General features: G+C 41.4%; 3 protein-coding genes and 1 non-coding gene across 4 annotated transcripts; 2 read left to right on the forward strand and 2 right to left on the reverse strand.

Annotated features, from left to right (window-relative positions):
- Window positions 1-8,485: 8,485 nt before the first annotated feature.
- On the forward strand, window positions 8,486-33,612 carry LOC128575834 (F-box/WD repeat-containing protein 12-like). The gene is made up of 10 exons (XM_053577525.1): window positions 8,486-8,619; window positions 10,240-10,277; window positions 15,690-15,850; window positions 16,348-16,466; window positions 23,244-23,453; window positions 27,380-27,538; window positions 29,024-29,234; window positions 30,262-30,440; window positions 30,521-30,648; window positions 32,164-33,612. The coding sequence occupies exons 1-10, from the start codon at window positions 8,530-8,532 to the stop codon at window positions 32,288-32,290; spliced, it is 1,422 nt and encodes a 473-aa protein (XP_053433500.1). The 5' UTR covers window positions 8,486-8,529; the 3' UTR covers window positions 32,291-33,612.
- Window positions 24,012-24,696, reverse strand: LOC128575854 (activated RNA polymerase II transcriptional coactivator p15-like). The gene has a single exon (XM_053577583.1). The coding sequence runs from the start codon at window positions 24,694-24,696 to the stop codon at window positions 24,313-24,315; it is 384 nt and encodes a 127-aa protein (XP_053433558.1). The 3' UTR covers window positions 24,012-24,312.
- Window positions 33,613-44,171: 10,559 nt separating the features above from the next.
- LOC128597949 (spliceosome-associated protein CWC27 homolog) lies at window positions 44,172-49,785 on the forward strand. Its single transcript, XM_053608333.1, has 3 exons — window positions 44,172-44,385; window positions 48,614-48,943; window positions 49,058-49,785. Exons 1-3 carry the CDS (start codon window positions 44,172-44,174, stop codon window positions 49,492-49,494), a joined length of 981 nt encoding a protein of 326 aa, XP_053464308.1. The 3' UTR covers window positions 49,495-49,785.
- A 13,857-nt stretch (window positions 49,786-63,642) lies between these two features.
- LOC128580071 (U6 spliceosomal RNA) lies at window positions 63,643-63,749 on the reverse strand. The gene has a single exon (XR_008378428.1). It is a non-coding gene; the product is annotated as a U6 spliceosomal RNA (small nuclear RNA).
- Window positions 63,750-71,816: the final 8,067 nt, after the last annotated feature.

Below are 71,816 nucleotides of genomic sequence, written 5' to 3' on the forward strand. Positions count from 1 at the left end.
CTGCCTCAGCTTCCCCAGTAGCTGGGACTACAGGTGCCTACCACAACACCTGAATAATTATTCTATTTTTAGTAGATATGGTGTCTCACTATGTTACTCAGGCTGTTCTCAAACTCCTGAGCTTAAGCAATCCTCCTGCCTCGGCCTCCCAAAGTACTAGGAGTATAGGTGTGAGCCACTGTCCCCAGACTAGTCTATCTTCTTTTGAAAAGCTTCTGTTGGCTCTGTGCCCATAGCACAGTGATCGCCAGCCACAAACACCCAGGCTGGTGGGTTCAAACCTGGCCTGGGCCTGCTAAACAACAATGACAACTGCAACAGAAAAATAGCCAGGTGTTGTGGCGGGTGCCTATAGTCCCAGCTACTTGGGAGGCTGAGGCAAGACAATCGCTTAAGCCCAAGAGTTGGAGGTTGCTTTGAGCTGTGACTCCACCGCACTCTACCAAGGGCAACATAGTGGGACTCTGTCTCAAAAAAAAAAAAAGAAAGAAAGGAAAAGCTTCTGTTAGTGTCTTTTGCCCACTTTCTAGTGGAGTTTTTTGATGTCTTCCTGTTTATTCACATGAGTTCTTTGTAGATTCTGGTTATTAGCCCATTATCAAATGTACACGTATACCATGCAAATATTTTCTCCCAGTCTTTCTATTCACTTTATTATTTCCTTGGTGGTAAGAAGCTTTTTAATTTAATCAAGTCCCCTTTATTTATTTTTGTTATTGCTGTAATTGCCTTTAGGGTTTTCTTCATAAATTCTTTGAGTAGGCCAATATCTGTAAGAGTTTTTCCAAATTCTTCTTCTAGAATTCTTATACTTTCATGCTTTAGGTTTGTTATCCATTACAAATTAATTTTTGTGAGTGATGAGAGGTGTTCCCAAGCACTGATAAAAGTATCTAGATTGGCCCTCAAAACACTGAAAGAAAACTGGTGCTGACCCTGAGCCAGATTCTTCATAGTCCTCATAGAAATGCCATCCCCTGACATGGCTGGGGACATACCTAGGTGAAATATCCCTGTCTCTAGCAGTCGGTGGACGATAACTTCAATACTCGGTGAGTTCTTCTAATGAATGCTTTGGATTGATAACCCCGGAATTTAGTGCTTCTTCCTTTGGAATCCTAGCCGGCACCATCTGGGGAAGATTTGGAGCAGTCTCTTATGGGAAGCCGCCTACCCCTGCATTTGGGGAGATTCCAGCAAAGGGTTCAGCAGGACAAAGCAAGGCCTTATGGGGCACAAGGGCTCATGTATTTTGATCTCTTCTCAGGGCTGAGTCCTGTCTTAAGTCCTCACATGTATTGATTAGTCTTTGAAACCACCCACATTCCTCTCATTTCTTTTCTTTTTTTTTTTTTTTTTTTGGTCATTTCTCTCTATATTTTATTTTCCATTCCTCTCATTTCAAGAGAGGAGGCCAGGGCCCAGACTGAGCTTCCACCCTCAGAGTAGCCCTGGGATTCAAGCCAGTCTTAGCCACCTCCAACTACTATAGTTACCTGAAGAGGAGCAGTGCAGGGTGGGGTGGGAGGTGGTGGTGTCTGTGTTCACCTGTCTTGCGCTGTCCAGCTCAGCAGCCGTGATGAGCTATGTGTGCAGACTGTATATCCAGACATGGCAAGTCCAGATTGAGATGTGGTGGGAGTATAAGACAGATCAGATTTTGAAGATTCAGCATGGAGGAAAAAAAATGTGAAATACCTCTATGATTCTTATATACATTATACATTGAAATTACAACATTTTAGACATTAGGTAAAATAAAATAGATTATTAAAATCAATTTCACCTGTTTCTTTTCAGCCTCTTAATGTGATTACTATAAAATTTAAGATTAAGTATGAGGCTTGTACTCTATTTCTCTCGGGCAGTGTGGCTTCAGGAAGGTTGGGACTGACATTGCTGTCAGCCCGAGAGCACATGGTAGACATGTGGCCCCAATCAGGTGTCTCCTCACTTAGGGACAAATGCTTATCTCCTCCTCTCATCTTTTTCCCAAATTACCCCTGGAAACTATTGACAACTCTTGGACTGGGTCCTCTGCTCCCTCTCTACCTCTCCAGAAGAGACGATCTGAGCCCAGAACACCTGGATTGCTGACAGCTGCACCCAGGCATAGATAAAGAGCTCCCAGAAGGGAGAGGCATTTTGGAGATGGTGAACTGTTTCCCTGGTGGAGAGGGGCATGAGCTCTGCCCAGACCTCACCCCATCCCCATTCTGGAACCCTGCCTAAGGTTACCTTGGCAGCACACTTTGCTTTCTGACTCTCAGTTCCTGCTTGACAAATAAGCCAATAAGCCACTCAGGATAGATCATTCTTAAATACCATTGCGAAGCAAACAGATTGTGCCTGGCATCCTTTGGGCACTACCCAAGTATTTTAAGGACTCCAGAGAGGAGGGCCGCACTTGCCTTGTCCAAATGCCTTTTGTGACTCTTCTCCAGGTTTCTTTTTCATCAGGTTATAATTGTCAGACAACTGTCAAAACCAATATTATGGAGCTTGGTTTGCAAAGATGAAGGCTGAGAAATGAAAAATCACTTTCCCAAAGGGACCTCACCCACAAGTGGCAAAGCCAACATTTTAACCTGAACTTCAGAGACTGGGTGAGGACCTGCAGTCCTGCACCACGTGCAAAAGGAGGTTGCTAGATCAGGACTTCCAAGGTCATCCAACTCCATCCTGTAGAGCCTATTTAGGTATAATTTATAAGAAAGCCAAGTCAGAGACTAACCTCGGGGCAAGGACAAAAAAACAGAGACGAAATCTCTCTTCTCCTGTCTGAATTTTTATTTCATTAGTTTTATTAGAAAAATTACAGGGGAAAATAAACTACACAAAGTTAATTAGAGTGTAATGCCTACCCTCTGCCACAGCCCCCAATACCTGCCCCTCAAATTGCAAATCCCCCCAAACCACATAGCCATCACATCATTCTTCCAGACTTTTCCTATAAATATAACATATTATTTATTTTACAAAAATGTAAGTGTGTTAAATCTATTACACTGCAAAACATACTCTCTTCTCTCTTGGATGGCACTCCCTGTCAGCACACATGCAGTAGTCAGTGGCTGCACAGAATGTAGTTGTATGAATTCATTCTTTTAAAACTAATCCTTCCTCCACAAATAGGCATGTAAGTTTCTTTCTAATATTTTGGAGTTACAAAAAGTATTTCTGCACTTGCATCTTTGCAGACTTATTTCTGCGGGCAAGACTTCAGCAGTGAGCTTTCAGGGATCAGGGTTCTGGCCACCACTTGGTAGAATCAACTGACACATGGATAGGATAGGCTAGATCTGGAAACTGGCCCTCAGAGCCTGCAGGGACAGGTCCCTACAGGGATAGATTCCCAAGACAGATCTAGTGTCCTGGGAACAGAAGGAGGGGTCTCATCCACCAAGAAGCTGGGCAGTCAGGAACTAGTTTACCCCTGTGGATACCTATCCTGAGAACAAATTTAAGCTAATAGGAAACCTGAAAATGTTCAAAAGCAGAACTTGTAGCCCTGATGTAGCAAAATCTCTTATTTCTTTTCCCCCACTTTGGATGACCATTTATTTATTTATTTCTTTGTAGAGACAGAGTCTCACTTTATCGCCTTCTATAGAGTGCCCTGGTGTCACACAGCTCACAGCAACCTCCAACTCCTGGGCTTAGGTGATTCCCTTGCCATAGCATTGCGACTAGCTGTGACTATAGGCACCTGCCACAACGCCCGGCTATTTTTTTGTTGCAGCTTGGCTGGGGCTGGGTTTGAACCCGCCACCCTTGGTATATGGGCCGGTGCCCTACTCACTGAGTCATAGGCACCACCCGGTTGACAGTTTATTAAATACACATTTGTTCACACATGGACTTATTAAAAACATACTTCATAAAAAACTGCAAAACTAAAATGAAAATACTGCACACGTATTACATAAACTGCTGAAATGTTAGAAATTATTTTAATTTAATATATAAGATGCTTAATGAAGGCAATATGAAATGGTAGGTGATTTAATTTTCTTAAATGGAGCACTAGACCATGACTTCAAAAGTGTTACTATTGAAATATGGGTACAAAAATGTTTATTAACAAAACTATTTAAATATAACAGTGTTTGAGAAACAACATATTGTTTTTCTGTAGAGGAATGGACACCATGCTTGGAAAGGACAGTTACTGATTTTTATCATATTAAAAGGAAACGCTGAGAACAGGACAGTCTCCTGGCAAGCCTAGAGACATTTTATGACTTGGGGGCAATCCCCCAAGTAACTCAGTGTTCCGGAATGAGATAAGATCGGTCACTCAGGGCGGTACCTGTGGCTCAGTGGGTAGGTCGCCGGCCCCATATACTGAGGATGGCGGGTTTGAACCTGGCCCCAGCCAAACTGCAACAAAAAACTAGCTGGGCGTTGTGGCAGGTGCCTGTAGTTGCAGCTAGTCAGGAGGCTGAGGCAAGAGAATCACCTAAGCCCAGGAGTTGGAGGTTGCTGCGAGCTTTGTGATGCCACGGCACTCAACTGAAGGCGATAAAGTGAGACTCTGTCTCTACAAAAAAAAAAAAAAAAAAAATCGGTCACTCACTAGTAAGCATGTGTTAAACATTGATGTTTAGTAGTTCTTCATGGGAGTTATGGGGAAAGAACATGTGAAGAAATAGCATGTGGCAATCCTTACGCATGCAGCCCTCATACGTAATGACCTTAACTTTCCACACCTGTTGTGTATAACCTTAATAAATAGCCGGCTCTGGGTTACCCTGCATTTAAGGTTAGCCCGCCTCCTGCAAGCTTGTACTTCTAATCCATGTCATGCCTGGTTCCTTCGTGTGGTGACCAAGACCAGGGCCTCAGGGGCTGAGACATTTTTCCTTTACAGATATTTTTCTAAATCCATTCTCTATACATGTGCTCCCATTTAGAATTAGTTGTGCAGACTGATGCAGCAAAAACTCAATTCCTTTTATTTGTTTATCTTTTTTTTTTTTTTTTGAGACTGAGTTTCACTTTGTGGCCCAAGGTAGAGTGCCATGATGTCACAGCTCACAGCTGCCTCAGATTCTTGAGCTCAAGCGATTCTCTTACCTCAGCCTCCCAAGTAGCTGGGACTATAGGCACCTGCCACAAGTCCTGGCTATTTTTAGAGATGGGGTCTCACTCTTGCTCAGGCTGATCTTGAACCCATGAGCTCAGGCAATCCATCCGCCTTGGCCTCCCAGAGTGCTAGGATTATAGGCATGAGCCACTGTGCCCAGCTTTCTGATGGTTTTCTGGATTACAGGTGTGAGCCACCTCACCCAGCCAAAAACCTCATTCTTAAAACCACAAGAAACTTCATTGTGCCAATAACCTTAATGAACAAGGAAACAAATTCTCTGCTAAAGTCTTCAATTAGGAATACAGCCAGCTGATACTTTGATTTTAATTCAGAACAAACTTTTGACCTACAGAAATATTGTAAGTCTATGTTGTTTTAGGCCACTTAGTTTATAATAATTCTTTAAGGTAGAAATAGAAAACTAATATGCCACCTTGACTTTGAATTACTCTTGAACTTGACAAAGAACCTCATATTCATCCTTTCCTAGAACTTGACTTGAATTTAACCCTGACCCCTGACATTATGGTCACATTGATCTTGACCCTGAATCTCATGCCCTAATCCTGACACACTCACCTTGACCTTACAACTGGCCCTAAATCCTGCATAACTAGACATTCACTATCAACCGGAATGTTACTCTCAACCTTACCTCACTCTAACAGTGACCATCATCCTGACTCCAACCACCCTATTCCTGAACTTGATATTGGCCATAAACTGTGACCTCTACCCTGTTACTGACCTTCTAATGTATCTTCAGCCTGACCCTGACTCTTAGATGATCCTAATCCTGACCCTGAGATTTACACTCATCTCAACCTTGAACTTAACCCTAAAAAACTTCTCAGATTTTGACCTTGAATCTGATTCTGACACTGGCCAGACCTCTGACCTCTCTCTCACCTTGATGTTTAACATGAAACAGATCTTTACTCTTAACTGGGTCTTAAGGACTCTGCCCTCATGAATGGATTAATCCATTCATGGACTAATGGGTTAATGGATTAATGAGTTATCATAGGAATGGGACTGGTATATTTATAGGAGGAGGAACGACCTGAGCTAGCATACTTAGCCCCTGGCTATGTGATGTGCTATGCTGCCTTGGGACTCCTTGTAGGGGTCCTCAAACTTTTGAAATAGGGGGCCAGTTCACTGTCCCTCAGACCGTTGGAGGGCCAAATTACAGTTTTTTAAAAAACAACTATGAACAAATTCCTATGCACACTGCACATATCTTATTTTAAAGTTAAAAAAATAAAACGGGTGACAGACGAATGGCTAACAAACACATGAAAAAATGTTCATCATCTCTATATATTAGAGAAATGCAAATCAAAACAACCCTGAGATATCATCTAACCCCACTGAGAATGGCCCACATCACAAAATCTCAAAACTGCAGATGCTGGCGTGGATGTGGAGAGAAGGGAACACTTTTACACTGCTGGTGGGAATGCAAAACTAGTACAACCTTTCTGGCAGGAAGTATGGAAAAACCTCAAAGCACTCAAGCTAGACCTCCCATTTGATCAATCCTTTTATCATAAGGACACTTGTATTAGATTGTTGCAGCTCAATTTACAATCGCCAAAATGTGGAAACAGCCTAAAGGCCCACCAACCCAGGAATGGATTAACAAACTGTAGTATATGTATACCATGGAATACTATTCAGCTATTAAAAAAAATGGAGACTTTACATCCTTCGTATTAACCTGGATGGACGTGGAAGACATTATTCTTAGTAAAGCATCACAAGAATGGAGAAGCATGAATCCTATGTACTCAATTTTGATATGAGGACAATTAATGACAATTAAGGTTATGGGGGCGCGAGGAAAAGCAGAAAGAGGGATGGAGGGAGGGGGGTGGGGCCTTGCTGTGTGTCACACTTTATGGGGGCAAGACATGATTGCAAGAGGGACTTTGCTTAACAATTGCAATCTGTGTAACCTGGCTTACCGTACCCTCAATGAATCCCCAACAATAAAATAAATAAATAAATAAAAAATAAAAATAAGGGCGGCGCCTGTGGCTCAGTGAGTAGGGCACTGGCCCCATATGCCGAGGGTGGCGGGTTCAAACCCAGCCGCGGCCAAACTGCAACAAAAAAATAGCCGGGTGTTGTGGCGGGCGCCTGTAGTCCCAGCTGCTCGGGAGGCTGAGGCAAGAGAATAGGTAAGCCCAAGAGTTAGAGGTTGCTGTGAGCCTTGTGACGCCAGGCACTCTACCAAGGGCGGTACAGTGAGACTCTGTCTCTACAAAAAAAATAAAATAAAATAAAACGGGAACAAATACAATCACACCGCCGCATGTGGCCTGCAGGCCGAAGTTTGAGGAACCTTGCGAGGGTCCACACAAGCAAGAAGGCTCCCACCAGGTGGGGCCCCTTGACCTTGGACTTCTTAGTTAATGTAACAGTAAGAAATAAATTCCTTTTCTTTATAAATCACCAAGTGTCAGATTTTCTGTTATAAGCAACAGAAAACATAAGGCAGCAGGGCAGAGGCGAGGGTAAGTGCATTGACCACGGCCAAGGACAGTGCTGAGGTCAAAGAAAAGGCCAGGGCCAGGGCCAGGCCTGAGCTAGGTATAGATGAGGGCAGGATTATGGGCAAGGCTGTAATTAGGGCCAGAGCTAGGATGAAGATGAAGGCCGAGGACAGGGCTATGGAGAAAAACAATAGTAGGGATAGGAGCAGTGAGTGTTAGGACCAGGGCCTTCCCCTAATTGTCAGGGTCAGGTCTGGTGAAAATACAGAGAAGGCCAAGGCTTACGTCAGGGTCAGTTGAAACAAGGGTAAAAGCTGGGTGGTTGATGCTGGCAACTGCCAGAGCGAGAGCCAGGGCGAGGCTGAGGAACAGGGTCATAGTCAAGGTCAGGGCCAGGTTTAGATCAAATGTCAGGTCCAGATGGAGTACAGGGCATATTTGTTGGCAAGGGTGCAGTCTAGGGATAGGGCCAGCACCAAAGTAAGGACAGGTTCAGATAAAGGCCAGAGCAATGGCGAGGCTCAGAGGCAGGGTCAGGACAAAGGTGAAGAACAGGAATTTGTTAAAAGCTAGACATATGCTAGTATAGAAGGTGAGAGCAGGAGCAAGTTAATAGGAGAAGCTGGGCGGAGTTAGCCTAACAAGGAGGGAGCGCGGCGAGCTGGGCGGGTCTGGCAGGGCGGGGCGGGGCTGGGCGGGAGCTCAGCGGGCGGGGCGGGGCGGGGCTGGGCGGGAGCTCGGCGGGCGGGGCGGGGCGGGGCTGGGCGGGAGCTCAGCGGGCGGGACCGGGCTGGGCCGGAGCTCAGAGGGCGGGGCTAGGCGGGAGTTCGGCGGGAGGGGCGGGGCTGGGCGGGAGCTCGCCGGGCGGGGCGCGGCGGGGCGGGGCTGGCTATGCAGGGCGGAAGCGCGGCGGAGGCGGCGGGGTGTGGCGGCGAAATGGCCTCACAGCTAGGTCCTCACGAACTGCTGCACGTTTTCTCGTTTCTGGAGGCCCGAGACCTGCTTTCCGCTGCGCAGGTGAACAAGGTAACGCGCTCCGTGCAGGGCGGGAGGCAGGGCCTGTGTTCTTGTCGCCGGTGTGTCCAGGCCCGGTCCTTCTCGCCTGGGGCCAGAGTTTCCCCGTTGGTGAGGGAAGGGCGTCAGGCTGCTCGGAATCCGTGAGTGATTTTGCCGAGGGCGCACGCCACCCCAAGGACGGTGTCGGCGGAGGCTCAGGAGATCCACCGCGTCCACTGAAGATTCCTGAGTTTGTCATTTTTTCATCCCATTTTTATTATAAAGAAGCTGAGTAACACACAGTGATTTGACTAAGTTCGCTCACTGAGTCATGCGCGGGGCTGGAGTTAGACCCCTGGCTGTGTTGCTAGCAGTACGCTAGGGGTAATTTAGAGGCAGAGTTTGGCAGGGAGGTGCCTCATATCCTTTGGTAGCACCACCACTTTTCGGTCCTAATTTTCCTATAGGTAAAATGAGATCAATAATCTCTCCTTGTGGTGTCATTGTGAAGGCCAGGATCGACAGAAGGATCTTCAAAGATAGATAGCATTTAATTCGTAGTGTATATTACATATTATAATTCTTTGGGAAATAAAATTCCATTTGGTGTTGAACTAGAAACTACAGAAAAGGAAAATTCACAGATCTTGATTTGATTTTGCAAAATACAAACTACATTCCTACTAGCCAAAAAGACTTCTTAAAGGTTGAGAAACTTTGAGCTAGCAGATGGGTGAGACACGTTGAAATGGATTCATTGCACTGCACATTTCTGGGATGGGACCTTCAGATGGGCTGAACTACTGAAGGCTCTAGAGAGTTACCTCTAAAAGTTTGTAGGCTCCAGAATCCAGGGCGGTTTAGCTGGAGAGGCCAGGCAGTTCCAGGAGGCAGACCTGGGCCTGAGGGAGGGAGAACTGTGGCACTCTGATCCCCATTCCACAAAACCATCCTGAGGCTATTGCATATACTTCCTGCAGAGAGCAGTTGTGGGAACATCATTCACATAGTAATTCCCCTCCCTGCTGTTCCCATTCTTTTGGGGTCATCCTTTAGGCCAGTGCCTCAGTTTACTGCACTACAGCAGCCTTCCTACAAGGCCTACTTACTTGCTCTCATTTTCAAGCCTGCTTTCTCAGCAGCTACAGCAATTTTCCTAAAGCACAGTTTGACCCTACCACTCCTGTGTTCAAAATCCTCAAGAAGCTTCTCACTATTTTTGCTAGTATGAATAGCCAACTCCCTTTCTCATTTTCTCTCCAACCAGAACCCTAGGTTCTAATTAAGCCAATTTACCCATCTTTTTCTACTTAGGAACCTTTGCCTGACTCTTCTGCCTCTCCCTTCAGTGCTTCAGCAATCCTCTTAGAGGGCAGCGACTCTCTTTGGGGACTTGATCAGTGATCAATTCTCTGTGCCCCCTGGCCTTTCACCATTCAACTCCATTGATTTGGTTCTTCTCTCTTCCTCATTATTTGATTGTTGTTAATTGTTTTGGATTTCCTATGTTTTGTGTGTGTGTGTGTGTGTGTGTATGTGTGTACAGGGACTGGGTCTAATTTAGCTCTTTGTCCCCTTCACAAGGGTTTGCAGGCTAGTTGCTAACTGCCTGTTGACTGACCAGATACTCTTTTCTCCTCCTTGTTCCAGGTCTGGAATGAGGTTTCAAGGACCAAGGAACTATGGAGGTGAGTAAAAGAAGAACCAAAAGTGGTCCCAGAGAGGAGACTAGATAATTCTTTTGAGTACTTCTGCAAGTCTGCATTCCTGGCTCCACTAAGTACATAAGAAAGGATTATCCACAGCCCCTACCAGCAGGAACTATCTCCCTGGTTAGGGATGTAAGACTCTTCTGAATATTGAGATTTAGAGATTTTTTTTTCCCCCTCCAGCACTAGTTGTGCATGGAAGATTATTTATTTTTTTGAGACAGAGTCTCATGTTGTCGCCCTCAGTAGAGTGCTGTGGCATCACAGCTTACAGCAACCTCAAACTCTTGGGCTTAAGCGATTCTTTTGCCTCAGCCTCCCGAATAGCTGGGACTATAGGCCCGCCACAATGCTTTGCTATTTTTAGAAACCAGGTCCCGCACTTGTGAGCCTCGGCCTCCCAGAGTGCTAGGATTATAGGTATGAGCCACCGCACCTGGCCCATGGAAGATTTTTTTTTTTTTTTTTTTTTGAGACAGAGTCTTACTATGTTGCTCTAGGTAGACTATAGGTACCCACCACAAGTCCCAGCTATTTTTTTTTTTTTTTATTGTATTTATCTTTGTTATTTGGCAGGCCCAGGCCGAGTTCTAACCCACCAGCCCTGGTGTGTGTGGCTGACACACTAGCTGCTGAGCTACGGGCGCCTAGCCAGAAGATTTTTTTTTTTTTTAAGAGGTAAAATCTTGCTCTGTTGCCGAGGCTGGAACATCAGACTCCTGCGTCAGCTTCCTTAGTAGCTAGGTAGGACCACAGGATACCCAGCTAATTAAAAATTTAAAAAAAATTGTGGAGAAAGGGTCTTACTATGTTGCCCAGGCTGTTCTCAAACTCTTGGCCTCTAGTGAGCCTCGTCCCTCAACCTCCCAAAGTGCTGGGATTATAGGCATGAGCTACCATGCCGAGTCTCACAGGTGATTTGTAAGAGTCCTCTATGTGTCTGTCTCCCACTGCCCCTTCATTCATCCCTTTCTTTTTTTTTTTGTAGAGACAGAGTCTCACTGTACTGCCCTCGGGTAGAGTGCCGTGGCATCACACGGCTCACAGCAACCTCTAACTCCTGGGCTTACACGATTCTCCTGCCTCAGCCTCCCGAGCAGCTGGGACTACAGGCGCCCGCCACAATGCCTGGCTATTTTTTTGTTGCAGTTTGGCCGGGGCTGGGTTTGAACCCGCCACCCTCGGCTTATGGGGCCGGCGCCCTACTCACTGAGCCACAGGCGCTGCCCTATTCATCCCTTTCATCCCCACCCTAGAAATCCCTGGTTCTTTCCCTGAGGTAAAAGGATTTGGATTTCTCTCAAGGTATGACAGAAGAGAAGGTTGGAGGAAGAGGAGACTGAGGGGCTGCTGGTAGGGGTGACGGCTGGGAGTCAGAGGAGGAGGATAAAAGGGAAGAGTGAGCAGAAAGGGGTGGGGATATCAGGCAGATACAGGCCTGGTCAACAAGCCCACCCTGCTTTCCAGGAGGCCAGCCTACAGCCAGCACATCTTGTGTGAGGAGACACACAGATTGTTTTCTCTGGGGCTTTGTCAGCCACTTCCACAGATAATACACACTGACACGCATGTGCACAAAGATTTGAGCTAGGTTGTGGAAGCTAATTGAGGGAAGGAGAAGGAAGGGGATGGCCCTGAGGAGCTGTGTGGTGCTTGTGAGGTGGCAGAGACACATGATGACCTTTCCCTTCCTCAGGAAGGCCTAAAAGGGCAAAGTAATACCCAGCAAAATCGCTCCTGGTGCTAATGATTTTCAGGGACTTTTTGGCAGAAATGAAAGAGATTTTATTAATCAAATGGAAGATTGTTATAAGGTAAGCTTACCACACTCAGGGGCAGAAAGGTATAGCTAATGAAGGCAGCTGGTTAATAGAAGACAAATCCACAGAAGTTATGATCAAACTACTTTTTTTTTGCGATTTTTGGCTGGGGCTGGGTTTGAACCTGCCACCTCTGGCAAATGGGGCCAGCGCCCTACCCCTTTGAGCCACAGGCGCCGCCCTCAAACTGCTTTTAATTCAGCTTTACCATAACAAGATAGCCATGTAAATATGATGTTAAAACTCATAAGGAGGCGGCACCTGTGGCTTAGTGAGTAGGGTGCCGGCCCCATATACCGAGGGTGGCGGGTTCAAACCCGGCCCCCGCCAAACAGCAACAACAACAACAAAAAATAGCTGGGCTTTGTGGCCGGTGCCTGTAGTCCCAGCTACTCGGGAGGCTGAGGCAAGACAATCACCTAAGCCCAGGAGTTGGAGGTTGCTGTGAGTTGTGTGATGCTACAGCACTCTACCAAGGGTGATAAAATGAGACTGTCTCTACAAAAAAAAAAAAAAAAGACTCATAAGGAGTTAATGGAAAGAAATTAAAATTGAAACTAAATATTTTAATTGCTAAATTATTGGCTCAGCGCCTGTAGCCTAGGCAGCTAGGGTGCTGGCCACATACATCAGGGCTGGCAGGTTCAAACTCGGCCTAGGCCTGCCAAACAATGACAACTACAACAAAAAAAAAGGGCGTTGTGGCAGACACCTGTATTCCCACTTATTTGGGAGGCTGAGGCAAGAGAATCACTTAAGCCCAAGAGTTTGAGGTTGCTGTGAGCTGTGATGCCAGAATACTCTACCAAAGGCAACAAAAGTTGAGACTCTGTCTCAAAAATAAAATACAATAATAAAACAATTACTAAATTATTAAGTTTTTCTTTCTTATTCATTCTTCCTTTGGAACGTGACTTTTTTTTTTTTTTTGTAGAGAAAGTCTTATTTTATTGCCCTCGGTAGAGTGCCGTGGCGTCACACAGGTCACAGCAACCTCCAACTCCTGGGCTTAGGCGATTCTCTTGCCTCAGCCTCCCGAGTAGCTGGAACTATAGGTGCCCACCACAATGCCTGGCTATTTTTTGTTGCAGTTTGGCTGGGGCCAGGTTTGAACCCGCCACCCTCTGCATATGGGGCTGGCGCCCTACCTGCTGAGCCACAGGTGCCACCCCTGGAACCTGACATCTTTTATACCAAGATAGAATTGTAAGGATCTGGAGAAAAAAATAAATAAAAAAGGAACTATCAGATCCCAACCTCTTGCTAAATACAGTACAGCTTGACTGTCAACTAGGAGCTACATTTAATTTTAGTCACTCATGATGAAAAACATTTGTTTTTGTTTTTGTTTTTTTTTTTTGAGAGACAGTCTCACTTTCTGGCCCTCGGTAGAGTGCCGCGGCCTCACACAGCTCACAGCAACCTCCAACTCCTGGGCTTAAGCGATTCTCTTGCCTCAGCCTCCCAAGTAGCTGGGACTACAGGCATGAAAAACTTTTGTTTACCCCTATTCTTTTAAACATGGAGAGAGTCTTTGCTTTTACCTTGCGGTTAACTATAACACGGATATTTGAGAATTTTGAAATGTCAGTGTTATATTTGCTTTTCAGCATCATAAAGCACTGTTCTATTTGTTACTTCTCAAATTTTTTATTACTAGTATCAATCAAAAAACAATATTAATCTCTTTAGTTAGTTTTGAAGTATGAGAAATTTTATTGGAATTCAATATTTGCCATTTGGGGAATATAGTCTAGGCATAATGTTCAATTCTGGAAATTGATATTTCCACTGGTAGGTCAATAGGATTATGTCTTCTCAAATGTGTTTTTCAAAGAAATTATTTTATGAGAAATAAATAAGGCCGGGTGCCTATAACCCTAGCACTCTAGGAAGCCAAGGCGGGTGGATTGCCTGAGCTTACGAGTTTGAGACCAGCCTGAGTCAGAGTGAGATCCCCATCTCTAAAAATAGCCAGGCGCTGGCGGGCACCTGTAGTTCCAGCTACTTGGGAGACTGAGACAAGAAAATACAGAGGTACTCAATTTACAATGGTAACTTTCAATTTTTTGACTTTACAACAATGCAGAAATGATACGTGTTCAGTAGAAACCATACTTCAGACCAGCATTCCATAAATTACATAAGATATTCAACACTATTGTAAAATAGGCTTTGCATTAGATGATTTTGCACAATTGTAGGCTACTGTAAGTATTCTAAGCACATTTAAGTTAGGCTGGGTTAAGCTGTGATATTGGTAGGTTAGGTGTTTTAAGTATATTTCTATTTACCCTACATCATTAATGATGATTTTATTGGGATGTAATCTCATTGTAAGTTGAGGACAATCTGTGTTTGAGGAAGTAATGGCTGAAAACTTCCCAAATTTGATGAAAACCATTCATTTATACATCTAAGAGCTCAATGGGCTTCAAGGAAGACAAAGTGGACATGAAAGGTAAGACTTTTGCACTAAGATACATTATAATAAAACTGCCAAAAGCTGGCTCGGCACCTGTAGCACAGTGGTTACGTTGCCAGCCACACACACTGAGGGTGGCGGGTTTGAACCCATCCTGGGTCAGTTAAACAACAATGACATCTACAACAAAAAATAGCCAGGCGTTGTGGTGGGCACCTGTAGTCCCAGCTACTTGTGAGGCTGAGGCAAGAGAATCGCTTAAGCCCAAGAGTTTGAGGTTGCTGTGAGCTGTGACGCCCTGGCACTCTACCAAGGGCGACATAGTGAGACTGTCTCAAAAAAAAAAAAAAACTGTCAAAAGCCTAAGACAGGTTTTTAAAAAAGAGCAAAAGAGAAGCAACTCTTGGGCGGTGCCTGTGGCTCAGTGAGTAGGGCGCTGAGTAGGGCGCCACCCCCCATATGAGGGTGGCGGGTTCAAACCCAGCCCCGGCCAAACTGCAACCAAAAAATAGCCGGGCGTTGTGGCGGGCGCCTGTAGTCCCAGGTACTCCGGAGGCTGAGGCAAGAGAATCGCTTCAGCCCAGGAGTTGGAGGTTGCTGTGAGCCGTGTGACGCCACGGCACTCTACCCAAGGGCGGTACAGTGAGACTCTGTCTCTACAAAAAAAAAAAAAAAAAAAAGAGAAGCAACTCTTGTATAAAGCTAACCTGATGAGATTAACAACTAATTTCTCACCAAAAACCATAGAGCTCAGAAAGTCTTCGGGATGACATATTCATAGTGCTCAAAGAATAAGACTAATACCCAGAATTCCACATCTAGCAAAACTTCCCTTCCAAAGTGAACAAAGTAAGATATTCTTAGATAATAAAGGCTCAAAGAGTTTGTTAGTAGATTTGCTTTCTGAGAAATACTAAGGAGAGTCTACAAGAAATACTAAAAGGAAATGAAACTAGGCAGTAACTTGAATCCACATGAAGAAATAGTACCAGTAAAGGTAACTAAGACATATGCAAAAGGTAGTATAAACGATTTCAATATTAGTAACTCTTTATTCTCCTATCAGATTTAAAAGGCAACTACATACGGGAATTAAGTATAAATTTCTATTGATATTGTGACAGACACTGTGGGTTTGTTTTTCAGGCAGCTGTGTCTGAGACGCTGGTCATCCTGCAAAGCCTCCCAGATGGTCCTAGGCACACAAACATGGAAACAGTACTATTTCTGCCGATCCGAGCTGGAGTTCCGAATGGCATTTGGGCGGCCAGCGGACTTCATCTGTAAAGCCATTGCTGGGCACACAGGTGTGAGGTGGGGAGTGTAGTTGTTGCTCATTCTCTTCCTGATTGAGTCTCACGGGATTTGGTATTTCAGCCAGTGACTTGGAAAGTGGCACTAGATGAGTACACAATTTATGTCATATTTTTTTTATTAATATTAAATCACAGCTGTGTACATCAATGCGATTATGGGGCACCATACATTTATGTCATTTTTGTTCTATAATTTGATCCTTGTAATAACCCTGTGAGAGAGGATCATTGTATCTATTTCAGAGTGGAAAGGGGGGGAAACGAAGAGAGTAGGGAGTAGTTCGAGGCTATGTAGCTGGTGGTAGATAGGCATTCCTGGGAGCAAAACCTGGTTGTAAGTCTAAATCCTTGTTGCTTGTTCCATCTACCTTGTCCACCGAATGAGTCCCACTGTGCTGTTGAGACAGAAAGAGGAATAGTTTTCCAACCTACCCTTTACCAACTTAAGTATTCAAATTGTGGCCAACCTATGTCTATTTTTTTTATAGGACAGATAGATGAGCTGGCTTATGTCTCTACCAATGAGTGCCGGTTTGATAGACGGAAGAAGTCAGTAGTTTGCACTGTGTCCTCAGACTGTACAGTGCGTGCCTGGGATTTAAATGAGGTAAGGTGAGCGGGTCCCAGAATGTGAAGGCAGGGATGAAATTGATTGAATCCTTACTGTGTCTGTTGTCTTAGCGAATCCCTTTGTCATTATGTTTTCATTTACTCATTGTGGAAAACTACTAAGGTGAGGAGTGGGAGCCCCATTTTGCAGATGAAAAATCTGAGCTTGAAAGCCTGGAGTGCTCAATCAGCATACCACGTCATCGTACTGGTAACAGGCATGGGCCAGACCCACATTGGAAACTCTAGTCATACTGATCTCAATGACACATTCTTGGCTTCCTACCTTCCTCCCCAAGTGCTGCCTTTGGGAAACGGACTTAACCAGCTGTGTGTAGCGAGGGCTGTGTTGGCATACACGTAGGATGGCAGCTGCCATGCCATTCCTTGTTTCTTCCTTGCAAGCATCATTGGACTTTGATCTGAAACCACTCAGTCATGTGATCTTCATTAGCACTGATGCCGGCCCCTGGGTGGTTTTGCCTAGATAATTATAGGCTTTAGTCATGTGCAAACTAAGTGTTCAAATCTGAATAGCTTGATTAATATTTTAAACTTTGTTGGTACTTTTTTGGTGCTTATTGTTTAAAAGGTTTAATATCCATTTTCTGTCAAGTAGGCAAGAAAGTACTCATTATTGTCATCCTAATTTTAGAAGTATAAACTGGGATGAGCGAGGGAAAGTGACTCTGAATCTTGAACCATATGATCTCCCTGCAAATTCAGGGGTTTTCCTTTGCACCACTCTGAGATGGAGCCCAACCTCCTGTGAAGGATATTTTCCTGGAAAACTGTAGATTACTTCATGTTTTAGATGCATTAGACAAGCAGAGGCACCCTCAGTGCCTTACTTTATTCTGTAAGTAATCTCTTGGTAGCTGAGATTGACTCTTGGCTCATCTCTCACTGTTCATCAGTTTTGCTACAAGTGTATGCTGCTTCCAACAAGTGACAGGTTTGTTTCAAGTTCTCTTAGTACACAAGAGAGTGACAGCAAGTAGAGAGGAGGGACCACTTACCAGGGTGCCAGGAGAAGTGACTGAGCTTAGGTCCTAGTTCCACTCTAACCCACTATGGGATCATCTCTCCTGAGAGAGAGAGCTGCCTGCAGGTTGTGACCATGTGGCCATGAGTAATCTTAGATTTAGGGCCCCTGGGTGGGTAGGAGGCTTGAGGGCTGGGGCTCTTCATAGTCGTCAAAAAAAAAAAAAAAAAAAAGGTATTGAATAGAAAGTGTCAACAAGCTTTTTCTATAAAGGGCTAGACCAGTGTTTTTCAACCTTTTTTATCTCATGGCACACTTGAACCTATAGTTAAACTTCCCCAGAACACTTAAATTATGTTAATCAACAAAAAAGTATGCTTACTATGCTTTGAACATTTTTAGAAAATAATTTAATTAATGATTTAATTTATTAAATTAATAATTTAATGATCTTAGGCATGGAACACCTGAGGTCCTCTCAAGACACACTATTATGCCGCAGGACACCATTGAAAATTGGCTAGACAATGAGTATTTTAGGCTTGCTGGGTGCAGTGGCTCATGTCTGTAATCCTAGCACTCTGGGAGACTGAGACCAGTGGATTACTTGAGCTCAGGAGTTCAAGACCAGCCTGAACAAGAGGGAGACCCTGTCTCTACTAAAAATAGAAAAACTAGCCAGGCATTGTGGCAGGCTTCTGTAGTCCCAGCTACTTGGGAGGCTGAGGCAGGAGAATCATGTGAGCCCAGGAGTTTGAGGTTGCTGTAAGCTATGACATCACAGCACCCAAACAAGGGGACAGTCTCAGAAAAAAAAAAAAAAAAGAAAATTTAGGCTTTGTAGACCAGATAGTCTCTGCAACAACTCAGCTCTACCTCTGCTATTGTGTAGAATAAGTGGCGCACAAATGCAACCATAGACAGAACATACTAACCAAGAAAACTATTTATGGACACTGAAATGTGAACTGAATTTCATGTCATTTTCAACTGTAATGAAATATTTTTCTTTTGATTTTTTTTAAACCAAAATACAAAATACAAACAATATAAAAATAGCTGATAGCCTGGGTATGGCTGCAGGCCACAGTTTGCCAAACTTTTAACATCCTTCATTGTTTCCAATGTGGGACAGTTTCAGAGTGCCAAGGGCCCTTCTCTCCATTCTGCCTGGCTTCCCACCCTATGAAGAGTGGGAAGAGTGGGTATTAATCCTTTGTGATGAAATCTTCAAACTTCTTTTCTTTCCCTTTTTCTTTTTTTTTTTTGAGACAGAGTCTCACTGTGTCTCCCTGGGTGGAGTGCCATGGCATTGTCATAGCTCCCAGGCTCAAGCAATCCTCTTGCCTCAGCCTCCCAAGTGGCTAGGACTACAGGCACCTGCCCTGACATCTGGCTAGTTTTTCTATTTTCAGAAGAAACAAGGTCTTGCTCTTGCTCAGGGTGGTCTCAAACTTCTGAGTTCAAGCAGTCCACCTGCTTTGGTCCCCCAGAGTGCTAGATTATAGGTGTAAGCCACTGTGCCTGGCCATTTTATTACTTTTTAAATTTGGCCCTGTAGTTGCTGTGATGGTTTAAACCTGAGCCTGTGTCTCAAGGAATAGGGTGCTGGCCCCATGTACCGGGGGTGACGGTTCAAGCCCAGCACGGGCCAAAACTGCAAAAAACAAAAACAAAACCAAAAACTCTGGATATCTTGTAGGGCAGATCTTTATAATTGTTTTGTTAAATTTCCTTCATGATTATTCATCTATGTGAACTTGAGAACATTTTCCCTCCTTGGAACGCTGTCTGTAATCTGAAATACAGTCAGCTCTTGAGTGACACACTTTAACCTGTGCAGGTACACTTATATGTGAAGTTTTTTTCAACCAAAGGTGGATCCACTATACTCTAGCCTGGGCAACAGAGTGAGACCCTGTCTCAACACACACACACACACACACACACACACACACACACACACACGCACGCACGCACGTGCGCGGGCTTGGCGCCTATAGCTCAGTAGCTAGGGCGCCAGCCACATAAACTGGAGTTAGCGGATTCAAACCCAGCCCGGGCCTGCAAAACAACAATGACAACTACAACCAAAAAATAGCTGGTCATTATGGCAGGCACCTGTAGTCCCAGCTACTTGGGGGGCTGAGGCAAGAGAATCTCTTAAGCCCAAGAGTTTGAGGTTGCTGTGAGCTGTGACGTCACAGCACTCTACCAAGGGTGACGTAGTGAGATTCTGTCTCAAACACACACACACACACACAAACCCCAAATGAAACTAACAAAAAACATGTTATTCACAGGTTGTGAAACCCACATCTACCCAGGGCTGGCTCTTTATACTTAGGACACCTGGGTGCCACAGCACCACCCACAGGTCTTGAGTATGTCTGGATTTGGGCATACCTCTAGGGGGTCTTGCGCCTGGTTGTTCAATTTGGGCCCTCAGGTATGCCCAAATCCAGACATACTTAAGACCTGTGGGTGGCACTGTGGAACCCAGGTATCTTACCTATAAAAAGCCAGCCCTGGGTAGATGTGGGTTTCACATCTTATGAATAACATGTTTTTTGTTTGTTTCATTTGGAGTTTTTGTGTGTGCGTCTGTTTGTTTTGAGACACGGTCTCCCTCTGTTGCCCAGGCTAGAGTACAGTGGGTCACATTTGATTGAAAAAAACTTCACATGTAAGTATACCCACACAGGTTAGAAGTGTGTTACTCAAGAGCCAATTTATTTCAGATTACAGAAAGTGTTCCAAGGGGGAAAAATGTTCTCAAGTTCACATGGATGAATAACCATGAAGGTAATTAAAAAAAAAATTATAAAAGAGGTGCTTTATAGATCGTCTCTGGACCTTCAACCCAAACACATTGTCAGTTACCTTCTAACTCTAAGTCACCCTGCAGCTGTGGCACACAGAACACTGCAAATAAAACACAGTTCTCCTGAAGTAGCTGGGGCCAGACTTCATCTTTTCAAAGCTGTTTGTTCTGCCTAGCCAGTGGAATGAAACTGCTTGGAATAGCACCTGTACGTAGGATGTAATTTCTAATTAAAGTGGCTTTTAAAATACTAAAAAAAAAAAAAAATGAATGTAGGAATGAAGATTTCTAAAAGATGGATTGAATTCACTTGTGATCCAGACCTTTTTTCTCTGTTATGATTGCTCTCTATCAGTCTTTTCAGTCTCTCTTGTAACTTCTCTATCCAGGTTTTTACCTTTTCTTGTGTCAAGTAGAATCAATTATATTTTGTTAGAAAATTATCATTCTTTCTAAATTTTCAAATGTGTTGCCTAAAAACTGCCCATTGTTGGCTGTGGTTTTCTCACCTTCTTTCTGGCTGTGGTACACAGTCCTTTCTTTCTTTCTTTTTTTTTTTTAAATAAACCTTTTTATTTTATTTATTATTATTATATTTTTTGCAGTTTTTTTCTTTGGCTGGGGCCAGGTTTGAACCCTACTCCTTGAGCCACAGGCATTTTTGATACAGCCTCACTTTGGCCCTCGGTAGAGTGCCATAGCTTCATAGCTCACGGCAAACTTAAACTCTTGGATTCAAGCAATCCTCTTGCTTCAGCCTCTCAATTAGCTGGGACTATAGGCACCCACCACAACACCCAGCTATTTTTAGAAATGAGGTCTCGCTCTGGCTCAGTCTGGTTTTGAACCTGTGAGCACAGGTAATCCACCTGCCTCAGCCTCCCAGAGTGCTAGGATTACAGGTGCGAGCTACCGCACCTGGTCCCTACTTAATCCTTTCTTATTCTCACCAGTCTGCCAGTCCCTTTACGTACCCAGTAGGGTTCAGTCTGCCAATAATTTATTTAAAAGTTTTTGGATCTATGTTCCTGAATATACATGAATTTTATTTGTAAAATTTCTGACGATTGTTTTTTTTTTTTGTTTTTTTTTTGAAGAAAATACCTAAAAGTATGACAACATATTGCAATCGCTCCATAGAAGGCTGGCGGAAATTGGGGTGCAGCTGACATTATCATGGTACATAGTTAAAGGTCAGAGTTTTAAAAGGATTGCTTTAAAAACCAATCAATACCACACCACTGCTTTCCCAGAGGAAACAGTGTTCCCAAAGGGATAATTAGGCATTTAATTATTAGGCATCAACTGAATTCTTTGATAGGTGGTTTAGTTCTTTCCTACTATTCTTCCTTCCACACAAGTTTAACCTTCTTGTTCCAAAATAATTACATTGATTTTGTTTAGGTCAACATTTATTGTTTATAATATTATAATTGTGTAAGTGCTCTTCACTGCTGAGCCCTAGCTAAACTTTCTACAATTCCTCTCTTCTTTCCTCTCATAACCTTTTATTTTCCTTGAAGTTACTGTCTTAGAAAATTTTTTTTTTGCTTAATTTTCTATGTTATTTCAACTCCATATTTTGACCAGCTATCTATACTGATTTCTACCATGGCTTCCCAAGCTGTTTTGTTCTCTGACCCCTGGAGAATTCTAGGATCTGAACTTATCTCTTCCTAGCATCATAGTATCTGGTGCCTGTGAAAGCACCAGCTGCCCCAGATTCTATATCCCTCATGTTTCCTGGTCCAGGATCCCTTCTGCTTGGGGGCTGAGGAGCACAGGAAATAGGCCAGCATGTTTCAGCATTCCATTTTACTGCTTTTTGCCCATTTCAGTATCACTTACCTTACAGTATTCTGTATTTCTCCGACAATCATTTACCATCAGCCCAGTCCCTGCTGAGGAGGTCTGTACAGTACTAGTGATAGTCATATTAGCTGTTTAAGCAATCAAAGTCAACTGAGGGGGAAAAAAAGAAACTAACAGAGGAATAGTAAGACACCATGATTGGGAATAACGATAGAGATAATGATAAAACTGTAAGTAAGATACCATGATTGGGAATAATGATAGAGGTATGATAAAACTGACAAAACATGAAAATAAAAGGTCATAATCACCCCAAAATGGAAGGAAAGCTGACCAGCAGGCCTGGGCACTCAGGAGCAGCTGTCTTAGACTCCCCACTTGTGCCCTGTCTCAGTGCGGTACAGGCCCAGCAGTGCCCAGCTCATTACCTCTTCATTCTAAATTTCAACATCTCAGGAGAAACCACAGAATGGACCTAGCTTGGGGCTGTTGTTTTTCTCTGGATCAGTGGACTGTGTATGGGGAGAGGCCTTGACCAGGGCTGGGCCCAGTGAACAGAGAGGTGTTCCACATAGGGCAGCTGCAGTCTGTGCAACATAAACTGTATTTATCATATCCACAAATCTGAGTTTATTAGTGAGACCAGGCTACTGTCAGAACCAAGTGAGATGATGCCCATGTTCTGTATAGACTGAGTGGTGTGCAGGAGTGTGCACAGCCCAGGCTCTGGAGCAAGGCACAGTGGTGTTGCCTCTAACCACCTCACTCCCACCCCCATCCACCCTGCGCCTCCATTCTCCTTTAGCTGGGTCTGGATAAGTGCTGAGAGTTCTTCAGACATGCTGTTGTGTGTGCCATACTCCCGCCCTTCGTCCCCCTGATGAGTGCTATCCAGCCTTCAGGAGGTCTTCCCAGACTGCCTGGCTAAGTCACTCTCCTCATATCAAGGACATTCCTGTCTTACCTTTATTGTTTTACTTACTATGCTGTAGGGTGGGGTCATATCTTTCACTTGCATGCTGCAGTGTGTACTATGGAGCTTGGTACTGGGTAGGCACATACAAATGGGTATTGGGTGAATGCATGAAAATATGTATTTATTAAATCAATGGATCCCTGTGTCTGATTGTTATATTACTTTTGTTGTTGCCCAGGGTACAGAGATCTGGTCAAGCCCTCTACAGCCTGCTGCTCTGGTGAATTTGGTGACCTACCCTCAGCTGCAGCTGGTTGTCACTGTGGACAACCAAGGATTAATCAAAGCATGGAAAGCAGACAACGGGTGGGAGTGGGCCTCCTTCTGCCTGCCGACGTTCTCATCTGCACTGGAGGCCTGTGACCATCCTGAGGGCCCTTTCCTGCTGGTGAGTGACCCACTTCTCAGGAGCCTCTGCAGGTCCTGATCGTTTCCCAAAGTCCATGGACACTGGTACTTTGACCACCATGGTGGATGGAGCCTCAGGCCAGGCCCTTCACATGGCAAACCATGTCACTCTCCTATGCGGTACCCCAACCCCTTACCTGCCATGTGGAGTGCAGGCTCTTTGTCCCGTGCTTTGGTTCTAGTCTGTGGCAGCAGCCTGTCTTCATAGCCCTATCTTCACAGCATCTCCTTTGCTGTCACAGTGAGATCTGTGGACTACCTTGGGTTCCTTGTTTGTGTGCTTCCACTCTCCTGAGTCCTATCTCTGCTTATAGTCTTTACTCTGCCTGCACTTTTTTCTTACAGCATCATTCTTATATTTCATGCCTGTTTCTCAAGTCCTTGCCAAGTTCTAATGCAGGAGAAACTGGGGCATGTTTGACAGAATGTGAGCATTTGCCCAAACAGTGAAGGCCTTCTGTAGCCCAGACAAGAGTTTAGAGATGGTTCTTAGTGGAGAGATTCCAGTAGGGAAAAACACAATGAAGGCGGTGGTTAAGGTGACATGGTGAGGAAGTGGCTCTCACCTGGAGCTGATATCATCCTCTTGTGGAGGAAAGGGGTGTCCAAAGTATAGACAAACTAGTATTTCTGAATAAAAAATGATCAGACATCCAAGAATAACTTTTTTTTTTCACTCAGAACATTTTTAATAATGCACGTTAAAAAAAAGTATTCATCTTACAAATTGTTCTGCAATCCAAACATACAATAGCTTGGAGCACATTTAGAAAACAAAGCCAATGTAAAAAGACAGATTAAAACATCTAGAACAGTACAGGTTTTGTATGGCTCGGATTTTACGGTTTTCTTACTGCATCATCAATGTCAGAAATCTGTTCCTTCAGCTGACTCCACTGCTCCGGATTTAAAGAAATACCTTTCCTTCCTGGTTTCATTTCACCTTCTGGATCCATCCAATAGTCTCTAAGATCAATAAGAACTTTCTCTTTAACGTCCCAAACACTAACGTACCTCATTTTCCCAATCTGAAACATGTTATCATCTCTGCTGCTGCTGCTCTGTTTGGAAGATGACAGAGCTCTTGAAGTTTCACCAGTCTTTTGCTTCTTCGCAGGTTTTTCCGGAGCAACTTGCTTTGTCCTCTTTAACTTTTTGTCAACTTCACTGTCTGGATCACTGCCAGAAGAGCTTGAAGAAACAAGTTCCTTTGATTTAGGCATTGCTCTGCTCCTACAGTCTTGCACCCTCCTGCTCGCTCGCAACTCCCAAGAATAACTTTCTAAATTTAACTTATTATTGATACCTCTGACTATGTATCTTGGGGACACTTGATCATTTAATCCATTCATAGAATTTATAAAGAGGAAATCAGTGTAATTGAGGTATTCATCACCTTAAATATTTATCTTGTCTTTATGCAGAAACATTTCAGTTATTCTCTTCTACCTATTTTAAAATATGCAACAGATTATTGTAAACAATAGTCACCTTGTTGATCCATCAAATACTATGTCTTACTTCTTCTGTCAAACTGTATATTTGTATTCATTAATCAAACTCTCTTCATTAACTCCCCCTGCTCCTCGGCCTCTGGTAACCACCAGTCTACTCTCTGTCTTCACATGATCTATGTTTTCAGCTCCCACATATGAGTGCGAACATGTGACATTTGTCTTTTATGTGCTTATTTCACTCAATAGAATTACCTCTATTTCATCCATGTTGCTATTGATACAAATGACAAGGCTTCATTTTTTATGGCCGAGTAATATTCCATTGTGTATCTATACCACATTTTCTTTCTTTCATTTTTTTTTTTTTTGGAGACAGAGTCTCAAGCTGTCGCCCTGGGTAGAGTGCCATGGCATCACAGTTCATAGCAACCTCAAACTCTTGGACTTAAACGATTCTCTTGCTTCACCCTCCTGAGAAGCTGGGACTACAGGCTCCTGCCACAATGCCCCGCTGTTTTTAGAGACAAAGTCTTGCTCTGGCTCAGGCTGGTCTTGAACCTGTGAGCTCAGATAATCCACCTGCCTCAGCCTCCCAGAGTGCTAGGATTACAGGTGTGAGCCACTGCACCCGGCCAAACTTTTTTTTTTTTTTTGAGACAGGGCTCACAATGTTGCCATGCCCTCAGGTGTTACAGCTCACAGCAACCTCCAACTCTTGGGCTTAAGCGATTCTCTTGCCTCAGCCTCCCGAGTAGCTGGGACTACAGGCATCCGCCACAATGCCCACCATTTTTTTGTTGCAGTTGTTTAGCTGGCCTGGGCCAGGTTTGAACCCGCCACCCTCAATGTATATGACTGGCACCATAACCACTGTGCTATGGGCACTGAGCCCAATTTTTAAATTTTTTGTAGCAGTCAAATTTCTCTTGGTTGCTCAGTCTGGTCTCGAACTCCTGACCTCAAGTGATCCTCCTATTTTGGCCTCTCAAAGTGCTAAGATTATAGGCATGAACAACAGCATCCCACCCCACTCTTTGTATAAAAATTTAGTACAATTCAGAAATTTAATGTGAAAGCAAAGTTATAAAATTATCTGAAGAATATATATTTGGTTTTAAAATGTCCAGCGTCTTGGCTAAATGAAGACAGAACCAAGAATCAAAAGATACACGTTTTATTTACTCAAAATAGTAAAATCCAAATCATAAAAGGACATTATTATAAAACTAGGACACAAGAGAAATTAGGAGAAAACACTGTATCTTATTTACCAAAGAATTTATATCAGACTACATAAAGAGTAGAAATCTAGTAGAAAAGTAGTTAATTCACAGAATAAAGTATGAACAGCCAAAAGGATGTAGAGGTATAAAATCTTACTAGTCATCAAGAAAATGATATTAAAATAAGACTTTGCATCTACCAGAGGAGCAAACATTTTTTATTTTTTATTTTTTTTGAGGAGCAAACATTTTTAAAGATTAATGTCATAGGGCGGCGCCTGTGGCTCAGTTGGTAAGGCGCCGGCCCCATATACCGAGGGTGACAGGTTCAAACCCGGACCCGGCCAAACTGCAACCAAAAAATAGCCGGGCGTTGTGGCGGGCGCCTGCAGTCCCAGCTACTTGGGAGGCTGAGGCAAGAGAATCGCTTAAGCCCAGGAGTTGGAGGTTGCTGTGAGCTGTGTGAGGCCACGGCACTGTACCGAGGGCCATAAAGTGAGACTCTGTCTCTACAAAAAAAAAAAAGATTAATGTCATAATAAGCTGGATAAATAGAAATTGGTATTTTTATGCATAGTAAATAGGAATATAGTTTGAAGCTTTCCTGAAAGCTTGGTTGGTTTTTTTCTGTTAAATACTTAAATATGCATACCCTTTGAGCTAATAATTCCAGTTTTAGGAATTTCCTGTGAAGAAATACTGGCATCTCTGCTCAGGGTCTTGTGCAGGAGTGTGTTCGTTGCAGCAGTTGGTGTTTGTAGTAACCAAATTTGTAAAGAACTTAAACTTTCATTAGTATGAATGGAAGTAAAACATTGAAGAGAAACATCTAATGTGGAAAAATTTAAAGGAGTTTGAAAAACATAAAAGGTATGTTTCAGAACAGCCCTCCTATGTGACCCAGTGTGCCCATGCCAGTGATAGAAAGGGCACCGGAAGGTTACACACCAGACTCTTGCAGAAAAGGGAGTAGAGGCTTTTGCTATGAAGACTTCCATGTTGGTTGAGTGCATTCACTTTTGCCTGTGTATTTGAAAAGCTATTCTAGGTCACAACTTAAAAATAGCTGGCACATGCACTGTGAGGGAGGCAGTTAAGCAAATGTGTCCATCCTTCAGAGGAGGAAACAGATAACTATTTCCAAAAGGCGATGACACTTCCTCCTGAGCCTGGTACCCAGGAGCCTCTCAGGCTGTGGTTTTGTGTTGGTTTGTTTTCTGCCCCAGGCGGCCTGTGCTGGAGGGAACCTTTACACATTGACAGTGCCTCAGCTGCACCTAGTCTCCAAAGTGCCTGTGTTTCCTAACAACTCTCTGAGTCTCACCTGCTCTCCGGACCAACAGTGGGTGTTTACATCTTCCGAGAATTTGGACCTGAGCCCAAAGGTTAGTGTCTGGTGAGCCCTCTCCCTCGGGCCTGTCGTGATGTGAGGCAGCTTGGGGTGTGGGCGGTGTGTGGGGGAGTTGCTCCTCACATAGCACCAAGCTCATAGCTGGGCAGGAGAGTTGCTTATTACGAACCACATCCTGCTCCTTGTGGGTGAGTCTGTTCCCAACAAAAACATCTACTGTTGGCTTGGCGCCTGTAGCTCAGTGGCTAGAAAACCAGCCACATACACCAGAGCTGGTGGGTTCAAATCCAGCCCGGGCCTGCCAAACAACAATAACAACAACAACAAAATAGCCAGGGGTTGTGGCGGGTGCCTGTAGTCCCAGGTACTTGGGAGGCTGAGGCAAGAGAATGGCTTAAACCCAAGAGTTGGAGATTGCTGTGACCTGTGACGCCATGGCACTCTACCCAGGACGACAGCTTGAGACTCTGTCTCAAAAAAAAAAAAAAAAAAAGGATCCAGTCTTCTGGTTCTGGCTATTGCTGGGTCAGTGGCAGCACTGGCATCTGTCTTCAGGTCTCTTGCCCTTGTAGCCTCTGCCTCTGCTCCTGCATTACCTGTGAGCTGGAAGGATCCAGCACCCTGGCCTGTTTTGAACAGGTTTGAGGCTTCAGGGACATCCCAGAAATGTTCAGGAGCCATTTGGTGACCTGAGGACAGAGCTTCAGTGAGAGTGGAGGTCATCAAGTCAAGTATAGAGGACATACTGACATGTGGAGCGAGCCTCTGGTGCCCAGAGTCAGAGCAGCAGGGCTTTGCAGTGCCTCCTGTCATGTGAGTGGTGCCCAGTCCAGTGCTTTGATACCCTGAGTCACTGAGAGTCCTGATGCTTCCTAGCACAGGGATATCCAGTCATTTGATGGAGATGAGGCACCTTTTGAGTGCCAGAGTCTGAATTAGGAAATTAGACCAAAGTAAAACGCTGAACACTTTTTACTTTGATGGTCTTGTTGAAAATAAGAAAGAGGGAGGGAAAGAAAACAGAAAGAGGTGTCACAGTGTAGGAAGGGACTGAGAGTCTCTGGGACCTGGTAGGCAGGCCAGTGGTCACACAACAGTAGGTGCAGAACAGAGAGTCCTGGCACAGGAGGGGCTGCCAGGACTCTCTGAAAGTGCAGCCCTGGAGTTCTAGGGAAGGTTTAAAAATGTAAGAAAGGAATACACTGGAAGACATTGGTGGCAACAGCGAAACAGTGGACATAGCTGTTCTCAAACAGAAGCACCATTTATTGATTCATCCATCACAATTCCAGATGTTTCCAGTGGGGTCAGATATGGGCTGGGATTAGCCTTGAAAAGCCTCAAGACTGTGTGTAGTATGAAAAAGAGTAAGGCCCCACAGAATGGCAGGGGATATGGCTGTGGGGGTAAATACCAGCTTTCCAACAGGCACAGGGATCGGCAGTGTTTCCAAGTGCTCCCAGGTCTGAGAAGCCCCCTTCTCACCTGCAATATGACCATGCCAGGGGTATTTCTCCAGGTATTCTATACTCACTCGTTGCTGTACCTGTCGGAAGACAAGCCGCCTGTCTCCACCACCCTCCCCATCTGGCTGAGTTCCAGAGGATGCTGGGCCCCCGAAGAGGCAGCCAGATTGATTGTGATGCACAGAAATGACAATGGCATGCAGCTGGTTGTCACTACCTATGAGTTAGGGGCCAAGAAGTCCAGGGATAGAGTGGACATTCTAGGTAAGGGTCCCCATGCTGGCACTGATGGATCTTGTGTGTCACCACCATTGCATTATGGTGATTATAGCGTAGGTTCCTTACATTTCCTTAAGGACACTTATCCTTTCCTCTCAGTGAAATGTGATATAAAGGCCTAAGAAAGGTTTTGCTGATTGTTATTTTACCTATTGGTTGAGTGATTGAGCCCCTGGTGAGTGGTTGAATGTTGGGCCCCTAGTGTGACCCTGAGATTCAGATGTTAAATACTGTCCACTCAGGTCTCTGCTCTCTGGGCTTATCTTCCTGCTTCCCTCCAGTACTGTTCTCAGTATTAACTGCATCCAGTGGTGAATAAAAGCCGTAACTATTTCATCCCCAAGGAGCTTCTAGACCAGTAGGAAAGTAAGACCTACAGCCCTCCCAGCTATATTTCCTTCTCTATTTCCTAAACCCCGCATCACTCTGACAAGCCTTCCCTATGGTCCTTAGCATTCTTTCTTTTGTACTGTTATGTTTATTTTCATATCATTGTCTGAATATAAATTTTACTCTGAGCTTCCTGGCAACTGATGGAAAAAGGTAAAATAGAATGCATAATTTAACCCCTTGTCTGATGTGAGAAAATGCATGAATTTTTTACAAGAGGTAATTTTTTTTCCTGGTTAAAAGAAAGGATTGCTATACCCTACAAAGGACAGTTATCTTCAACAGCAGTTTTGGACAGATGTCATAAATGTCACAGTTCTCATGTGGCCAGTTGGGATAGATAGGAAAGGGTAGAAGGAAGAGAGCCCCATCTCCTGAGTTGGTTCTGTGTGTCAGACACTACCATGAGCATGTTGCATCGTGTCTTTACAACACCCTCTGAGTGTGGCATTGTAATCAGTATTTAGAGTATTTTAGATAAACTAGATATTCAGGGGAGTAATGCATGGGTCAGGATTGAAAGCAGATCTAACTGCAAAGCTCTTTTCAGTGATCCACATCATCTTATGAGAGGCACATGTCTGTTCCAGAGAAGCTAATCTGTGTGCTTTTATTCAAAAAGTACAACAGGTTGCCAGTTTCCCCTTGCCAAACACTATGATGCCTCCTCACCTCATGAAGAGCCTTAGCTCTCAAGTGATCCTGCTGGTGTCAGATTCCAAGCTGGTGCAGTTCACCATACATGGGCTGCAGGTGGCAGCCTTCCAGGACCATGAGAAGCCCATCACGTCCTTGTGGGTGGTGAGTATGATGCCTTCTGCCCACATCACAGCTCCCCACATTAGGAGTCCACATCCACACATTTGACTTTTCATTTCAAGGACTCAAGCCGAGTTATCACCTCTTCCTTTGACCTCTCTTTGCGAGTCTACGTGTGGAATAAAGAAAATAAATATCCCATCCTCAAGAGCTGCTATCACTTGCTTGGGGGATCACACAGATGGGCCAGGTAATACATTCTTTTTTTCCTTCATGTTGCCTGTTAAATGGGTATATGTGGCCCACTAACCAGTGTTTCTTAAGGAAATGTTAGAAAGGATGTTAGTATGACCTGGAGTTAAAAGTTGAATCTTCCATTTATTGACTTGAGATGTGAGACAATCCAAAATTCATATTTTCTTTCCTCTATCAAAAAACAAGATTGCCTTTTGGGGGCAAGACACAGTTGTAAGAGGGACTTTACCTAACAAATGCAATCAGTGTAACCTGGTTTCTTGTACCCTCAATGAATCCCCAACCACTAAAAAATATATATATAGGCTCGGCGCCTGTGGCTCAAGCGGCTAAGGCACCAGCCACATACACCTGAGCTGGCGGGTTCAAATCCAGCCCGGGCCCGCCAAACAACAATGATGGCTGCAACCAAAAAAATAGCCAGGCGTTGTGGCAGATGCCTGTAGTCCCAGCTACTTGGGAGGCGGAGGCAGGAAAATCACTTGAGCCCAGGAGTTGGAGGTTGCTGTGAGCTGTGATGCTCTACCCAGGGCGACAGCTTGAGGTTCCATCTCAAAAAAAAAAAAAAAATATATATATATATATATATTGCCAGCTTTAGTTATGTGTTATAGACATATCTCCTGTTATGTACAAAACCAGCACGTGCAGTTGACTTCAGCTACATTTTACAGATGAAAGGCTCAGACATGCAGACATTTTGCCTGAAGTCCCAGATAACATGCAAGGAAGGTGGGGTTGGATTCTGACTGTGACCTCAAGGAAAATGATTGTACCCATTAGCTCTTGTGTTTCCATGTCTTTCATTCACGTGAGCAGTGAGACTGATCAGGAATTGAAGGTTAATTCTAATTACTGAGGAAACATCTTAGACTTCCCCAGGTTAGGTTAGGTACCTCTTCTCTATTAGAAGTTTCTTTTAAAAAAAAAAAATCAAGGGGCTGGGCATGGTGGCTTATGCCTGTAATCCTAGCACTCTGGGAGACCGAAGCAGGTGGATTGTTTGAGCTCAGGAGTTAGAGACCAGCCTGAGCAAGAGCAAGACCCTGTCTCTAAAAATAGAAAAACTAGCTGGGCATTGTGGTACGTGCCTGTAGTCCCTGCTGAAGCAAGAAGGATCACTTGAGCACAGAAGTTTGAGGTTGCTGTGAGCTGTGATACCATGGCACTCTACCCAGAGTGACAGATAAGACACTGTCTCCAAAAAAAATAAAAATAAAGAAACCATAAAGGTTCTCATAAAGAAGTTTCTTTAGACTAGTTAGAATCATTCTGATTCTGATAGCTGCTGTCAGGTGGGCCCAGAACTGATATTACCTGATAATACTTACTAGTTATTACAAATGAATTTTGGCTCTCAAATCAAAGCCCAGAGTAAACAAGAGGTAGAAAGAAATAAGGCCACCTGGGGTGCAGTGGGTGAGAGAAGGTACAGGAAGCTGAGGCTTTTACTACTGAAGTGTTGGTCCTTTCCTCTGATTGACACTCAGTGTCCCCCTTCTCCTTGCAGAGGATTTACCCATGTGGAAAGTGACAGCATGAGCATTGTAGGTGTGGAAGCCAGAAGCAATGGGACAGGGATCCTAAGGTCATACTGCTTCAGAGTGCAGAACAGCTGGAATGATGGCCCCGACTGAAGATGGTCTCACTCTGGTGAAGAACTTGCACATGTACAAAGACCAGATTGATTATGTTATTGATGCTGGGAAAGGAATTTGTAATCCTCAGATGCCTACTATGTGCTGGACACTGCTGCGCAATTTTATTTTACATCCTCATGACAAGCCAATGGAGTGGGTACTACATATCATATACATGTATTGTCTCTGTTTTTCAGACAAGGAAAATGAAGTGTAGGAAGATAATTAATCTATTATTACCCCCATTTTCGAGCTGCTAAGCAATAATTCCAAGATTATTTGAGGAGTAAGTGGCAAAAAGGAATGAAATCCAGTGCTTTAAGTACTGAGATTATAACATAATTGTTTTCATTGTCCACATACATAATTAAGTAAATATTTTTTATCTGCCTATTCTGTGTTGTGTGCTTTAGACACATACTCATACATAGCTGTCATGTAGATGACTTGTGTGGCACTGTGTGCTTAACTCTAGGGCTGCTATATTTTATTTTGTTGATCACAGTGGAATCCCTGGTGGGTTAGTGGGCATATATCATTTAGAGTTCCTAATTGCAGGCAACAGGAGCTGACACAAAGTACCTGAAACCAAGAAAGGAATTTATTGGAAGGATTTGGATTAGCCCAAGGAGTCAGTGTGAAGGCTGGAGAAAGAAAGGGGCACCAAGGGCAGCTAGGCAGCAGGAGCCCAGCACAGGCTTGATCTAGCAGGTCTGGCTTGGACAGTCCTGGTGCTGTCATGTTAGCACCAGTATTTCCCTGTGGTTTCACTGCTGCTGCTCTGCTACCATCACTGTCACTTAACAGGCACCATAACCACTACCTTAAACACTTCCCAGCACTCCTGAAGGAGGCAGCAAGATTCACAGTGCTGTGTGTATGTGTGGTATGTGTGCACATGTGAATTTTTCTATATATGCATGTGATATGCTGTTTCTAGGTCATGTGCCCACCCAACCAAGGCCAAGATGGGAGAGAGGAAGAGTCTGGCTCCAATAGACAGTGCCCCAGTCAAGATTCACACAGTGGAAAATTCTTTGAAAATAGGAAGAAAGAATTTCTCAAAAACAGAAAGCAAGGATAAAAAGCTATTTGCTATAGTCTACTACTTTGGCTGCGCAATACCAAAATGTGTCTTATTTGTTATATTTATGCTTTAACAACAGCTTTTTACCTAACTTAACAACTAAATCCTGTGTAACCAAGACCAGTTTTCATCAATTTTGCACAGTGTTCTAAAACTCGTGGCCTGAGTGGTCGGCTCATGGAACATACTCCAAAATAGATCATATCCTAGTTCACAAATCAAACTTCAATAAAATTAAAATAATTGAAATTATACTTTGTCTTCTCAGACCACAAGATAATAAAGGTAGACCTCAACTCCAACAAAAATTTTCATCCCCACACAAAGGCCTGGAAACTAAATAACCTTATACCAGATGACAGTTGTTTTAAGGAGATAAAGAAATTATTAAATTCCTTGAATGTAACAATAATGAAGCCACAAGCTACCCAAACCTGTGCGATACTGCAAAAGTAGTTCTAAGAGGGAAATTTATCACATTAGATAAATGTAGATGTGATGCCTACATCCAAAAAACAAAAAGACAGCACATCAATACCCTAATGAATTATCTTAAGGAAATGGAAAGGGAAGAACATTCCAATCCCAAATCCAGCAGAGGAAATAAAAATTAAATCAGAAATAAATGAAATTGAAAACAAAAGAAACATTCAGAAAATTAATGGAAAAGAACAGTTCTTCAAAAAGGTAAATAAAATTGATAAACCATTGGTCAGATTAACTAGAAACAGAAAAGTAAAATCTCTAATATCCTCAGTCAAACAAAAATGGAAACATAACAACAGATAACCACAGAGATACCAGAGATTATTCTCTGACTACTTCAAGAAACTCTACACCCAGAAATTTGACAAAGTGGAGGAAATGGACCAATACATGGACTCACACCATTTTCCTAGACTTAACCAGGAAGAAATAGATTTCTTGAACAGACCAATGTCTGTTTGTGTTAAGATCATAAATAACTTAGAGCAATAATAGTAAAAGGTAAATCAGTCCAATTTATGTAGTTAGTTAAAGAAATCATTTGGTTAGAAAATGTAAGCCCAATTGGTGGGATCACACCTACGGTGCATCTTATAAGGGTACATATGAAATTTACTAAATGTGGAACATAAATGTCTTAACACAATAACTAAGAAAATGCCGTGAAGGCTATATTAACCAGCTTGATGAAAATATTTAAAAATTGTATATAAAACCAGCACATTGTACCCCATAATTGCATTAACGTACATAGCTATGATTTAATAAAAAAAAAAAAAAAGAAATAAAAGAAAATGTAAGCCCAGCAAGAACCATGACATAGGGTTTAGCCTTCCCCCAATAGACTGATGATTAAAACAGTGATGTGTGTAATAAAAATGGAGCTAGCCTGGAGTGAGGGGCTTTCCACTAGTTCTCATGCTTGAAGGTGGTCAGTTTCCCCAACCCAGTTCTTAGAAAAACTTTGTGGCCTGACTTTTCATTTTCCCTTATCCTCTCATCTCTGCCAGTCACTGGGAGAGAATTCATGGTATAGTTTGGAGCTGGTATCCAGGAAGTGTTCTTTTTAGAAAAGGATGCTAAATTTTGCTAAATGATTTTTCTTCATCTATTGAGAGGATCATTGATAACTAGCAGGTGCGAGACATGCTGGGGCAGCACAGGCACCAGATCTTTATAAGAGAGAAATGGTCTCTCAGGGAAATTAGCAGAACATGCCTTTTTCTCCCCAATTCTTGGTATGGTGTGGCATCAGCCTGCCTGCCTGCAAGTTTCCAGGAGTCTTAACAACCTCTCTTGGAATTTGTGTGTGTGTGGTTTAATAAAGGTTGGTCTTAACATCCTGCTTATGAACTTTGTTCCTTGTTCTTTGATTTATTTTAAGAATTATTTTGATTTATTTTAAATAACAAAGAGTAATAGTATAAGGATGTTTAAGTAAGGGTTAAAGAAGTTAGGAAATAGGGTGGTGCTTGTCGCTCAAGGAGTAGGATGCCAGCCCCATATACTGGAGGTGGTAGGTTCAAACCCGGCCCCGGCCAAAAAACCAAAGAAGTTAGGAAACAGTGTGGTTGGAACATGCAGTAAAGCAGAATAGTGAAATATGGGTTAATTTCAGCTGAGTTGGTGATTAACTGATGGCATTGTAATAAAACTTGAGTGGACACAGAGACATGGAGTTGGGGGCCTTTTCCTCATCCCCAACTTAGGTGGAAAAAGTCCCCTGACCCACACTTTCAAATTTTAAATCTTTGTCTCTGGGTCCTTTATTTATCACATTATTTTGTCACCACTGATCCCTGGGAAAGAACTCACAGTGTAGTTTTGGGCTGGTCTCCAACAAATTATGATTATGGATTTCCATATGCTGAACCAGCCTTGAGATGTAGTCCACTTGACCATGATGTATAATTATTTTAATGTATAGCTGTATTCTATTTGCTAGGATTTTATTGAGTATTTGGGGGTCAATATTCATTAATGATATTGGTCTGTAGTTTTTTTTTTTGGTTGAGGCCTTTCCTGTTTTGGTAACGAGGTGATATTTGCTTCATAGCAAGAATTAGGAAGGGTTCTTTCTTTCAATGTTTTGGAATAGGTTTTATAAAATAGGTACAAACTCTTCTTTGAATGTTTGGTAGAATTTTGGCATAAAATTGTGTAGTCCAGGACTTTATTTTGTTGACATCGTTTTTTTATTGTTGTTGCAATTTTGGTGCTTGATATTGGTCTGTTTCAGAATTCTATTTCTTCCTTGTTAAGTCTAGGAAGGTAGTGTGACACCAGGCATTGGTCTATTTCCTCCATGTTTTCAAATTTTAGGGCATAGAGTTTTTTGTAGTAATTGTTGATGATCTTTTGTATCTATGTGTTATCTGTTGCTATTCCCCCTTTTTTGTTTCTAATTGAGGTTATTAGAGATCTTACTTTCCTGTTTCTAGTTTATCTTTATTTATCTGAGCAAAGAACCATAGGCCACACATGGTGGCTTATGCCTGTAATCTGACCACTCTTGGAGTCCAAGGTGGGTGGATCACTTGAGCTCACGAGTTCAAGACCAGCCTGGAGTTCTACTTAAAAATGAAGGGTGGTGCCTGTGGCTCAGCGGGTAGGGCGCCGGCCCCATATGCCGAGGGTGGCGGTTCAAATCCAGCCCTGGCCAAACTGCAACAACAACAACAAAAAAAAATGAAAAGCTGAGGCAAGAATACAACTTGAGCCCAAGAGTTTAAGGTTGCTGTTAGCTCTGATGCCATGGCAATCTACCAAGGGTGACAAAGTGAAACTATCACAAAAAAAATAAGAAAGAAAGAAAAAAAAGAAAAGAAAAGAAAGAACCAGCCCTTTGTTTCATTAATCCAAGTGGAACTTTTGTTCTCAATTTTATTTAATTTTGATCCAATTTGGTTATTTATTTTCTTCTTCTGGTTTGGAGTTGGATTGTTCTTTTCTAGTTCCTTAAGATAATTCATTAAGTTGTTGATGTGCACTCTTTTTGTTTTGTGGATGTGGGTATTCAATGTGACCAATTTCCTTCTTAGGACTGCTTTTGTAGTATTCCACATGTTTTGATAGCATATGGCTTCAATGTCATTTTGTTTGAGGAATATAATTATTTACTTCTTTATTTCATTGACCCAGCTGTCATTCAGAATAAGGTTGTTTAGTTTCCAGTACTTTGTGTGTGGATCAAAGTTTTTATTGAAGTTGTGTTCTACTTTTATTCCTCTGTGGTATAAAAAAGATACAAGGTATAATTTCTGTTTTTAAAAATTTGTTGACATTTGATTTGTGTCCTAGTATATGATCAATTTTGGAGAATAATCTATGAGCTGATGAGAAGAATGTATACTCAGTATTATTGGGGTGGAAAGTTCTGTATATGTCTGTTAAGCACATTTGTTTGGTTAAGTCCATCATTTATTTGTTTAGTTTCTGCTCCAAGGATCTGTTCAGTTCTATCAGTGGGGTATCAAAGTCCCTAGCTACTATAGTGTTGCAGGATATCATATTGTTAAGTTGGGTGCATAGATATTTAGGATTGAAATGTGTTTTTTTTTTTCTCCAGCAGAATTATTATTTTTTTTATTGTTAAATTATAGCTGTGCACATTAGTACAACAAGGGGTACAATGTGCTGATTTCATACACAATCTGAAATATTCTCATCAAACTGTTCAACGTAGCCTTCATGGCATTTTCTTAGTTATTGTTTGTAGACATTTGTATTCTGCCTTTAGTAAGTTTCACCTGTATGAAATGTGTTCTTATCGTATTGTTCCCTTGACCAGTATATAGTGTCCATTTTTTCTTGAATTTTGTTTGTTTGTTTTGAATCCAAGTACATACACAAATAGGACTACAAACCCCTGCTTTCTTCTCATTTCCATTTGTCTGAACCTTTCACCCTGAATCATGTTTTGTCCTTGGTGGTTAGATGTGTGTCCTGAAGACAACATATACTTGGCTTGGGCCTTTTTATCCAGTTAACCAGCTGATGTCTCTTTAGTGGGTAATTCAAGACATTCGTATTTATTGAGAGAATTGATAAATGTGGTGGGGATCTATTGCCTAGTTTTATCACCTGGACCATTGTGGAAACTAGGCTTTGTCCTTTAGTTTCTGGGTGTCATACTTTGCTGGTGGTCAATTTTGATAGTCTGTGTATAGTACGGGTCTGAGTACTTCCTGCATAGCTAGTCTTATAAAAATTTCCTCAATGTTTGCTTGTCCATAAAAGATTTGATATCTCCATCAAATATAAGGCTTCATTTAGCAGGATACAAAATCCTAGGCTGAAACTTATTTTGTGTATGAAGATTAAAGACAGGTGACCATCCTTTTCTCCCTTGTAAAATTTCCACTGATGTGTCCACTTTCACCCTAACATTTTTGTCTGTGTAGGTAAGATGTTGCTTACACCTGGATGCTTGTAGAATTTTCTCTTTCATTTTGACTTTGGCCAAGTCAATTACACTGTGTCTAGGAGATGCCTTGTTTGAGCTGAGTTGTCCTGGAGTTCTCTAACTATCTAGTATCTGTATTTATTGGTCTCTGGCAATTTTTGAACAATTCTCCACTATGATGTCTTAGAGAGGAGCTATGATGTTCTTAGGACTCTCTTCTCCTTCAGGGATCCCTAAGATTGGTGTGTTTGCATGCTTTGTACAGTCCCGTATCTAAGATTGCTCTGCTTTTGCTCTCTTCTGCCTCTTCAAAGCTTGGCTAGTTTGAAAGTCTTGTCTTTTAGTTCTGTGATTCTTTCTTCTTCATGTTCTACTCTATGGCTGAGCCTTACTACAATATTTTGAAACTCCTTGAATACTTTCCATTATAGGTTCCATTATATCCTTGCTAATTATGTCCAGATCCTTGGCAATTTTGTCTTTAATTTCATAGACTTCTTGAGACAGGTTTTGGACTTTCCCCCCACCGTCTCTTCAATTCCATTCATCTTATTTGCTATCCATATTCTGAATTCTATTTCTGTCATTTCAACAAATTCTATATGGATGCCATTTTCAGCTGTAGTTCCATTGTAATCTCTTGGAGAGTTGGTCTACTCTGAATTTTCATGTTGCCAACATGAATTTTTATGTGTCTTGTCATTATCTTCTTCTTATTAATATTAATCTGTATTTCTAAGCTGAAAGGTTAAGGTGTCCCTAAATCATTGTTGACAGATATTCTGGTTGGCAGCTCACAGGAGGCAGTTAATGAACCACTGATTTCCCCTATGACCCTTCCCATCCATAGCCTGCCAAAGTTGCCTGTTAGGGCTACACGGGGTGGAAATCCTGTGGGACCAGGCTTCTTTCTTCTAAGCCAGAAGGAGAAAGGCTGTGGGCAGGGCTTCAGGTGGAGCATCTAGGCAGGGAGCACTGGCAGAGCATGGTGTTGGAACCAGCTGGGTGGAAACCAGAGACCACCAAAGCACTGTCCCACCAGCAACAGATCAAAAAAGCCACAGTTTCTTCCTGTGGTTGGGGGAGGGATACCTACAGATAGCCATCTGCCTTTCAGGATTGCCCATCACATGCTTGCCTGAGGCTTCAGGGTCACACAGTGTAGAGGCCTCCTGAGTTGCCACCAGATGTGGTGGGCAGATAAGGTCCATTTCCCTTCACTGCTTCTGTACCCTGGCCCACTCCATAAGTAATTTCTGCCAGATGCTGGTGAGAAAGAAACTGGACTCTGCAACATTTGCTTCTACAGTCCCTTTATGTGTCCTTTTCTTTCCATTGATCCTTTTCATCAGTTTTCCTATTCTTTTTTTTTTTTTTTTTTTTTTTGTAGAGACAGAGTCTTACCTGGTCGCCCTTGGTAGAGTGCCGTGGCATCACACAGCTCACAGAAACCTCCAAATCCTTGGGCTTAGGCGATTCTCTTGACTCAGCCTCCCAAGTAGCTGGGACTACAGGCACCAGCCACAACTCCCGGCTAGTTTTTTTTGTTGTTGCAGTTTGGCCAGGGCTGGGCTTGAACCCGCCACTCTCGGCATATGGGGCCGGCGCCCTACCTGCTGAACCACAGGCGCTGCCCCCAGTTTTCCTATTCTTAATGATTTTGCATCAAAGGTATTTCACAACTCATAGTAACCTCAAACTCTTGGGCTTAAGTGATTTTCCCTTCTCAGCCTCCCAAGTAGCTGGGACCACAGGTGCCTGCCACAATGCCCAATGATTTTTTTTATTGAGGTTGTCATTGTTGTTTAGCTGTCCCGGGTTGGGTTCAAGCCCACCAGTCTTGGTGTATGTGGCTGGTGCCCTACCTCCTGAGCTACCCACATCAAGGCTATTCTTGAAGAAGGAAAGATAGCTAGTTAAAAAAGAAGGAACTAAGAAAGGCTCTTTTGGTTGTCTGGAGATAGTCTGGTGTGGCCCCTAGCCTAGCCTCGCTGGTGCTGGATAGGAATTGCGTGGCTTCTGTGCTGTGTCTCTAGAAGTCTGAGTGTGATAAATGTCCCTCCAGTCCTCTTGCTCTGCAACTCAGGAATAGACCAAGAGTGTCCAGTCTGTGCCAGCCTACCTCACTGCCCTGAATGAGCCTTTTGTTAGAGATTGTGAAGTTAGGATGTCGTGCCTAAGCATGGACTATTCCTCTCTGTGTCTTGGTCAAGGGACCTGTACATCCCAAGAAGATCCCAAGGGCCTGGCCTGGGAATGCAGAAGCAGGGAGGGGATGGTCTCTTGGGGAAAGTAGGAGTATTTGTAGCAGACTTTGAACAGCACTGCTCAGGTGATAAAAATGACAGAATGGGAGGCATTTACTGTTTCTGCCCACAGTACAGGACATGTATAACTCCTGAGGGCTGAGGGGTTCAAAGTGGAAAGAGCTCTTAAATATATTGTATATACAACTACTTTATCAGATCCAAGATTTGCAAAGATTTCCTCCCAGCCTGTGGCTTGTGTTTTCATTCTCTCTACCAGTCTTTCAAAGTCCACAAGTGCTTCATTTTGATGATATCCAACTTATCGTTTTCTTTTATGCATCATGTTTTTGTCATTTATCTAAGAAATATTTGTCTAATCCAAAATTACACTGATATTCTCTTTTCTTGTATAAATTTTATATTGTATGATTAATTTAGAATTAAATTTGTATGTGCTGCCTCATAACTATTGTAGCAGGTGTGTCCAGCCCATGGACCTGCATGTGGGCTGAATGTGGCCAGGATGGCTATAAATGTGGCCCAACACAAAATCATACACTTACTTAAAACATTATGAGGATGTGATTTTTTTTTTTTTTTGGTAGAACTCAATTGCATGATTCTTGAGCATGAATTTTGTAGGCAACGTCATGTTGCAATGTCACATAAATATACATATGTTCTCATTATTTTTACACCTGTGATTTCAGTTTTACAGTGGTATGTGGCTTCCAGTGTGTTATCTTCCAAGTGAAGACAGTTGAACTAACACCATCAGACCTTAAATGGGCTCATGATAACTTGGCAAGGCAATGATTATCAATAACATTTCAAGCTACTATTGTAACATTATGTATTTAATGTTATTTAGAAGTCAGGAAAGCATTCTTATTTGATTACTAAGGATACTTTCACACCTCAATGGGGCTTCACATATTGCCTGCCATGCTTTACAATCAGCCCTCTGCCTCATCTTGCACTGATAGCCAAGATGTGGAAGGGCCCAAACCTTGATTTCTATTTTCCTGTCAATTAATTTATATAATAAAAAAGAATCCTTTATCTATCATATTTTTAAATCCCAGCATAGCTTTTATAAGGTCTCAAAAGAAAACAGAAGTCCCAAAAAGAAAAATTACAGATGAAGATGAAAAGTGGACAGCTGACTACTTTTTTGTTGAGGCAAATAGTAAAGCAATCTGCTTAACTTGTAGGAAATCTGTGCAAGTTTTCAAACACTGTAATTTGAAAAGGCATTATATGCAAAAATATGCTGACAAATTTAGAATCCAAATGATTTGTATTGATGCGTATGAAGGATTGTGTCTTAAGGACAAAATAGAAGAACTGAAAAAAGTTTGTTTTCTCAACTTTTTAAATAAAAGTTACAACTCAAACACATTCTATTGCAAAAGCAACATATGTGGTAGCATATTTAATAGCAAAAAGAAAAACATTTAATGAGTTTATAAGCAATATATGGAAAGCATGGCAGATATAATTTTCCCTGAAACAAAGGGGGGTATTTCTAAAATCAGTTTATCTCACAAGACTATAGACAGATGAACTGAAGAAATTGGAAAAATCTATCAAAAGAAGTTTTGGAGTGTAAAGCTGCTAATTTTAAATTGTATGCTTTGGCAATAGGTAACAGCACTGATTCTGTAAATGCAGCTCAATTTGTCATTTTTATTAGAGATACTCATGGCAAACATAATGCTACTGAAGAAATAGCATTAGTGCCATTTAAAAGTACAACTAAATCAAGAGATTTATATGAAGGAATAAAAAACCATGTTAAAGCAATTTTCTCTATTGTCAACATATCTGGTATAGTTTCTGATGATGCCCTGGCAATGCTTTTGAACCTTATACAAATACTTGCATGTAGAGGCACCATAAACCAACTAGGGTACCCAAAAGGGTTCCTTATTTTTAAAACATTTATTTCCTGTTGTTTTCGAAAGCTCATGTACCTACAAACAAGACTGTTCAGTTCCCTTACTGCAAAGGCACTGAAAGGCTAATTGAGATTAATTTCAGGAGGAAGAGGCAATGGAGAAAATCCTTTAGTAAAAATCACAAATCAACAATCTAATGAATCATATCAAAGAATGAGAAAAGAAAGAACAATGCAATCTCAAACCCAGCAGAAGAAATGACCAAGTTCAGATCAGAACTAATGGAAAATGATAAAAGAACTATATATATAGAAGCTCAATGAAACGAAAAGTTGGCTCCCTGAAAAGATAAACAAAACTGGCAAACTGCTAGATCCTGCTAGATCAACCAAAAATAGAAAAGGACCACAATAAACGCAATCAGAAATGGAAAAGGAGATACTACAATTGATAGCACAGAAAACAAAACATCATCCCTGAATACTACAAAAACCTCTCTACATATAAACTGGAAAATTCTGAGGAAACAGGTGAATTTCTGGAAACATACAACTTCCCCCAGGATCAACTAGAAAGTAAACAGACAAACACCAAACAATAAAACTGAAGGTGCAATTAAAAACCTTCCAATTAAGAAAGTCCCAGACTGGATGGCTTCACACCCAGACTTTACCAAACCTACAAAGAAGACCCATCACCCACACTGCAAATATTTCTTCAGAACATGGACAAGGAAGGAGTCCTCCCCAACTCACTCCACAAAGCCAGTATCACAACAACACCAAAGTCAGCAAAGGACAAAACAAAAAAGAAAGCTTCAGACCAACATTTCCCATGAAGACAGATACAGAAACTATCAGCAAAATTCTAGCAACCCTAGTCAGAGCATACCAAAAAACCAATCTACCATGACCACGTGGGCTCCACCCAGGTTCAATACAAGCAACTCTACAAATGTGACCTACCACATAAACAAAAACGGACCACACGATCATCTCAATAGATGCTGAGAAAGTGCATGACAAAGCTCAGCACCCTTTCTATCTTTCACCCAGAATCTATCTCAAGACTACGAAAGCTTAAAGCATTCAGCAAAGTTTCTTAAAAAGAAAAAAAGAAATTACAAAAGCCATATATGACAAACCCACAGCCAACATCATACCGGATGGGGAAAAATCAAAAGCATTCCCACCTAGACTCAGAACCAGACAATTGCTCTGGAAGTTCCAGCTAGAACAATGAGACAAGAAAGAAGGACACCTAATTGGAGACAGGAAAGGCCAAACCACCAAACTTTGCTCGAGGATACCCTGGAAGGGTGAAGTCTAGGGGAGAACAGAGGTCTTCTCAAGGAGACCTCAGGGATACACCTGCAGGGTCCTCTCCATGGGGACTCTGGTCTTAGGAATTTGTAGCCTTCCTGGGACCTAGAAATGTCTGCTTCTGTGAAATCCTGTAGTTCTGTGGAGGCTAGAACAGCTTCTCCCACTTGATTCAAACTGACCAATGAGTAAGATATCCATGAGTTGGAATTTTTTGACTGGAGATAAAAAGGAAAAGACCAAGTCAGTTGGGGGAGCATGGCCATTTTGAATTCATCTATGCTGTCACTCCACTGACTGAAATAAAGCCCTTCCTTTTATAAACATGGTATTTGGGTGCTCTTTCTCTCCACTGGGCCTCATCTTGCTGCAACTTTTTTGGTTCCCTGACTGAGAAGCAAGACCACCTGAGGAGAGAACAGGCTCAGATGCACCTGGTAGTTGTCACCAACCCTCTGGGGGGTGACATCGGGGACGCTGATCAGCATGAGCATTATGAACCACTGAGTGCACCAGGGAGGCAGCTTGGCCTCCTGTGTGGACACTTCAACTGGGAAGAGAAAGGATCCCTCAAGGAATCAAACACCAGGAGGAACTGGCACACAGGAACTGGCACCTGCACAGGGAGACATCTAAGGCAAGGTAGTGTTGATCCGGGGTTCCCACCATTTGAGTGGAAGTGGGGGTCCAATCAACCCCTGGGTGTTAGATTGCTGGCAGGCCTGGTAAAAGGTGTACAAGAGAGTATGGGTCCAGTGTGCCTGAGACAAACACTGAGGGTGGGGTTCTGACCTCCCCTCACAGGGCCTAGGGGAGTGTTGGTTCACCTTCTATGGCTAAGTGGCAGTTTGAGCGGGTAATAGAGGCTGCCCAGGTTAAGAAATGGGTTGGAATTGTGTGCATGTGAGTGCTTGGAGACTGACTGACATGGGTAACAATAGGTGGGGTTTTGCCCCCACAGGGCAAAATGATTGTGTGAGTGGTCCCTTCTTCCCTGCTGTAACTTTGCCCCATGGCTATTCAGAGAGAAAGTGAACTTTCTGGGTTTTCTACTTTCTGTCTTGGACACAGGTCTAGTCCTTGGTGCATCTTTGATGTCACGTGGCCATGTGAGAGTTAGAGGGACAATGAAAAGACATCAGAAAAGATGTTATGTTTTGTTACCAGAATTTTTCTTCAGTGAGTCCTTGGTCTTGGGGATTCAAGAATTGAGCCCACTGGCCACAGATTAGTGATAAAATGGGATTTTGTTGGATGGAGGGGCATGTAGAGGGAGTGGAGAGCAACAAAGCTTCTGGCAGAGGTGAGGAGGCCCAAGTCAGAAGTCTCCTGCATGGGTCCTTTGTCTAAGGGTAAATATTGGCCCTAAAAGAGATTTTGGCCAGGACTTGCTAGATGGAAAAGCACCTTTACAAGCTGAATGAGGGTTTTAACAAATAAATGAATGCAGTCCCTCCCCTGGGGAAAGGTTATTAGGTATTTGCAGTTTTTGTCATAAGGAGGGGATTAGGGTGTGTGCTCCCTACTCAGGGTGGAGCCACCCAAAAAATTTCAGGCTGCTTTGTTTATGGCCTTGCTGCAGTTCAGAGGGTGTGGACAGCAGGGTGCAACCTGTTTATGCCTAGAGGTGGGAGTCTGATTTCTGAACTCACCTGAGCCTGAAAAATGGGGATTCCCTGTCCAGCCCAGAGTGAGAAAATCCTTTATTAATATTATATTCCATAAAATGTCTCTCATTCATAAAATGTAATAATTTGTTTGTTTAAATTGTTTGGGAAACTGAGTCTTTGTCAAGGAATAATATTTTGCCTTTAAAACCTTCTGATTATCAGTTTAGCCAAGTAAATAGTTAACTTCATAGTAAACTGTGATCCTGTTTTGAGAAAAGTGGTTTTTTTGAGAGTAAGAAAAATTAGACAGAAAGGAAAATGGCATTGTGTAAGAAAAAGATCTTGTGTGGTAAATTTTGTCCTGAAACAGAACGGTCATTTAAGAAAATGATAGGCAGGGTAATCCAGAAGGTTTAGATTGTTTGTAAATTGCCTGTGCAGGAATGAATAAGGTTCATAAAAGGAAATTTGTGAAGGAATTTGCATGTGATCCAGCTGTCTATCTAGTATTGCTTTTAGAATATTTTGACTTGTAATCTTGTTTGAACAAATGTTTAAGCCTTTGATATTTGATAAAACTTCCAAAATCCAAACTCTAAATTTGGTCTTTTTGAAATATCAAGACCACTGAAACTCTGAGAAAAACATATTAGTCCTATTTTTAATGTTAAACATATATAGGAAATATTGTCAATATGAAATAGTAGTTAATTTTCTAGTAGTAGTGAATCATGTTTATATATGTATGTTCCAATATTATAAAATATTGATCTTAGTGTATATTTTCAGTAATAATTTTAATTCATCTCAGAAAGTGTTTTTTGTAACTGACTGAGTCCAAAGTTAGTCCTTCAAGAGAAATTACTAGGAGAGGTTGGGGAATTATCTCTAATTCAAATTTCTGATGTCTTTGTAAATTAAAGACATTGGGCTAAAAGCAAACTTCTCTGACTTTAATTAGAAAGTTAACATCTCCTTGAGCATTGCTAACCTAAGTTCAAACAGAAGAGAAAACAACACATGGAACTGGGCTGGATTGTTATGACTTTTTTTTGGAGACAGAGTCTCACTCTGTCACCCTCGGTAGACTGCCAGGGCATCACAGCTCATAGCAACCTCCAGCTCTTGTGCTTAGGCAATTCTCTTGCCTCAGCCTTCTGAGTAGCTGGGACTTCAGGTGCCTACCACAACGCCTGGCTATTTTTTGTTGCAGTTTGGCTGGGGCCAAGTTCAAACCCCCCACCCTTGTATATGGGGCCAGCACCCTACTCACTGAGCCACAGGTGCTGCCTAGGTTTGTTATAATGTTTTGTTTGAAATACTCCTGATTCTTTCTGTGTTCTGTTTTCCAGAAGTCAAGAAAACCACTTTCTGTCTTTTGAGCTATTTGTAGCTTTCAGCAATATATGTACTTATAGGCAAAATTTGAAACATTTGTTTTTTTCTCTTTCCTTGATTTTTCCAGAATTTGAAAGCCATTTGTAAGTATTCTTAATTTCTGATAATTCAGTTATTTGTATAAGTTCAATAAGAATCTGTTTTGTTCTATAGCACATGATGAAGGCACTGGTTATTTTACCAAGGCTTTGACTGGAATAGCATTCCTCAGACTGCGTTAAGGAATTAAGGTTGACTTATAAGGCCAATCAAAAGCCCCTTGGAAAAACTGGCCAGATACCCATCAATAATGTCTCCTGATGTGTGGTAAGTAAAGAAGGTCATTTGCTGACAGGTCCAGAAACCAATGTGCTTGGGGACCTCAAGAGAAGAGGAATTTACCCAATGCATACAGGTGTCTAATGGCACAGATGAAACCTGGGCACATGGAAGGCTTTCAAATCTAACCTGATGTTCCATATAAAAAGTTCCAGCATGCCAATTTTTAAGGAAAGAAAAGCCTAAATATCTAATAATTATTCTTTCTGCACTTTATGCAAACAATCAGACCCAGTATACTGAAAGTACAGTTTATTTTGGCAATTGAATTAGTCCTGCTATAATTTGTTTTTAGTAAAGTGAGAAATTAGAGAGAGAAAAATGATTCAAGAGGAAAAACCTATGGCCCACCTGTATGAGACTCCAGCCTTGTCTACAATGCCAGCTCATAAAATGAGACATACCTATTTTACTAAACTGATTTTTTAAATGGGAGTAAGAGACTGGCCAAAGAATATAGAATTATATATAGTAATATTTTCTCTGAAGCCTTAAGGCTCAACAAAGGTCACCTGTTGGCTACACTGGAAAATTTTGTGCAGATGAAACATTATCTGCTATGTCTGTCCTCAGGAAAACCTGGAACCTGAATGAGAATTTTCTTCTAAATGATGTGACTGTAACATGGCCTCATATGTGGTCCCACACACAACTGATATTCAGGAATATTCACTTGAATTGTCCAGAACTTCAGGTAAGTTTTGTAGGGACTCTTAAAACCAAGTATTATCTTAAGAACCGTGCTAAGTCTGTAAATAAGAATACCAATGTTCTCATTGTGTGAACCTTAGCCTTGGAATCCAGAACTTGTATATGTTTGTAGGTAACTGCTAAATGGATTAATTCTTTTACACTGAACCCAACCTTGACTTCCTCTCTGTCAGTGTAAGGAAGCCAGAAATCCACAAACATATACAAGGTGGCTGAGGTCATGCACAAGCCAGAAGAACACTCTAGGGGATTTCTATGAAAGACTGTGTGAAACATACAGACTGGCCAAACCACTGTATGAAGTTTACTAAGGGGGGAGAGAACAGGAAAATTGAGTAGAAATCTGGCCAACCAAAGCCTTCAAGTGGCTAAAGGCAAAACTGTGGGGAGACCTGGTGCCAGGCCTCTCTGACCTGGCCAAGCCTTTTGAACTATACGTATCATAAAGAAATATAACAGCTGGGGGAGTGCCCACCCAGAATGTAGCATCCTGGTAAGGTCCAGTTGCAACTCTCTAAGCAACTTGATGGGGTCTTGAAAGGATGGTCCCCATGCCTAAAAACACTTGCAGCCACTGTCATGCTGGTGCAACAGGCTGATAAGTTGACTTTGGGACAAAACTTAAAAGTCTGGATAACATATATAATGGTCACTCTTATGAAAACCAAGGGTTATCAGTAATTGACCAACTCATGCCTCACTGAATAGCAAAGCTTACTGTGTAAAAATCCAAGGTTTTTCATAGAGGTTGTATACATGAGGCCATGCTCTTAGGACAGAGGCAAAAGAAAATTAAGAGGCTTCTGGGGAGATACTTTTACATCCCCCGTTAGCCACCCTTGCCAAGAAAGTCAGTCAGCATTCTGAGGAAGTAAATCGAGTTAGCCAGAGCATGAAGGGAAAAAGCAAAAATAGTCATGACTTGCTTAAGGATGATCCACATCTCAGTTCTGTTCCAGCTGTTGAAAGTGAAAAAGGTGATACAACAGGAGATTTAAATGATGATGGAAATGAAAATGCTAAGCATGGTGAATATATTGATGGTGATGAAAAGAACCTGATGAGAGAAAGAATTGCGAAAAAGTTAAAAAAGTACACAAGTGCAAATGTTAAATCAGCTGGAGAGGGAGATGGAGAGAAGAAATCAGTCACTCGCAGGGAAGGTGAAACAGTCCAAGAGAAGTTTCAAATATGGTCACTAGGAAGACCATGGTTCCATAATCAAGTCTTCAAGAGAAGGAACAGATCTGGGCAAGAAGGAGATGACTTCAGTGAAGAGCTCAGAAAAGAAGCAAGGCAATTAAAATGGGAACTCTTAGCAGCAAAACAAAGAAGAATAGATAATGCAGCAAAACAAGGAGAAAACAGAAATGAAGAGAAAGAAGCAACTCCAGATGGTGCTCTTGCAGAATACAGACGAGAAAAGCAAAAGTATGAAGCTTTGAGGAAGCAACAGACAAAGAAAGGAACTTCCCGGGAAGACCAGACTCTTGCGCTGCTGAACCAGTTTAAATTTAAGCTCACTCAAGAAATTGCTGAAACTCCTGAAAATGACATTTCCAAAACAGAAGTAGAAGATGATGAAGGATGGATGTCACACGTACTTCAGTTTGAGGATAAAAGTAGAAAAGTGAAAGATGCAAGCATGCAAGACTCAGACACATTTGAGATCTATGATCCTCGGAATCCAGTGAATAAAAGAAGAAGGGAATAAAGCAAAAAGCTGATGAGAGAGAAAAAAGAAAGAAAATAAAATGAGAGTAATGATAATCAGAACTTGCTAGAAATGTGCCTGCAATAAATGGCCTTGTAACAGCCATTGTTCCCACAGCATCACTTAGAGGTGTGAAAAGAAGTATTTTTGAACCTGTTGTCTGGTTTTAAAAAAGAATTACCTTGCTTTGCAAATTGTAAAGTGATGTAAGCAAATGCTTTTGGTTACTTGTACATGCTTTTTTCCCTGATTTACCTTTTATATTGCTAAATCTAAAATAAAATCATTTTCTTTACAGTTTAAAAAAAAAGAAAAAGAAAAAGAAAGTCGGCCAGCATTGTGTGGCATGCAACCAACACAATGCTAGACAGGGATCATCCCTACCACATGAAATTCAGTTCTACAGGGAAGCCCCTTTTAAAGATGTGCTAATGGGCTATATGGAGTTGTCCAGACATAGAGGAAACTGGTGCTCACTAGCTCTGGTCTGCATGTATTTGGAATAGGTGGAAGCCTTCCCCACCAGGAAGTAGTAAAAGCATTGCCCAGAGAAATTATCCCATGGTTTAGGTTGCCACTCTGGTTTAAATTTGACAATGGGATAGCCTTCATAACAGAAATAGTGCAAATGATAGCTAACACTTTGAATATCACCTGGAGACTATATGTGACATATAGGCCTCAAAGCTCAGGCAGGGTAGAGTGCATGAACAGGGCCATAAGAGCAGGAATTGGTAAACTCTACCAGGAAGCCAAGCTTAATTGGATATAGGCCTTACCACTGGTCTTGTACAAAGAGGCCTCCCTCAATCCTTTGAAATTTAGCAGGGACTCCTAAAAGAACTGGGAGAGACTAAATTGAACAGGCAGTTAGAAGCTCTAGAAAGTGTAGCAAGGAAGATCTCCACTTGGGTAATTGACCATATTCTGTTTAGTCTTTTGTGTCTGTACATCCTTTCTCTCTGAGGGATCCAGGGGATCAAGTCTAGGTCAAGGATCAAAATCCAGGCCCTCTCAAACCAAGGTAGAAGGGACCCTATACCATCATCCTGACCACATGCATGGCAGCAAAGGTGGAAGGGATCCTCGCCTGGATTTGTCACAGCTGGCTGAAGACAGAGCTTCACTGCCCCATTGGGAAGCAAAGGTAACTTTTAAGATGGTCAATATGCCCTGCTCCAGCCACATACTGGGAGCTGGCTGGTCAACGCATGGCTGAAGCCTGCATTGAAGCTCCTCATGGGACTTGCCTTAATTGGACTTTGGGCTTTGGGAAAAGGGGAGGAGGGATGTGATCTGTGTACCCACACCACTAATATAAGACAAAGGGTGAATCCTTTATAGCTTTTATGAATGTGAAGGCACCAAGAAGGGAGTTTGCGCTCATAATTAGACACAGTACTCAATGTGTGACACAGGGAAAATTGAAAACTCATACCTATATCATCCCCCCACCACGTTAAAATTAAGACCTGAATAGAGAACCTGAGAGGAGTAGCAGTACCTGAAATCTGAATGCTGGTCCAGACCAGGGAAATAGGAAAGCCAGCCAGGTGACTCTGAAGTTTGATGCCTGCAGCACCATGTGAAGGAGGTGCAGCAGAGGGAGCTGGGAAAGAAACTATAGGATATCAGAAATACCTCTATGTCTTAGGTTTTGTAGAAAAGTGATGTAAAGTTGAATGTGATAAGTGAAAAGTATAATCAGAGCACCTGAGACAGTGAGGACTGCAGCAAAAGAAATGTACTCAAAAGAAATAGTGAAGACAGATTGCTCCATGGAGTCAGTGTAACCCCTGAAGCAAGTCTTGCAAATTAATATTGGCTCCTGAAGAAGCATGCTGAGATTGAGACCCCAAATTAAAATATATATGGAGTCTCAAAAGGGGGGAATGAGAGAGGATACCAGGGAAGGGTGAAGTCTAGGAGAACAGAGTCTTCTCAAGGAGACCTCAAGGATACACCCCAGGGTGACTCAGCTCCTAGGAATTTGTAGCCTTAACTTCCTGGGACTTGAAACTTTCTACTTCTGTGAAATCCTGTAGTTCTGTGGGGGCTGGAACAGCAAGAAAGGTACTCGTGGGTTGGAACTTTTTGACTGGAGATAAAAATAGAAAGACCAAGTCAGTTGGGAAGCATGGCCATTTTGAATTCTTCCATGCCTTTATCTCCCCCCGGATGAATAAAAGCCTTTTTCCTCTTCAATATACTGTTTGATGCTCTTTCTCTTCATTGGGCCTTGTCTTTCTGCAACAATATTATCTTTCATCTAGAAAGCTCCAGAGACACTTCAAAGAGACTCCTGAAATTGACAAATAAATTCAGCAAAGTTTCAGGATACAAAGATCAATGCACACAAATAAATAGCATTCCTATTCCTACACACCAACAAGCAAGTCAAGAACTAAATCAAAGATTCAACATCCTTCACAACAGGAAGAAGAAAACAAAACACCCAGGAATATATCCAACCAAGGAGGCAGCCAACATCCATAGGAAGAACCAGGAGCCATCAAAAAAGGAAATCACACATAATACAAACAAATGGAAACATATATCATGTTCATGGGTGGGCAAAATCAACACAATCAAAATGTCTGCACTACCCAAAGTGATCCACAAACCCAACATAATGACCACCAAACACCAATGTCATTATCAGAGATCCAGGAAAAAAAATTTCATGCTTGGGTGGTGCCTGTGGCTCAAAGAAGTAGGGTGCTGGCCCCAAATGCCAGAAGTGGTGGGTTCAAACCCAGCCCCAGCCAAAAACTGCAAAAATAAATAAATAAATAAATAAAATTAATAATTTCATGCTTTGCACGAAACCAGAAAAGAGCTTGAACAGAGCAACACCAAGCAAAAGGTACAAATAGCGGGGAACCACCCCACCAGATTCCCAGCCATATCACAAGTCCACAGTAACCAAAATAGCCTGGCACCAGCTCAAGAAGAGACATAGACCAATAGATCAGAAGAGGAAAAATCCCATATACAAACCTATCCCCTCACTGTCACCTGTTTCCTGAGAAAACAGACTATAATGTACACTGGGAAAAAAAATCCCCATTCAACAAATGATGCTGACAGAATGAGACAGCCATATGTAGAAGATTTAAGCAAGATCCATACTTCTTTACCCTTAATAAATCTAATTCACAATAGACAACAGACTCAAACCAAAGGCATGAACTCTAAGAATTCTAGAAGAAAATGCTGGAAAAACTCTCATAGTCATCAGTCTAGGCAAACAATCCACAAAGAAGACCCCAAACGCAATCATACCAACAAGGAAAAACAAAGATCAAACTAAAAGGCCTCCACATAGCCAAGAAAATAATCAACAGAGTTAAACAGACAACCCACAGAACAGGAGAAAACATCTTCATGCTACACATGCAATAAAAGGCTGATCCCACAAAGACCTCTAGCCATTCTCTATCATGTTTTCAAGAATGAAACTCATAGCTCAATGCCTGTAGCTCAGCAGCTAGGGTGTCAGCCACATACACTGGAGCTGGCAGGTTCCAACACGGCCAAACAACAATGACAACTACAACAAAAAATAGCAGATGTTGTGGCAGGCTCCTGTAGTCCCAGCTACTTGGGAGGCCGAGACAAGAGAATCACTTAAGCTCAAGAGTTTGAGGTTGCTGTGAGCTGTGATATGATAACACTCTACTGAGAGTGACATAGTCGGACTCTATCTCTAAAATTAGAACCAAAATATCTGATGAGCACCTTGAGAACTCACTGAGAATTGCAACTACTTCCAATGAACCAAATATTGAAGCATTAGTTTCTCAAATACAATATCTAATATCCCACTAGTTTTATGTGGCCTGCTTTTATTTTTATATTAAAAACATATTTTAAAAGCCAAAAACATTCTATTGTTTTGATATGTACATTTTCTATATTAGTGATCACAAACTTGGGACGTGTTCAACAATTTTAAATGACTATCTGAACAGGTTGCTGGATCGTTTAGATTATGTGAGAACATTTTGGCTTATCTGTGGCAGTGGATATGAATGGACCTTTTTTTTCCTCATCAGCTTTTCTTAATGTTTGTGTATTTAATGTGTAATCCAAAACAACTCTTCTTCTTCCAATGTTGCCCAGAGAACCCTAGAGATTGGACATCTTTGAAATAGGCCTTATAGGTCAGGTCTATAAAAATTAAGGAGGTGGTCAACTTCAGAAGTTGAACTAAAAATTCAACCATATTTAGAATATTGCATAAAATAGTTGATTAAGCAGTGGCAGAGTTTAAAAGGAATGACTTCAATTTTGAAAAGTTCTACTGTAGGTATAATGCTATCAAACAATACTGCATGCCACAGAGGAACTTGAAAGGAATGATCAATCAATGAAGCAATCTGGTCTTATTTTAAGAAACTGCCACAGCCATTCTCAACCTTTAACAGCCACCATTCTGTTCAGTCAGCAAGACTTTCCCCCAGCAACAAGATTATGACCCGTTGAAGGCTCAGACAATTGTAAGCATTTTTTAGCAAGAAAGTATTTTTTAATTAAGGTATGTCTTTTCTTCAGACATATTTCTATTGTACACTTAATAAACTACAGTATAACTGTATGTAAGTTATGTATGTACACTACATACATAACTGTATGTAAGTTATGTAAATATAACTTTTATATGTACTGGGAAACAAAAATTTTGTGTGATTTGCTTTGTTGCCATATTAGCTTTATTGCAGTGGTCTAGAAACAATTCTGTAATATCTCTGGGGGAGCAATGTCAAAAGTATGCAGTTTAAGCTTTACTAAGTCCAAAATTATAAATGCTACACTCTTACAGATACAGCATTGGGGCGGAGGCAAGATGGATGACCGAATACAGCTGTCCACAGAGGCTCCCATCCAGAAGGAAAGTTAAAGGACAGAAATTTAGCAAGTAACCTGGTGGATTACAGCTGTGCAAAGAGAGAAGGTTGAAGAACACACATCAACCCTGCTGAGGTGAACTGTGACCACAAGGATACAAACAAAAGGTACAAAATCCATCACCAAGCAGACGGGAGTTCCCTCCCCCATGAGAATAGCTTGGAGTACTCCATAAACAAATGAGCAGAGTTCAAAAATCCTCCCATTACATTCCACGGGAGAGACCCTCTAAAAGCGGGACCTACTTCCCCTATTAGGGTGCCATGGCGCTCTCCTGCCATGCATAAAACTGTATATATTCTCTACCTGCAATTCTGAGCTCCCAGCACGCCCCTCCACTCTCACTCTGAGGTCTGAAACCCTGTCCCCCAGGAGTCCAGATTCTTGGGTATTTTCTTGAGAGGTGTGGACAGGGCATGGACTGCTGCTGGTCAGTGCTGATTCTGCAGCACATGAGTGAGGAGAGGACTGTCAGCTGAGAGGGAACCATACAGGAGTGGCGGTGTCCTGAGGCACAGAGCAGCAGCCGTTTTTGGCAACAATAGGGCTCACCCCTGGATGTTCCAGAGTCACAACCCCTGTCTCTCTGGGCAACCAGAGGAGGCCAGGTATCTTCTCTGGTGGCAGGCACTGGCAGAACGTATCTGGGATGGAAATGCAGGCCCCATGAGTAAAGGGTTTATTTGAGGCGGTACTGGCCTGGGTGGAGTGCAGGGACTAGAAAATTCACACGCAGAGCTGGCAGATTCTCAGGGTGGGACTGACCCAGAGGACTGCTTTACTGAGTCTGGACCGCACCTGGCCCTCAGGGGATCATTAGCCCAGACAAAGGAGGGCAGGCAGAGGCTAGAACTGATGGCTAACAGTGTGCTGCTGGAATACAAATGGCAGTGCATCCAGGCAGTGGCACAGACAGGGCCTGAGGCACAGGATCTGTGAACTCTAACAGCCTCTCTTCTGCAAGGGAATATAGCCAGGACAGAAACAAATTCTGCGAAGTTGTTCTGTTCTGTCAGTAACATCAATCAGGGGCAGGGCTGGAACTGAGGGAACAGCCCCAGCCTCCATTAAGCACCCGAGGCTTCATCTCCCCTGCCAGATAGTGGCAGAGAGCAGCGGCCTGGTTGAGGCGATATAGATCCCCCTGTGATTCAGGCAGGTGCAAACCCCTGGAGTATTTGCTCACTGGAGGCAACTTGGCCACAGCCCTGCAGGGTTATCAGTTACTGGGTGTGACAGATTGCAAGGTCGGGAAGGAGGCATCAACCTTCCCAGACTAATCTATTTGCTGGGTGGGTCCTCCTGACCTCACAGAGCATCAGAGCGAGTCATATTTGAGTTGTCAGCAGACTCCTGCGATCTAGTTGCCAGAGAATTTTTAAACTCTCCCACCTGAGACAAGTGCTGACTGAGACAATTGATTTGGACCTCTTGAACTGGACAAATCACCCAAGGACTATCCAAGTGTTACCCTGGGTGTGTGGTTGTAGGAAGGTTTGGTTTTTCTTTTCCAGTTGTTGCCTGTGGGGGGCGGGGTGACTTAATTGCTGGTGTTTCTTCACAGCTGAGATTCAACCCACAGTAACTGATTCACTAGGGTAGGACAGAAACTAGCTGAAAACAAGACAGAGACACTTAGCCCCACCACACTGAGCAGGTCCCCAGTTACTCAGGCCATAGCACTGTACGGGTCCTTGGCAAAGCTGCAGGGGAAAAGGTGCAGACACCAGTCCCAGCTTTTGGGCAAAGGACTGGTTAATCACTACTTCTGGAGCCCCTAACCCAACTTCTCTTTATCTGCTCATCTAGTCAAACAGTGTAAAACAATCATGGAGTGGAATCAGCAGAAAAACTCAGGTCACATGAATAACCGGAGTAGATCAACTCCCCCAAGGAAAGATATGGCATACACAACCAAAGATTCCATTCATAAACAGATGGTTGAGATGTCAAAAATCAAATTCAGAATTTGGATTGCAAACGAGATTAATAGAATGGAGGAAAAGTTGGAATTAGAAATTCTATAAGCAATTCAAAAGTTGTCTCAAGAATTCAACGAATTTAAAGACAAAATCACCAAAGATTTTGACACAGTGAGGCAAGAATTTGCAGCCCTCAAAGATCTGAAAAATACAGTAGAATCCCACAGTAACAGAGTGGACAAGAAGAAGAAAGGATTTCTGACATTGAAGACAAAGCTTTTGAATGCTCCCAAACTGTCAAAGAGGAAGAGAAACAGAGAGCAAAAACGGATCATTCTCTCAGAGAGCTCTGGGATAATTTGAAGAACTCTAATATTCGCCTCATAGGAATCCCTGAAAGTGATGAAGTGGCTTCACAAGGCACAGAGGTTCTTCTCCATGAAATTATGAAAGAGAATTTTCCAGACATGCCAAGAGATTCTGAAATTCAGATAGCAGACAGTTTCAGAACCCCAGCATGACTCAACCCGGAATAAGACATCCCTCAGGCACATCATAATTAACTTTACTAAAGTTAATATGAAGGAGAAAATTGTGAAAGCAGCCAGACATAAGAAATCCATAACCTACAAAGGGAAGATTATTAGAATAACTGAAGATCTCTCTGCTGAAAATTACAAGCCAGAAGAGGGTGGTCATTGACTTTTAATCTCCTAAAAGAAAATAACTTTCAAACCGGGATCCTGTATCCAGCTAAACTGAGTATCATTTTTGATGGAGAAATTAAATACTTTAATGACATTCACATGTTGAATAATTTGCCATAACTATTTGCAGACACAATAGGCTTTAAACCAACAAAAGTAAGGAAGGATAAGAATGGTCACTTCATATTTGTAAGGGCAATACTCAATATGATGAGATTTCAATTATTCATATTTATGTACCCAACCAGAATGCACCTAAATTTATAAGAGAAACTCTAACAGACATGACCAACTTGATTTTCTCAAGCTCCCAAATAGTCGGAAATTTTAATATCCTTTGGCAGTGTTAAATAGATTCTCCAATAAGAAGCTGAGCAAAGAAATTTTAGATTTAAACCTAACTATCTAACATTTGGATTTAACAGACATCTACAGAACATTTCATCCCAACAAAACTGAATACACATACTTCTCATCAGCCCACAGAATGTACTCCAAAATCGATCACATCTTAGGTCACAAGTCTAACCTCAGTAAATTTAAAGGAATAGAAATTATTCCTTACATCTTCTCAGACCACCATGGAATAAAAGTTGAACTCAGTAACAACAGGAATCTGCATATTCATACAAAAACATGGAAGTTAAATAACCTTATGCTAAATGACAGCTGGATCATAGATGAGATTAAGAAGAATTATTAAGATTAATTTCTGCCAAATTTTTGGAAGAAAACAACAATGAATGGGCGGACCTGTGGCTCAGTCGGTAAGGTGCTGGCCCCATATACCAAGGGTGGCGGGTTCAAACTCGGCCCCGGCCCAACTGCAACCAAAAAATAGCCGGGCGTTGTGGCGGGCGCCTAAGGTCCCAGCTACTCGGGAGGCTGAGGCAAGAGAATCGCTTAAAACCCAGGAGTTGGAGGTTGCTATGAGCTGTGTGAGGCCATGGCACTCTACCGAGGGCGATAAAGTGAAACTCTGTCTCTACAAAAAAAAAAAAAAAGAAAGAAAACAACAATGAAGACACGAATTATCAGAACCTCTGGGATACCGCAAAGGCAGTCCTAGGAGGGAAATTTATAGCATGGCAAGCCTTCCTCAAGAGAACGGAAAGAGAGGAAGTTAACAACTTAATAGGACATCTCAAGAAACTGGAAAAGGAAGAACATTCCAACCCCAAACCCAGTAGAAGAAAAGAAATAACCAAAATTAGAGCAGAATTAAATAAAATTGAAAACAAAATGATTATACAACAAATGAATAAATAAAAATATTGTTTTTTTAAAAAGATTAATAAAATAGATAAACCTTTGGCTAACCTAACCAGGAAAAAGGAGTAAAATCTCCTAATTTCATAAATCAGAAATGACAAAGACGAAATAACAACAGACTCCTCAGAAATTCAAAAAATCCTTAATGAATATTACAAGAAACTTTATTCTCAGAAATATGAAAATGTGAAGGAAATTGACCAATACTTGGAAGCACATCATCTTCCAAGACTTAGCCAGAATCAAGTGGAAATGTTGAACAGGCCAATATCAAGTTCTGAAATAGCATCAACCATACAAAATCTCCCTAAAAAGAAAAGCCCAGGACCAGATAGCTTCACGTCAGAATTATACCAAACCTTTAAAGAGGAAGTAGTACCTATATTACTCAACCTCTTCCAAAGTATAGAAAAAGAAGGAAGACTACCCAACACGCTCTATGAAGCAAACATCACCCTGCTCCCCAAACCAGGAAAAGACCCAACAAGAAAAGAAAATTATAGACCAATATCACTAATGAATATAGATGCCAAAATATTCAACAAGATCCTAACAAACAGAATCCAGCAACACATCAAACAAATTATACATCATGACCAACTCGGTTTTATCCCAGGGTCTCAAGGCTGGTTCAATATATGTAAATCTATGAATATAATTCAGCACATAAACTAATTTAAAAACAAAGAGCATATGATTCTCTCAATTGCTGCAGAAAAAGCTTTGATAATATCCAACATCCCTTCTTGATCATAACGCTTAAGAAAATTGGTACAGAAGGGACATTTCTTAAACTGATAGAGGCCATCTACAGCAAATCCACAGCCAATATCGTATTGAATGGAGTTAAATTGAAATCATTTCCACTCAGATCAGGAACCAGACAAGGTTGCCCACTGCTCTTTAACTTGTAATGGAAGTTTTAGCCATCGCAATTAGGGAAGGAAAGGTGATCAAGGGTATCCATATAGGGTCAGAAGAGATCAAACTTTCGCTCTTCACAGATGATACAATTGTATATCTAGAAAACACCAGGAATTCTACTACAAAACTCTTAGAAGTGATCAAGGAATACAGCAGCGTCTCAGGTTATAAAATCAACATTCATAAATCAGTAGCTTTTATATATACCAACAATAGTCAAGCTGAAAAAACAGTTAAGGACTCTATTCCATTTATAGTAGTGCCAAAGAAGATGAAATATTTGGGAGTTTATCTAACAAAGGATGTGAAAAATCTCTATAAAGAGAACTATGAAGCTCTAAGGAAAGAAATAGCTGAAAATGTTAACAAGTGAAAAAGCATACCACACTCATGGTTGGAAAGAATTAACATTGTTAAAATGTCTATACTACCCAAAGCAATATACAATTTTAATGCAATCCCTATTAAATCTCCACTGTCATACTTTAAAGAGCTTGAAAAAATAATACTTCGTTTTATATGGAATCAGAAAAAACCTTGAATAGCCATTACTCAGAAATAAAAACAAGGCAGGAGGAATCACACTACCAGACCTCAGATTATATTATAAATCGATAGTGATCAAAACAGCATGGTACTTGGCACAAAAACAGAGAGGAAGATGTATGGAATAGAGTAGAGAACCAAGAAATGAACCGAGCTATTTATCGTTATTTGATCTTTGACAAGCCAATTAAAAACATTCAGTGGGGAAAAGATTCCCTATTTAACAAATGGTGCTGGGTGAACTGGCTTGCAACCTGTAGAAGACTGAAACTGGACCCACACCTTTCACTAGTAACTAAGATAGACTTTCAGTCGATTAAAGATTTAAACTTGAGACATGAAACTATAAAAATACTAGAAGAAAGTGCAGGGAAAACTCTTGAAGAAATTGGTCTGGGAGAATATTTTATGAGGAAGACCCCCCAGGCAATTGAAGCAGCTTCAAAAATACACTACTGGGACCTGATCAAACTAAAAAGCTTCTGCACAGCCAGGAACACAGTAAGTAAAGCAAGCAAACAGCCCTCAGAATGGGAGAAGATATTTGCAGGGTATGTCCCTGACAAAGGTTTAATAACCAGAATCCACAGAGAACTCAAACATATAAGCAAGAAAAGAGCAAGTGATCCCATCAGAGGCTCGGCAAGTGACTTAAAGAGAAACTTCTCTGAAGAAGACAGGCGCATGGCCTACAGACATATGAAAAAATGCTCATTATCTTTAATCATCAGAGAAATGCAAATCAAAACTACTTTGAGATATCATCTAACTCCAGCAAGATTAGCCCATATCACAAAATTCCAGGACCAGAGATGTTGGCGTGGATGTGGAGAAAAGAGAACACTTCTACACTGCTGGTGGGAATGCAAATTAATACATTCCTTTTGGAAAGATGTTTGGAGAACACCTAGAGATCTAAAAATAGACCTGCCATTCAATCCTATAATTCCTCTACTAGGTATATACCCAGAAGACCAAAAATCACATTATAAGAAAGATATTTGTACTAGAATGTTTATTGCAGCCCAATTCATAATTGCTAAGTCATGGGAAAAGCCCAAGTGCCCACGGATCCATGAATGGATTAATAAATGGTGGTATATGTACACCATGGAATATTATGCAGCCTTAAAGAACGATGGAGACTTACGTCTTTCATGTTCACATAGATGGAGCTGGAACATATTCTTCTTAGTTCAGCATCTCAATAATGGAAGAAAAAGTATCCAATGTACTCAGCCCCACTATGAAACAAATTTATGGCTTTCATATGAAAGCTATATCTCAGTTATAACCTAAGAATATGGGGAGAGGGAGTGGAGGGAAGGGGGAGGCTGGGTGGAGGGAGGGTGATTGGTGGGATTACACCTACGATGCATCTTGCAAGGGTACATGTGAAACTTAGTAAATGTAGAATATAAATGTCTTAACACAATAACTAGGAAAATGCCAGGAAGGCTATGTTAACCAGTGTGGTGCAAATATGTCAAATGGTCTATAAAATGGTGTATGGTGCCCCATGATCGTATTAATGTACACAGCTATGGGCGGCGCCTGTGGCTCAGTGAGTAGGGCGCCGGCCCCATATGCCGAGGGTGGCGGGTTCAAACCCGGCCCCGGCCAAACTGCAACAACAACAAAAAAAAAAAAAAATAGCCGGGCGTTGTGGTGGGCGCCTGTAGTCCCAGCTACTCGGGAGGCTGAGGCAAGAGAATCGCATAAGCCCAAGAGTTAGAGGTTGCTGTGAGCCGTGTGACGCCACGGCACTCTACCAAGGGCGGTACAGTGAGACTCTGTCTCTAAAAAAAAAAAAAAAAAAAAAAATGTACACAGCTATGATTTAATAAAAAGAAAGAAAAGAAAGAAAAAAAAGATTTTTCTGTGAATGACATCATTCTGGGAAAATGAGAGTACAATTTCTGGTTATTAATTTTTTTGTTTGTTTTGTTTTGTTTTTTGGAAACACACTGTTGCCCAGGCTAGAGTGCAGTGACCTCAGCCTAACATACAGCAACAACCTCATACTCCTGAGCTCAAGTGATCTTCCGGCTTCAGTCTTCCAGGTATCTGGGACTACAGTTGCCCTTCATGATGCCTGGCTGCTTAGTTGTGAATAAATCCCTCTCAGAACTTGGAGAGTTCACCAGTCTCTGCATTCCATTGTTGTTACTTTTATCTCAGGCTGCTTTCAACATGCAGTCTTTGATAGTAGTGTTGTACAGTTCCAACTGTTGCTGTGGGTGCAAATTTATTTCTCTTTTTGCTACTAGGGATCTGAGCATTCTCCTTCCTGAATCTAAGGATTCCAGACTTTTCTCTATTTTGGACATTTCCATAAGTTTCAAGTCTTCTCTTCCCCTTATTTTTCCTTTCAGAACTCAGATCAGACACGTGGACCTTGTCACTCCCTTCATCCTGCTGTCCCTCTCACAGTTTCCATCTCTTTGTCTGAGGTTCATGATGGCTATTTATTTCAGATGTCTTCTAATTTGCTGAGGGTCTTTTCACCTGTGTCTAATCGGCTGCTTCAAAATCTGAGTTCTTTCAGTGATTCAATTTTCATTTCTAGATGCTGTTCTTTTTCTTTTTTTTTTTTTTTTGTAGAGACAGAGTCTCACTTTATGGCCCTCGGTAGAGTGCCGTGGCCTCACACAGCTCACAGCAACCTCCAACTCCTGGGCTTAAGCGATTCTCTTGCCTCAGCCTCCCGAGTGGCTGGGACTACAGGCGCCCGCCACAACGCCCGGCTATTGATGCTGTTCTTTTTCTATTCTGCCTGATTATTTTGATAGAAAGAATAAGCCTCTTATTTTTTCTATGCTATGATTGCTTTAAATATAACAAAATAAACTTTATATTCTATATATGGCTTCAGTATCTGCATTTATTGTGATCTCATTTGGTAGTTTGGTACTTTATTTCCACTGATTCTCTTTCAGGGTGGTCTGTTCCCTTGTGCATTTTCTTTTTATTTTTATCATGAGCACATTTCCTAGAAGTGGGTGTGGGAGCAAAGATGAGTGAATTTGAAAAGCATCAGTCTTCAGAGTACTAGCTGTACCTATTCTACCAGGTGCCCCCCATCTAAAGACTACTTAAAATATTCACCCTGTGGATCCGGGACCATATACTGAATATAAAGCTGAACATTCCTATATGGTTCAGAATTCAGTGGGAAAAGTGTTTGTTTGTTTGTTTGTTTGTTTGCTTTTGTCCAAAGTCCATACTGGAGCCAAAGGCAAAACCAGAAATTTCCCCACAAACATTCTCTCTGGGAGAGGTTTTTTTTCTTCACATCACCTCCAGGAATATTGCCTTTCAGAAGTCCTGGCATTAAGACAGTACAGCCCCCAAATTAGAAATTATTATTATTATTTGAGACAGAGTCTCACTATGTTGCCCTTGGTAGAGTGTTGTCGTATCACAGCTCACAGCAACCTCAAACTCTTGGGCTTAAACGATTCTCTTCCCTCAGACTCCCAAGTAGCTGGTACTGTAGGCACCCGCCACAGTGCCCAGTATTTTTTGGCTGTAGTTATCATTGTTGTTTTGGCTGGCCTGGGCCGGATTCCAACCCTCCAGCCCTACCCGCTGAGCTACAGGTGCCTCCCCAAATTACAAATTAAATCCCAGTGCCCAGATCATAGAAGACATATGTTCATTTGTGTTTAATCTGTTTTTAATTTTTATTTAGTTTTTAATTGATAAATATTGTATATGTGTTGGGTACAATGTGATGTTTTGATATATATACACAATGTGGGATGATTAAGTCAAATTCATTAACATATCCTTCACCTCATATACTTGTCATTATTTTTTGATGAAAACATTTAAAAAACAACTCCCCTTGCAAATTTGAAACAGAAAATGCGGAATGCTTCACACATTTGTATGTCACCATTGCTCAGGGACCATACTAATCTTCTCTGTACTGTTTCCATTTCAGTATATGTGCTGCTTAAGTGAGCACAAAGATACAAGTTTATCTTCACTTTTCTGTCACATTTTCTATCTCTCTGCCTACAAGTGATACACTTCTGAGAAATCCTTGAGTCTAATTTTCCTATTTATTAATTCAATCAATAGCACCAATTCTGTTCTTTCAGCAATCTACTGAGTATATTATACCAAAAATGAAGTGTTTATACTGATTCTTTTTTAATAGCAATGAGGTCTTACACCATCACCTAGGCCAAATGTAGTGGTATGATCACAGCTCACTGGGACCTTGAACTTCAGGGTTCAAGGGATCCTCTTGCCTCAGCCCCCCAAGTAGATGAGATAACAGGTGCTGGACACCAAATCCAGCTAATTTTCCTTATTTTTTATAGAGATGTGGTCTCCCTATGTTGCCCCAAGCTGGTCTCAAACTCAAGGGATCTCCTGCCTTAGCCTCCCAAAGTGCTTGGATTACAGGTGTGAGGCATTGCATCAGGCCTGCATCAGGCCTGCCTGATTCTTCCTGTTGCACACAGTATTCACTTCCTGTCTTTGAGGATAGTGACCACTTTAATTTAACAATTCCTTCTTTTCAGATTTATTCTTTTTAGTCAATGGGTTTAACTATTTCTTGAGCTTTCAGCTGCTGCTTTTTCTAAAATATTTGGTGACCTCTTCTGTAGGCTCCCCTTTGGGTTTTAGATTTCTCTTTAAACACCTGTAAAGGCCATCAGCAGTTGCCTGCTTGGGAGCATTTTGTGTGGGTGAGGAATGCTTCTGGGCAGGAGTGCCTGTAGCTTGCTTGATGTCCCAGGCAGGGTGTCTGTAGTCACCCAAGTTATTATCCAGCTTCTTCATCCCATGTGTCTACACAAAGATCTCAGGTGAGGACAGGCCCTTCCATAATTCACTGTCTGGCCAACAAGCAGTGGGGGAGAGGGGATGTGGAATATTTAACAAGCCAGCTGGTCTGTCTTGGTTGTCCACAATTTTCCCAAGGATCTCTTTTGCAGCCGGGATGCACCACTCCAGATTTACAGAGACTTCAGATTCCCAGGACCAGACTTATCTTTTGCAGTCATTCTGTTGGTTTTTATTATTTGATAAATCTAATTATTTCTATTTCTATGTAAAAAGACATACTAAACACTTCATAATTTTTTAAATAATATATCAATAAGAAGTTATATTATTAAATTATTGTACTAATATTGGTACACAATATATAATATTAGATAATACCAACCTGGTCAGGTAGAGTGAAGTCCTTTCTCAAGGCTTTCCACACATTAAAATATAACTCCATTTATTTTCCTTCTTTATTCAGCACTTTCTACAAATTCTTATTTCTACATGTTTTATTTAAATATGGGAATACATTTAACATTACTCTCATAATGGGAGCATATTGGCCTCTCAACATTAGAATAGTGTGAGTAAAACATAACATTATTTCTATTAAGAGTAATTTTGCCTGTAAGCTCCCAACAATTATTGAACAATTGAACAATTATTGAAAGATGAACTCAAGAGATAACAAATGTCATCTTTGATGAACTGTGTATCCCATAATTAGTCCTTGAAAGATGGGATTTTAACAACCAACAGGGTATGCATATGACTGTATAAATCTCACTTATGCAAATAGTTAACTTCCTATTTCTCTCAAATTTAGCCTGCTTTAAACCAGGACTTTCTGTGACCAACACTAGTATCTAAGACAAAGGATAAACTACAACTAAGAACTAGAAGTACAAAACAACAATGATATTTCCAAAAGTGCTAAGTGGAAAATATTTCACATGATTCTATAATCACTTTTCCTGGCATTCTGGTGTGAACACAATGGGAGAAGCAGCAGGCCAGCATTCCACCCAGTGACACACGGCTATATCCTCAATACCACTCTTGGAGATCCATTTCCACTAACACGACCTACTGCTCTTCCCAATTGCTAAGGCCCACCCAGGAGGAGAAAAAGGAGACACAGAAGTTCCTTCAATCACAACAGTAAAACTGATGCATTCGCTGAAACAACTACATGACTTCTAGGGAAAACAATTCTAATTTTAGGGAAGGCGTAAAAGATGACACTGAATTTTTCTTCACTTCTCTGGGGGAAGAAGGAAGGAAGGAAATCAAAATCTAATCTAGACATAAAAAGAATCTGAAGAATCACATCTGAAGGGGTAAGTTTTTTATTTTTATTTACTTTTTTGTTTTTTTGTTTGTTTTTTGTGGTTTTTTTGGCCGGGGCTAGGTTTGAACCTGCCACCTCCTGCATATGGGACCAGCGCCCTACTCCTTGAGCCACAGGTGCCGCCCTATTTTTATTTTTTGAGACAGACTCTCACTATGTTGCCCTTGGTAGAGTGCTGTGGTGTCACAGCCCACAGGAACTTCAAACTCTTGGGCTTAAGTGATTCTCTTACCTCAGCCTCCCACGTAGCTGGGACTGCAGGCATGCAACAACACTTGCTATTTTTTGTTGTTGCAGTTGTCATTGTTGTTTAGCTGGCTCTAGCCAGGTTTGAACCTGGTAGCCTTTTTGTATGTGGCTGGTGCCGTAACCACTGTGCGACAGGCACGAGGCCAGGGGTGTACGTTTTTTAAATAGAATTTTATACATGCAGAATATAAGCTGTACTCATTTCAATACCAAAAGTAAAAACACCAAATACATTTGAATTGAGAGATATCATTTACTAAATGAAGCATTTAGTTTAAAAATAAAATGCCAATCTGGTACCAATTGAAGTAGAAACTGAAAAAAAGTAAAAAATTTTACAAGTTTAGCTTTTGAAATTATTAAGCAAAATGGTGAAAAGCTAAGAAACTTTTTTTAGAAGACTATATTTAAACTCCTTAAGTAGCGTCCTTCTCAAACAAGAAAATTTGGTGAGTGTGAAGTCTTTGTTTTATTACTTTATGAGACAATTAAAATCATCTTCGGCATTCCATTCCAGATACAAATCATATTTTAAACATTTTGTTGAAAGTAGAATTGGCTTTAGACACAATGTGAAATCTATCTAGGTCCTTTATTAAAAGGATTTATTTTGTAAAATTTGAATTTAGCCGGAAGGCTGCATTCAAAAATACAGTAGGCCACATCTGGCCCCAAGGCTACAAGTTCCCCATTCCCGAGAGATACCAAGTTATTCACATACATTGAATATAACACATTATTTGGTATGCTGTAATAACAAAGCAAAAAGTTTATTCTTCAAAGAAAATGTAAGCAGGAAAATAATTCCTATGCTTTTCTTTTTCTTAGTATTTGGATATTATTATGGACTACATGTTTGTGTCCCCTTCCCCTGCCAAATTTGTATGTTGAAGCCTTCAGCCTCATTGTGATGACATTAGGAGGTGGGCCTTTGGGATTAGGTATTATGGCTGAAGCCCTCATGAATGGGATTAGTGCCTTTACTAAAGACAGCTCCCTTGTCCCTTCTGCAACACGAGGACACAGCAAGAAGATTGCTATCTATAAACCAGCATGTGGGTCCCTACCAGACATGAAAGCTGTTTATGCCTTGATATTGGGCTTCTCAGCCTCTAGAACTGTAAGAAATAAATTTCTATTGTTTATAAATTACCCAGTGTCTAGTAATTTGTTACAGCACCCCTAACCAAGACAGAAATTGAATTATATTTATAAAAATTTAATTTTCCACTTTTTGGTGGAAGGGCTTATAGTCCTATATTATGAAATAGTGTTTATAAACGAAATTTATCTTAAGGTGCTTACTGTTGAGAAAATGATATCATTTTTATTAAATTTGCATTTGAAACTTACTTTGGAAGAATGCATGCTCCAATTCTACAGAATTTAAAAATCCTAAAACTCACCAATGATGGCTATAATTAAAAAAAATTACAAATATTGATGATGTAGAGAAAATGGAGCCCTCATAAACTGCTAGTGGGAGTAAAAATGGTATAGCGACTTTGGAACAAAATGTGGCAGTTTCCTTAATCATTTGAGAATGGTTACATGTAAAGTTACTATATGATCCAGCACTTTTACTCTGAGGTATGTATACAAAAACAAAACTTTTTTTTTTTTTTTTGCAGTTTTTGGCCAGAGCCAGGTTTGAACCCGCCACCTCTGGTACATGGGGCTGGTGCCCTACTCCTTTGAGCCACAGGCACCACTCTAACCAAAGAATTTTTTTAAACTCTTGTACTCACCACTCAGCATAGAACACTTCCACAACCAAAATATGGGGGGTTTTAACTCACCATCAACCAATTATCTAGTGGACAATGACTGGACATCCTACAATTTAACTCAATTCTGACACTAACTTGACTTAGTGGAGACTCCACAGGTTGAGGGCTGAGTTCCACAAGACTATTCCTCACTTGAGACAACAACTGCAAGCCCCAGGTTGTTACTCGTGTTCCTGACCTACTGTCTAGAAGTCAGGGCTCCTATGACCCCCTCCTATAGTTCAAAACTCCACAGGGATGACACACAGAATTTAGGGAAATACTTATATTTACTGGTTCATTTTATCAATAAAGGATATGATACAGGGAACAGATGACCAGCCACCTGTAGATACATAGGCGAGTTCCTGAGAACAGGTGCTTCTCTCCCTGTGGAGTCAGGTTGTGTGACCCTTCCAGCACATGAATGTGTTCACTAACTGGGAAGCTCTACAAACCCCACAAAATTTCTCTATGGAAATTTTGTCATGTAGGCATGATTGATCATTAACTCTATTTCCAGTCCCTTCCCCTTCTCCAGAGAGTGGTGGGGGAAGAGAGGGGGATGAAAGTTTCAAGCTTCTAACCATGGCTTGTCTTTCTGATGACCAACCACCATCTAGGCTCTCAAAAAAAGTCTTCCCGTTAGGAAAAAAAGCAGCTCCTAACACCTAAAAAATTCTGAGGGATTTAGGAGCTCCAAGTCAGAAACCAGGGACAAAGGCCAATATATATGTATAATATTTCTCCTTATTTCACAAAAGAAATGAAAATGTACATCTATATAAAAAACTTGAACACGAATATTCATAACAGCATTGTTCACAATAGCAGAAAGGTGGAACAACCCAAATGTTCATTAACACAAGAATAGATAAAACTGTGGTAGATCCATAAAATGTAATATTAGCCTTAGAAAGAAAGGACATTCTGATATGTGCTGCAACATGGATGAACCTTGAAAACATCATGCTAAGTGAAACAAAAAAAAATTACTAAATATTAAAAATACTTTAAGTGGAATATTATATGATTTTACTTAAAGTATCTAGAATAAGCAAATTTATATAAACAGAAAGTAGAAAAGTGGTGACCAGGGCCTCAGAGAAAGAAAGAATGGGGAGTTATCATTTAATGGGTACAGAGTGTTTGTTTGGGATGATGAACAAATTCTGGAAATGTATAGCGGTGAGGGTTGCACAACAATGTAAATATACTTAATGTCACTAAATTTACACCTAAAAAAGGTTTAGAATAGTAAATTTTATGTTATGCACATTTTATCACTATATAAAACTTAAAAATAGCCTTACAGATACAAAAGTTGTAACTTTAATATACACACACACACACACAAATATTAATTTAGATGAATTTTAATTACTAAATTGTTGACTGGGGAAAAAATAAATGAAATAATGATACAAATTGCAACACAAATGAACCCTGACAATATACTAAGTGAAAGTCACTGGTCATAAAAGATGAGAGATCACATGAGTTCCTTTTTATGAAATGTCTAGAAAGGACAAATCTATAGAGACAGAAAGTTCATCAGTGGTTGCCAAGGGCTGGAGTGTTTGGAAGGTTGGAGGATTATGTCTGAGTGGAGCGAAATTTTTTTGGAGTAATCAAAATGTTCTAACATGGATTGCACTAAATGCACGATTTTATAAACACACCAAAAATCATTGAACTGTACAATTCAAATAGGTGAATTACGTATCAAAGCTATTTTGAAAAACAAATACAGAAACTCTAGAAATCTGCTGAATCAACTGACATCTAATTTGCTACAACTATTTCAACGTAGAAATTTTACTGACAAATGATCATTAGACGTTACGGGCAGCTTTCCCCAATTATTCTCTCCAACTACAATAAGGCTTTGTGACAACCACATAGCCCCTTTTGCCTGCAACAACACCACCTGAGCTCACAGGTCTGCAGGGCCCTGTTCCCACTTAGCAGTGCTTCCATCTCAGCCAGGTCACTCACCTGCCCAAGAAAGTTGTTTCTGGCTGGTCTAGGATGGCCCCATCTGGGATGATTCTGCTCACAACTCACCTTCTAGCCTGAGACCAGGAACATGCACATAACAGAAGTATAGAAAACCTCAAGTCTGTCCTGAGCCTTCTCAAGTGTCATATTATAGGCTGGCATCCCATTGACCAGAACAAGTCACGTGGCCTGACTCAGAGTCAAGAATCAATAGAAGCAGATGCTACCTCTTCAACAGAAGGAACTGAGGAATCCTGTGGAAAGGGGGATGCATTTGGTGAGGGTGGGGAATGGGGAACCTGAACATTAGGAGTCTCCTACAACCAGCATAGGGAGTGTGCTCTGAAAAATGTTAAAGAGAACAGGTGTAAATATTTCCCATCTTGCAGATTTACCTTCTTCTCATTACCCTCTCTCTTTACCCCTTCTCACTTAAGGTGAAGGGAGGGGTAAAAGTTACCTACAATGAAAACTCAACTCCTTCTGGGGTACAGTGTGATGTTTTGATATATGTATATGACATGGGATAATTAAATCAAACTCAATAACATATTCATCACCTCTGTTACCTATTATTTTTGTTGTGAGATGTGAAATTATTTTGAAATACACATTATTATTAACTATATTCACCCCACTGTGCAACAAATTTCAAAACCTATTCCTACTATCTACCTGAAACTTTGTACCTGTGACCAACATCTGCCATCCTACCCCCAATACAGCCTCTAGTAATCATCATTCTACTCTCTACTTTTGTAAATTCAACTTTTTAGATCTAAATTTAAAGCTTTACAGTAACAGGGGAAGGTATCTAGGTAACCTTGGTCTTGGGAATATTCTCTGTTTTTACTTGAAGACACTAGAAAAAGAACAAATGAAAAACAAATCCGCAGAAAGGAAACTGTAAAGATCAGAGTAGAAATCAAAAAATGGGTGGGAGAATCTATAAAATCAAAAGCTGGTTTGGGGAAAATACAATAATCTTGATAAATCTCTAGTCAGAATCATCAGTAAACTTTGCAAATAGACACAAATTATCAGAATAGAAATGAGAAATTACATCGCTACACATTCTACAGATATTAGAGAATAATTAGAACATATTATGAATAACTTTATGCCAATAAATTTGACAACCAAGATAAATTCCTTGAAAGATGCTGAAAGCCCAGTTAAGAAGTAATAGATAGGCTCAGTACCCTTATATCTATGAAAGAAGTTTGAAATTATAGTTAAAAACCTTTCCACAAAATAAAGATCCAGTCTCAAATTGCTGCAATATTGAATTTTACCAATCTATAAATTTGATTTCACCAATCTAAACTACCAATTCTATGCAAACTCAAAAAATTGAAGAAGAAATACTTATCAGGTCATTTATTAAGTGTAGTATTCTTCTCATAACAAAACCAGAAAAAGGCATTGCGGCAGGCATCCTCAAACTTTTTAAACAGGGGGCCAATTCACTGTCCCTCAGACCATTGGAGGGCTGGTCTATAGTTAAAAAAAAAAAAAAGACAACTATGAATAAATTCTTATGCACACTGCACATATCTTATTTTGAAGTAAAAAACAAAATGGGAACAAATACGATTCACACCGCTTCATGTGGCCCGCAGGCCGCAGTTTGAGGACACCTGCATTACAGGAAAGGAATACATTAAACTGAGAACCGTGATGATTTTTGACGCAAAAATTCTAAACAAAATTTGGCAAATTAATTCAAACAATAGGAATGACATAACTAAATTTTACTGGGAAATGCAAGGTTGTTTTAACATTCTAAACTCCCACCTGTCTTCTTTAGTAAAAAAATTAAATTCCTAAGCCAGAGAACACACTCCACTTATTTTTGGGTCAACTGCTGTTTAATAGC

This window comes from Nycticebus coucang, chromosome 2, assembly GCF_027406575.1.
Source record: "Nycticebus coucang isolate mNycCou1 chromosome 2, mNycCou1.pri, whole genome shotgun sequence".
Taxonomy (NCBI): domain Eukaryota; kingdom Metazoa; phylum Chordata; class Mammalia; order Primates; family Lorisidae; genus Nycticebus; species Nycticebus coucang.

What these genes read in the sequence shown, in the direction of transcription:
- LOC128575834 (XM_053577525.1), top strand. Translation starts at nt 8,530, where the DNA reads ATGGCCTCACAGCTAGGTCCTCACGAACTGCTGCACGTTTTCTCGTTT. An exon ending in CTGAGGGCCCTTTCCTGCTG is followed by an intron (nt 23,454 to 27,379) that starts GTGAGTGACCCA and finishes TTTCTGCCCCAG; the next exon opens with GCGGCCTGTGCTGGAGGGAA. An exon ending in GGATAGAGTGGACATTCTAG is followed by an intron (nt 29,235 to 30,261) that starts GTAAGGGTCCCC and finishes TTATTCAAAAAG; the next exon opens with TACAACAGGTTGCCAGTTTC.
- LOC128575854 (XM_053577583.1), bottom strand. Translation starts at nt 24,696, where the DNA reads ATGCCTAAATCAAAGGAACTTGTTTCTTCAAGCTCTTCTGGCAGTGAT.
- LOC128597949 (XM_053608333.1), top strand. Translation starts at nt 44,172, where the DNA reads ATGCACCTGGTAGTTGTCACCAACCCTCTGGGGGGTGACATCGGGGAC. An exon ending in AGGGAGACATCTAAGGCAAG is followed by an intron (nt 44,386 to 48,613) that starts GTAGTGTTGATC and finishes ATCCCCCGTTAG; the next exon opens with CCACCCTTGCCAAGAAAGTC. An exon ending in ATCAGTCACTCGCAGGGAAG is followed by an intron (nt 48,944 to 49,057) that starts GTGAAACAGTCC and finishes ACTTCAGTGAAG; the next exon opens with AGCTCAGAAAAGAAGCAAGG.